General features: G+C 40.2%; 3 protein-coding genes across 3 annotated transcripts in view; 2 read left to right on the forward strand and 1 right to left on the reverse strand.

Annotated features, from left to right (window-relative positions):
- The window catches only part of fbxo10 (F-box protein 10), a 40,714-nt gene extending 25,268 nt beyond the window's left edge, over positions 1-15,446 (forward strand). Inside the window, exons 6-11 of the mRNA XM_061977011.1 lie at positions 1,986-2,056; positions 4,743-4,895; positions 4,953-5,264; positions 9,129-9,439; positions 14,905-15,092; positions 15,162-15,446. Of these exons, the coding sequence (XP_061832995.1) occupies positions 1,986-2,056; positions 4,743-4,895; positions 4,953-5,264; positions 9,129-9,439; positions 14,905-15,092; positions 15,162-15,342 (1,216 nt within the window). The 3' untranslated portion in view covers positions 15,343-15,446. The remainder of the gene's footprint in view (positions 1-1,985; positions 2,057-4,742; positions 4,896-4,952; positions 5,265-9,128; positions 9,440-14,904; positions 15,093-15,161) is intronic.
- Positions 15,447-23,070: 7,624 nt separating this feature from the next.
- On the reverse strand, positions 23,071-47,297 carry polr1e (RNA polymerase I subunit E). Its single transcript, XM_061977013.1, has 12 exons — positions 47,177-47,297; positions 43,123-43,226; positions 42,988-43,064; positions 42,828-42,913; positions 42,039-42,091; positions 39,867-40,011; positions 35,500-35,610; positions 27,471-27,567; positions 27,209-27,339; positions 27,057-27,138; positions 26,844-26,975; positions 23,071-23,300 (listed from the first exon to the last, which is right to left on the reverse strand). Exons 1-12 carry the CDS (start codon positions 47,235-47,237, stop codon positions 23,135-23,137), a joined length of 1,245 nt encoding a protein of 414 aa, XP_061832997.1. The 5' UTR covers positions 47,238-47,297; the 3' UTR covers positions 23,071-23,134.
- Positions 47,298-49,349: 2,052 nt separating this feature from the next.
- On the forward strand, positions 49,350-63,862 carry zbtb5 (zinc finger and BTB domain containing 5). Its single transcript, XM_061977367.1, has 4 exons — positions 49,350-49,586; positions 53,830-54,043; positions 59,667-60,449; positions 62,666-63,862. Exons 2-4 carry the CDS (start codon positions 53,834-53,836, stop codon positions 63,785-63,787), a joined length of 2,115 nt encoding a protein of 704 aa, XP_061833351.1. The 5' UTR covers positions 49,350-49,586; positions 53,830-53,833; the 3' UTR covers positions 63,788-63,862.
- Positions 63,863-72,089: the final 8,227 nt, after the last annotated feature.

Raw genomic sequence — 72,089 nt, forward strand, 5'->3', positions numbered from 1 at the left:
ATACAGATAAGGCAACAAGAGAAGTATCCGACACTTCCCTTTTCTAAAGTAAATCTGTACAGCAGATTTAGATCATCTACATCAGTGTTTTTCAACCACTGTGCCGCGGCCGTGAGATACAGTCTGGTGTGCCGTGGGAGATTATCTAATTTCACCTATTTGGGTTAAAAATATTTTTTGCAAACCAGTAATTATAGTCTGCAAATGATGTGTTGTTGTTGAGTGTCGGTGCTGTCTAGAGCTCGGCAAAGTAACCGTGTAATACTCTTCCATATCAGTAGGTGGCAGCCGCTAGCTAATTGCTTTGTAGATGTCGGAAACAGCGGGAGGCAGTGTGCAGGTAAAAAGGTATCTAATGCTTAAACCTAAAATAAACAAAAGGTGAGTGCCCCTAAGAAAAGGCATTGAAGCTTAGGGAAGGCTATGCAGAACGAAATTAAAACTGAACTGGCTACAAAGTAAACAAAAACAGAATGCTGGACGACAGCAAAGACTTACTGTGGAGCAAAGACAATGTACATCCGAACATGACATGACAATCAACAATGTCCCCACAAAGAAGGATAAAAACAACTGAAATATTCTTGATTGCTAAAACAAAGTAGATGTGGGGAATATTCAAATCAAATCAAATCAACTTTATTTATAAAGCACATTTGCTCAAAAAAGACATGAAACTGCTACAGGAAAATACCAAAAAAAGAGAAAAAGCCACCAAAATAGGAGCGCAAGACAAGAAGTAAAACACTACACACAGGAAAACAGCAAAAAACTCCAAATAAGTCAGGGCGTGATGTGACAGGTGGTGACAGTACACCTACTTTGAGACAAGAGCTATAGTGATGTATGCTTGGTTATGCTTTAAAGTCATATCCAACAATTGCGACAATGACTTTTTACTGTCAACTGAGTTTCTTTTTTTAATGATTTCTGCTGGTGGTGTGCCTCCGCATTTTTTCAACGCAAAAAATGTGCCTTGGCTCAAAAAAGGTTGAAAAACACTGATCCACATCGACAGATTTAAACAAGAAAATGTAAAAAAAAAAAAATTATTTTATTTTATTTTTTTCGATTTTTCATTTTTTTTTAATCGATTAGTAATTGTTACAAATAAGAATCGCAATTCATTCAAAAATATATATACCGTATTTTTCGGACTATAAGTCGCAGTTTTTTTCATAGTTTGGCCGGGGGTGCGACTTATACTCAGTGTGAAATTATTAACACATTAGCGTAAAATATCAAACAATATTATTTATCTCATTCACGTAAGAGACTAGACGTATAAGATTTCATGGGATTTAGCGATTAGGAGTGACAGATTGTTTGGTAATCGTATAGCATGTTCTATATGTTATAGTTATTTGAATGACTCTTACCATAATATGTTACGTTAACATACCAGTTGGTTATTTATGCCTCATATAACGTACACTTATTCAGCCTGTTGTTCACTATTCTTGATTTATTTTAAATTGCCTTTCAAATGTCTATTCTTGCTGTTGGCTTTTATCAAATACATTTCCCCAAGAAATGTGACTTATACTCCAGTGCGACTTATATATGTTTTTTTTTCCTTCTTTATTATGCATTTTCGGCCGGTGCGACTTATACTCCGAAAAATGCGGTATATATTTTTTGACATATTAAGTATTGTAGTCTGTAATTTACGGTAAGTCCCAATTCACTAACAAGAAGTATTTCAAATAACTCAAGTATCAAAAGTATTGATATTTTGATTTAAGAATCGATTTTAGAGCAGAACGATCTGGTGTCGGCGGTATCGATATTTCAGTATCGATCACTAGCAGTGCTCAAGAAGTGAATTGGCGCCCCGTTCTGGCAACGAGTGCCCCGCTTTTCATAGAAGCTAAAAACATGCCATTCATTTAGGTGATGTCTAAAAATGGCCACACAAATGTATCAAATAAAAGCTGGCATGAGTGAGATTTGACTCACTCCTTGATCTTCCACTTCTCTCCTAGCGGGAATCATATCTTCCAAGGGCAGGCAGCTGGCATCGCTATAAACGAGAACGGCAGAGGGCTGATAGCAGGTGACTGGCAAATATTCATGTTGTTGTTGCATGAAAGACGTGAAGGATTTGCTTGAGGGATATTAATGAAAAATATCATATTAGTCCAGATATAAAATGGATTAAATTTAGGTGTCTGGAGCTTGTCTTCCTGTCACTCACACACCAGTGACCAGAAGAGATGCAGCCGTGACACAGAGACCCGCTAAATATATCAGTAAATATAAGAAGAATCATATATTTTCATTTATAACACTTTTGTTTATCAAAGTTTTTGAAAAATAACAGGTGACTGAAAAATTCTGATGTTTTTTTTTCAACTTGAATTTTAAATTAAAAATTAATTTTATTTTGTTGACTGGGTCTCATTTGGACGAAATGACAAGAAAACATCACGTTCCTTAAAGAACATTATAAAAAAGACTATATTAGTCCCAATATAAGACAATGTTTTATATTTGGAGGGGTCTGGAGCTTTTCTTCCGGTCACTCACACACCGCTGACCCGAAGAGATGCAGCCATGACACAGAGACCCGCTAAATAAAAGTACTGTATTACTCCAAATATAAGACATATTTTCTTATATTTTTGGGGGATCTAGAGCTTTTCTTCCTGTCACTCACACACCAGTGAGCTAAAGAGATGCAGCCATGACACAGAGACCCGCTAAATAAACGTACTGTATTAGTCCAAATATAAGACAGATTTTCTTGTATTTGGGGGATCTAGAGCTTTTCTGCTTGTCACTCACACACCAGTGACCTGAAGAAATGCAGCCATGAAAGAAAGACCCACTAACTATATCAGTAAATATAAGAAATATTATATATTTTCATTTATAATACTTTAGTTTATCAAAGTTTTTGAAAAATAACAGGTGACTGAAAAATTCTGATGTTTTTTTTTTTCAACTTGAATTTTAAATAAAAATGAATTTTATTTTGTTGACTGGGTCTCATTTGGATGAAATGACAAGAAAACATCATGTTCCTTGAGCGATATTATAAAAAGACTATATTAGTCCCAATATAAGACACAATGTTTTATATTTGGAGGGGTCTGGAGCTTTTCTTCCTGTCACTTACACACCGGAGACCCGAAGAGATGCAGCCGTGACACAGCTAAATATATCAGTAAATAGGCTTAAGAAATAATCATATATTTTCAAATACATTTGTTTATTATAGTTTTTGAAAAATAACGGGTGACTGAACTTTTTTTTTTTTTTACAACTAAAATTATTCATACTTTGTTTAAATTTTGAGTTAAAGTGAATTTTATTTTGTTGACTGGGTCTCATTTGGATGAAATGACACAAGATGTCACAATCTGAATTGAGCCAAATTAATAAAAATACTGTATTAGTCCAAATAGACAGATTTTCTTATATTTGGGTGGAGTCTGTAGCTTTTCTCCTTGTCACTCACACCAGTGACCCAAAGAGATGCAGCCATGATACAGAGACCCGCTAAATATATCAGTAAATATAAGAAATATCATATATTGTCATTTATAATAGCTTTGTTTAATATAGTTAAAAAAAATAACAGAAAAAAAAAATTTTCAACTAAAATTATTTTTACTTTGTTTAAATTTTGAGTTAAAGTGAATTTTATTTTGTTGACTGGGTCTCATCTGGATGAAATGACACAAACCTCCTTGAGCAATATTAATAAACATACTGCATTAGTCCAAATATAAGACATATTTTCTTATATTTTGGGGGGGATCTAGAGCTTTTCTTCCTGTCACTCACACACCAGTGACCCAAAGAGATGCAGCCGTGACACAGAGACCCGCTAAATATATCAGTAAATATGAGAAATATCATATATTTTCTTTTATAATAGTTTTGTTTAATATAGTTCAAACAAATAAATGGCAAATATTTGTATTTATTTTTTCAACTAAAATGATTCATACTTTGTTTAAATTTTGAGTTAAAGTGAATTTTATTTTGTTGACTGGGTCTCATTTGGAGGAAATGACACAAACTTCCTTGAGCAATATTAATAAAAAATACTGTATTAGTCCAAATATAAGACATATTTTTTTATATTTTTAGGGATCTAGAGCTTTTCTTCCTGTCACTCACACACCAGTGACCCAAAGAGACCCACTAAATACATCAGTAAATATAAGAAATATATATTTTCATTTATAATAGTTTTTTTTTATATAGTTTAAAAAAAAAATAACAAATGGCTAAAAAAATGTTTTTTTTTTCAACAAAAATTATTCATACTTTGTTTAAATTTTGAGTTAGTGAATCTTATTTTGTTGACTGGGTCTCATTTGGATGAAATGACACAAGATGGCACAAAATTAATTGAGCAATATTAATAAAAAATACTGTATTAGTTCAAATAGACACATTTTCTTATTTGGGGGGAAGTGGGGGGTCTGGAGCTTTTCTTCCTGTCACTCACACAATTTTTAATTTTTTTTTGTAAATTTTTTTTTTAGCAATCAACATGAATTTTACGCCATAAAGAAGCCATATAACTACCACAAAAAAATTTAAAATTGAAAATCTCTTTTTACAGCATATTTTTTTTAAATAGGTTCATTCTTATATAAACGGCTTACATTTTGAAATTGTAAGCAATACCATTTTGTGAAAAAAAACAAAAAAAAACACTTGCCTTGCTTAAGCTGCTGCCCCCGCGACACACCCTCAGAACTCACGGAAAGTTGCCATTACAGAGAACGTGATCAAGGAGAACCAGTGGGGCGGCGTGGACATCCGCAGGGAGGGAGACCCCATACTGAGGAACAACTACATCTGTCAGGGCTACTCTGACGGCATCGTGGTGGGCGAGCGCGGCCGTGGACTCATCGAGGGAAACCACGTGTACGGTAGGTCTACCGCGCTGGTGTTTGAGCGCAGTGTTGTATTGTTCTGTGTCCCACCAGGCAACAAAGGGTGCGGCGTGTGGGTGATGTCATCCAGCCTCCCCCAGCTGGTGGGCAACTACATCACCCACAACTGCATGTACGGCCTGGCCGTCTTCTGCAGGAAGGACCCCGACAACACGGAGAGAAACTGGGCGGGGCCCGAGGGCGACAGGAGGGGCATGGTGGAGGAAGACGAGCAGGAGAACCTCCACGAGGAAGGGGAGCTCTTCGCCTGGGACAGCGACCTAGACAGCGAGGACGAGCGCCATTCGGCACGCCGCTCCGTCAGCGTGGCGCTGGTGGAGAGCAACTGTATGAGCTTCAATGGAGGTGATGCACATAGACCGGGGGGATCCAAACTTTTTCACTGAATAATCCAAGCATGCGGCGGCCATTTGGATTTTTTTCATTTTCAAAACAATATAGATTTTTTTTTAGCTTAAGGACTCTTCAAGTTTGGTCCCAAGGGTCACGATCATAAAAATCTATTAGTTTTTTAATTAAAAAATAATAATAATTCAACGCTTAAATCTCTAGATCAGAGGTGTCAAAGGGCCACATGGCAGTTATGGTTGGCCTCACAGGGCCGCTTCTAACAGTGAATACTATTATTACACCATTTTTTAAATGCATTTTATTAGTATTTTATTATTTGTGGGACGGCGTGGCGCAGTGGAAGAATGGCCGTGCGCGACCCGAGGGTCCCTGGTTCAATCCCCACCTAGTACTAACCTCGTCATGTCCGTTGTGTCCTGAGCAAGACATTTCACCCTTGCTCCTGATGGGTGCTGGTTAGCGCCTTGCATGGCAGCTCTCTCCATCAGTGTGTGAATGGGCAAATGTGGAAGTAGTGTCAAAGCGCTTTGAGTACCTTGAAGGTAGAAAAGTGCTATACAAGTACAACCCATTTATCATTTATTATTTATTTAGTAGATTTTTTTAAAGTAAAATGTACAAAAAATATGGTAAGTTGCAATAATTTCACCTCAAGTGTATATTACTGTAAATGGAAAAACATTATTATTTTTAACACTTATTAGAATTTTTGTGGGATTTTGTTTTTGTTTTATTAAATTGTCATTGCTCCAAAAATAATAATGAATCAAAATCAATCTTATGAATTTTTTACTTAATTAAGGCTCACAATAATTCACATCAAATATTACACTTGGAAATATTTTTTGGGGGGTGGAAAATATTGCATATTTTATTTGTTTGTCGTATAAAAAGCAACATTTTCTTTGGGTAAAAAATGAATAAAACAAACAAAAATTTATATTTGTTTTTTTTACTGTAAATAAAAAAAACTGCAATTTTACAGTAAAATTTTGGCACCTGAGCTGCCACTTTTTTTGGTTTTTTTTTTTACCGTAAATCAACAACTGTAGATTTTTCGGTGTATTACTGTAAATACCTAAACAGTAAAAAAAATATAAAAAGTTATTTTTTTCATTTAGAGAAACATGCTGTAAAAACCACAGTAAATGTCACAATTTTACCATGAAATCTATTGCTACTTTCACATTGCACACTTTGATTGATAATAATAATAATAATTATTATTACCGTATTTTTCGGAGTATAAGTCGCACCTGTCGAAAATGCAACATAAAGAAGGAAAAAAACATATATAAATCGCACTGGAGCCCGGCCAAGCTATGAAAAAAACTGCGACATATAGTCCGAAAAATACGGTATTAGTATTTATTTGTATTTAAAAAATGGTTTGAATGTTTGATCATATATTTTTGCATAATTAGACAATATTTGAGTTAACATCATTTGCGATTACATGGAGTACATATATTTGGTTTCTCCCAAAATAAAAAGACTATATTGATGTGTGTAAGAAAAGTTACAGTACTTTGATAAATATTATTTCCAAAGCCAAATAAAATGAAGTGGCGGGCCCCATCTGGCCCCCAGGCCTTCAGTTTGACACCTGTGCTCTGGATCAACTTCAGATCTCTGTCGCTATCTGGATGTACTTTGTTTTATGTCCTTTTTTTCAAAACCCTGTTATAGAAACAACACAAAATATTATATATTTTTTCCAAAGAATATTTCAAAATGTAATATTTGATGTGAAATAATTTGAGACTTAAATAGGTCAATAATTCGTAGACAAAATTAATATTAATTCATTATTATTTTTTGACCAATGACAATGTTTTTTTATTATTAAAAAAATCCCACTAAAATTCTTGGGGATCCAAAAGAGCTTTACTCATAAAAGTGTTAAAGGTAAGTCATATGCGTCATATATATATATATATATATATATATATATAAAAAAAAAAGTATTTTCAATACATCTCTCAAGATCAACTTCAGATCTATCCGTCAATCGTGTGTTTATTATTTCTTTTTTTGTTTGTTTTTTTCCCTTTTCTCCCCAAAGAAAATGTAGCTTTTTATACGACAAACACCTAAAATATGCAATATTTTATGTAAAGTAATTTAAGCCTTAAATAGGTCAATAATTCATAACATCGATTTTGATTCATTATTATTTTTTGAGCAATGGCAATTTTAATTAATATAAATCCCACTAAAATTATTGGAGATCCAAAAGGGCCCCACTCATGAAAGTGTTAAAAATGATGCATACCGGTACATTTTAATTTTATTTCTTTTTACTTTCAACACTTAAGGAGCAATGACAATTTAATAAAACAAAAAAAAATCCCACAAAAATTGTTAAAAATAATGTATACATTTTACTTTATTTTTTGAGCAAAGTTAAAAAAAAAAAAAATCTCACTAAAGTGTTAAAAAATAATTCATGCATTATTTTTATTTTATTTATTCATTTTTACTTCCAACACTTACTTCTCTAGATCAACTTTGGATCTATCCTTCAATCATACATTTTAATTCTTTATTTATTTTATTTTTGTTTGTTTTATTCCTTTGTTACCAAAGAAAACTTTGCTTTCTATACGACAAACACACAAAATATGCAATATTTTTACCCCAAAATTTTTTTCCAAGTGTAACATTTGATGTGAAGTAATTGTAGCCTTAAATAAGTCAATAATTCATAACATTGATTTTGATTCATTATTATTTTTTGAGAAAAGACGGTTAAAAAAAACTAAACAAAAAATCTCACAAATTCTTGGGGATGAAAGTGTTAAAAATAATTAATGCATTATTTTAATTGTATTTATTCATTTTTACTTCCAACACTTACGTCTCTAGATCCACTTCAGATCTATCTATCCTTCAATCATACAATTTAATTATTTATTTATTTTATTTTATTCCTTTTTTACCCAAAGAAAATGTTGCTCTTTATGCGACAAACACATAAAATGTGCAATATTTTTCCCCAAAAAAATATTTCCAAGTGTAATATTTGATGTGAATTAATTTGAGTAATTAAGTCAAAAATACATAAAATTGATTTTGATTCATTATTATTTCTTGAGTAATGACAATTTAATAAAACAAAAAAAAATCCCACTAAAATTCTAAGTGTTAAAAATAATGTATATATTTTACTTGTATTTATTTTTACTTTCAACACTTAAGTCAGCTTCAGATCTATCCACCAATCATACGTTTTCATTATTTATTTAGTTTGTTTGTTTTATTACTTTTTCCCCCCAAAGAAATATTTCCTTTTTACATGGCAAACACATAAAATATGCAATATTTCCCCCCCCCAAAAAGTGTAATATTTGATGTGAAGTAAATTGAGCCTTAAATAAGTCAATAATTCATAACATTGATTTTGATTCATTATTATTTTTTGAGAAAAGACAGTTTAAAAAAACAAAACAAAAAATCTCACAAAAATTATTGGGGATGAAAATGTTAAAAAAATAATCCATGCATTATTTTAATTGTATTTATTTATTTTTACTTTCAGATTAGCTTCAGATCTGTCAATCATACGTTTTCATATTTTTTTTAATTTAATTTGTTTTACTCCTTTTTACCCAAAGAAAACTTGCAATATTTTTCCCCAAAAAATATTTCCAAGTGTAATATTTGATGTGAAGTAATTTGAGCCTTAAATAAGTAAAACATTCATAACATTGATTTTGATTCATTATTATTTTGATTGCTTTAAAGAAGAAAAAACAGCCTGCACGGCAGCTTTAAAGTAAACTTTTTCTTGTTCCCTTCCACTTGTTGATGTGTGTTTGGACACCCCTGATTACGTGTTTGTCTCCCCGGGTGTAGCCGTCGGGCTGTACGTGAAAACCAGCGAGCCGCTCAACGTTTTCGCCAACCTGGTGAACCGTAACCGGGGCGTGGGCGTGGCCGTGCTGCAGAGCAGTCAGCTGACCCGCCTGGTGACCAACTGCGTTCTGGAAAACAGCCGAGGGGGCGTGACGGTGGAGAAGGACTGCCGTGCCGAGCTGCGGGGTAACGGCATCTACCAGAACGACGGCCACGGCGTCAACTTCAGCGGGATGGGACAGATGCTGGAGAACGACGTGGTCGGCAACAGCGGCTACGGCATCCAGGTGTCGGGGAACGGCGACGTCAAGGTGTGACACCCCTGATCAAATCTTCTCCAGGGACAATACGAGTAGTCAGTGTGCAGATTTATAGCAGTATAGATTAGGTTCTATCATATCGCTGTCCAGACTTTTCTCCACTAAAAGCATAACAATATCAAGTCACATCCGAATCGCGATTCTTATTCATACCCATTCTATATTTTATAGGAACCAAAATGAGTTTTTCTAGACTGTCACCTGTTTTGAAAAAGTTTCATTATGATTATTAGACTAAACAATACATTGCAAAAATTGGTTTGATTTGAGAATCGGGCTAAATTGAATGGTCACCTCAGGAATCGTAGTCACTTTGAATCGAGGATCTTGTTGAATCGAATCGTCACCTCAGGAAATGCAGTCGAATTGAATCGGTTTGAATCGAGGATCTTGTTGAATCGAATCCTCACCTCAGAATTCGCAATCACATTGAATTGATGATTGTGTTGAATCGAATCCTCTGGAAACGCAGTCGAATCGAATCGGTTTGAATCGAGGATAGTGTTGAATCGAATTCTCACCTCAGGAAACACAGTCAAATCAAATCGGTTTGAATCGAGGATAGTGTTGAATTAAGGATCTTCTTAAATTGAATGGTCACCTCAGGAATCGCAATCACGTCGAATCGAGGATCTTGTTGAATCGAATCGTCACCTCAGGAAATGCAGTCGAATTGAATCGGTTTGAATCGAGGATCTTGCTAAATCGAATCGTTGCCTCAGGAAACTGAATCACGTCGAATCGAGGATCTTGTTGAATCGAATCGTCGCCTCAGAAAACTGAATCACGTTGAATCAAGGATTTTGTTGAATCGAATCCTCACCTCAGGATTCGCAATCACGTTGAATTGAGGATCGTGTTGAATCGAATCGGTATGAATTGAGGAGTCACCTCAGGAATCGGATCGAATTGGTTAGAAACGTGAATTGTAGAATCGAATCCTCACCTCAGGAAACACAGCTGAATCGAATCGGTTTGAATCGAGGATAGTGTTGAATTGAGGATCTTCTTGAATCGAATTGTCACCTCAGGAATCGTAATCACTTTGAATCAAGGATCTTGTTGAATCGAATCGTCACCTCAGGAAATGCAGTCGAATTGAATCGGTTTGTATCGGGGATCTTGTTAAATCGAATCATCGCCTCAGGAAACTGAATCACGTTGAATCGAGGATCTTGTTGAATCGAATCCTCACCACAGGATTTGCAATCACGTTGAATTGAGGATCGTGTTGAATCGAATCCTCTGGAAACGCAATCGAATCGGTTTGAATCGAGGAGTCACCTCAGGAATCAGATTGAATTGGTTAGAATGGAGAATTGTGTTTTATCAAGAATCTTGTAGCATCGAATCCTCACCTCAGGAAACACAGCTGAATCGAATCGGTTTGAATCGAGTATAGTGTTGCATTAAGGATCTTCTTAAATCGAATTGTCACCTCAGGAATCGTAATCACTTTGAATCGAGGATCTTGTTGAATCGAATCGTCACCTCAGGAAACTGAATCACGTTGAATCAAGGATCTTGTTGAATCGAATCCTCATTACAGGATTCGCAATCACGTTGAATTGAGAATCGTGTTGAATCGAATCGTCGCCTCAGGAATCATAATCGGTTTGAATCGAGAGCCATGTTGAATTGAGGATCTTGTTGTATCGAATCGTCACATCAGCAATGGCAATTGGATCAATCGTGTTGAATCGAATCGTCACCTCAGGAATCATAATCGGTTTGAATCGAATCGTCACCTCAAGAATCGCAATCTGATCAATCGGTTTGAATTGAATCTCCTTGAATAGATCGACGCCTCAGCAATCATAATCACTTTGAATAGAGGATCTTGTTGAATCGAATCCTCACCTCAGTAATCGCAATCAGACCAAATCGGTTTGAATAGAAGTTAATGTTGAATCGGGAATCGTATTGAACCGAATCGTCACCTCAGGAACTGTAATCACTTTGAATCGAGGATCTTGTCGAATCAAATCCTCACCTCAGGAATGACAATTGGATCAATCGGTTTGAATCTGGAATAGTGTATCGAGTATCTTTCTGAATCGAATAGTCACCTCAGGAATCGCAATCGGTTTGAATCGAGAATCATGTTGAATTGAGGATCTTGTTGTATCGAATCGTCACGTCAGCAATGGCAATTGGATCAATCGGTTAGAATCGAGAATCTTGTTTAATTGAATCGTCACCTCAAGAATCGCAATCTGATCAATCGGTTTGAATTGAATCTCCTTGAATAAATCTACACCTCAGGAATCGTAATCACTTTGAATCGAGGATCATGTTGAATCAAATCCTCACCTCTGGAAATGCAGTCGAATCGAATCGAATCGTCACTTCAGTAATCGCAATCGGATCAAATCGGTTTGAATAGAAGTTGAGAATCTTGTTGTATCGAATCATCACCTCCGGAATGGCAATCGAATCAATCGGTTTGAACCGAATTGTCACCTCAGGAATCGTAATCCCTTTGAATCGAGGATCTTGTTGAATCGAATCCTCACCTCAGGAAACACAGCTGAATCGAATCGGTTTGAATCAAGGATAGTGTTGAATTAAGGATCTTCTTAAATTGAATTGTCACCTCAGGAATCGTAATCACTTTTTGTCGAGGATCTTGTTGAATCAAAACGTAATCACGTTGAATCGAGTATCTTGTTGAATCGAATCCTCTCCTCATGAAACTCAGTCGAATCGGTTCGAATCAAAGATCTTGTTAAATCGAATCGTCCCCTCAGGAATTGCAATTGGATCAATTGGTTTGAATAGAAGTTGATGTTGAATCGAGAATCTTGTTGTATCGAATCAATCGATTTGAATCTGGAATCGTGTTGAACCGAATTTTCACCTCAAGAATCGTAATCACTTTGAATCGAGGATCTTGTTGAATCGAATCCTCACCTCAGGAAACGCAGTCAAATCGAATCGGTTTGTATTGAGCATCGTGTTGAATCGAATAGTCACCTCAGGAATCGCAATCACTTTAAATTGAGAATCTTGTTGAATCGAATCGTCATCACTTTGAATCAAGGATCTTGTTGAATCGAATCGTCACCTCAGGAATTGTAATCACTTTGAATCGAGGATGTTGCTGAATCGAATCGTCACCTCAGGAAACACAGCTGAATCGAATTGGTTTTTGAATCAAGGATAGTGTTGAATTAAGGATCTTCTTGAATTGAATTGTCACCTCAGGTATCGTAATCACTTTTTGTCGAGGATCTTGTTGAATCAAAACGTAATCTTGTTGAATCGAGCAATCTTGTTGAATCGAATCCTCTCCTCATGAAACTCAGTCGAATCGGTTCGAATCAAAGATGGTGTTGAATCAAGGATCTTGTTAAATCGAATCGTCACCTCAGGAATTGCAATTGGATCAATTGGTTTGAATAGAAGTTGATGTTGAATCGAGAATCTTGTTGTATCGAATCGTCACGTCAGCAATGGCAATCAAATCAATCGGTTTGAATCGGGAATTGTGTTGAACCGAATTGTCACCTCAAGAATCGTAATCACTTTGAATCGAGGATCTTGTTGAATCGAATCCTCACCTCAGGAAACGCAGTCGAATCGAATCGGTTTGTATTGAGAATCGTGTTGAATCGAATAGTCACCTCAGGAATCGCAATCACTTTAAATTGAGAATCTTGTTGAATCGAATCGTCATCACTTTGAATCGAAGATCTTGTTGAATCGAATCGTCACCTCAGGAATCGTAAACACTTTGAATCGAGGATGTTGCTGAATCGAATCGTCACCTCAGGAATCGTAATCACTTTGAATCGAGGATCTTGTTGAATCAAATCGTCACCTCAGGAATCGTAGTCACTTTTAATCGAGGATCTTGTTGAATCGAATCCTCACCTCAGGAAACGCAGTCGAATTGGTTTGAATTGAGAATCGTGTTGAATCGAATAGTCACCTCAGGAATCGCAATCACTTTAAATTGAGAATCTTGTTGAATCGAATAGTCACCTCAGGAATCGTAATCACTTTGAATCGAGGATCTTGTTGAATCGAATCATCACCTCAGGAAAAGTAATCACTTTAAATTGAGAATCTTGTTGAATCGAATCGTCACCTCAGGAATCACAACCGGTTGAATCGAGAATCGTGTTAAATCAAATCGTCACCTCAGCAATCACTTTGAATCGAGAATCTTGTTTAATCGAATCATCGCCTCAGGAATCGTAATCGGTTTGAATCGAGGATCTTGTTGAATCGAATCATCACCTCAGGAAACGTAATCACTTTAAATTGAGAATCTTGTTGAATCGAATCGTCACCTCAGGAATCACAACCGGTTGAATCGAGAATCATGTTGAATCGAGAATCGTGTTAAATCAAATCGTCACCTCAGCAATCACTTTGAATCGAGAATCTTGTTTAATCGAATCATCGCCTCAGGAATCGTAATCAGTTTGAATCGAGGATCTTGTTGAATCGAATCATCACCTCAGGAAACGTAATCACTTTAAATTGAGAATCGTGTTGAATCGAATCGTCACCTCAGGAATCACAACCGGTTGAATCGAGAATCATGTTGAATCAAGAATCGTGTTAAATCAAATCGTCACCTCAGCAATCACTTTGAATCGAGAATCTTGTTTAATCGAATCATCGCCTCAGGAATCGTAATCAGTTTGAATCGAGGATCTTGTTGAATCGAATCATCACCTCAGGAAACGTAATCACTTTAAATTGAGAATCTTGTTGAATCGAATCGTCACCTCAGGAATCACAATCGGTTTGAATCGAGAACCATGTTGAATCGAGAATCGTGTTAAATCAAATCGTCACCTCAGCAATCACTTTGAATCGAGAATCTTCTTTAATCAAATCATCGCCTCAGGAATCGTAATCGGTTTGAATCGAGGATCTTGTTGAATCGAATCATCACCTCAGGAAACGTAATCACTTTAAATTGAGAATCTTGTTGAATCGAATCGTCACCTCAGCAATCACTTTGAATCGAGAATCTTGTTTAATCGAATCATCGCCTCAGGAATTGTAATCTGTTTGAATCATGTTGAATCGAATTGTCACCTCAAGAATCGCAATCTGATCAATTGGTTTCAATTGAATCTCCTTGAATAGATCGACATCTCAGCAATCATAATCACTTTGAATTGAGGATCTTGTTTTGAATTGTCACCTCGCATCAATTAGTTTGAATGGAGTATTAATAATTTGATATTGATTATTGATATCTTATGCAGGTGTAAAAGTGACTCAGTGCTGCTTTAAGCAGTGATGTCATCATGTACACGGCAACCTCAATTTGTGCACCTTTTATATGTCTCTGTGACACATTGATTTTGATTCATTATTATTTTGCTCTTTTTACGGTTTCCCTAATAGTTGTCATTTTCAACTTTGTGCAGCCATGTTGTCCCCTGGCAAGATGTAGTTGAGGGTTGTGTCTAAGTCAAACCTTCCCGCAGGTCCTCCACAACCGAGTGCAGCCAGCGCTGGGCTGTGGCATCGCCCTGCTGGGCTCGGTGAAAGCTCTGGTGTCAGACAACCAGCTGTTCCAGGGCCACCCTGAGAGCCAGAAGAGTCTCCTACACCTGAACCCCGGCAACAAGAGCTGCGTGTTACGCAACAACAGTATTTCACGACACGACAGCAGGTAACTAGGCAACCCCTCAGTCGAGTCCACCCCGCTCTGACCCAGGTTTAATGTTCTTTGGTTCTACAGCTGCACCTCCGTCCCACCCTGGGTTCTGGAAAACCCTTCTCCTCGTCCCCCGGCCAGCTCACCTTCGGGACTGTCCTCCTCCCAGTACTCCTCCCGACTGGGCATCTCCATGACGACCAGGATCAGCGCCACCGTGGAGAACGGTTGCCACAGCGGCAGCATGTTCTGCTCCGTCCTGTGATGACACTCTGCAGACAACATGGTCTCAAAGAAGGACTGGACTGTGGAACCTCCAAAGTCAAACACAAAGATGTGAAAAAATAAAACTAATCACCATTTGAAGACCAGGTGTGTCCAAACTACATTTGTCCCAGGTTTATTAATAAGGAACCAACTCATCTATATACAGTTGACCCTATAATTGCACTAACTTTACATCTTGAGGGCGGTATAGCTCGGTTGGTAAAGGGTTCCAGGTTCGATCCCCGCTTCCGCCATCCTAGTCACTGCCATTGTGTCCTTGGGCAAGACACTTTACCCACCTTCTCCCAGTGCCACCCACACTGCTTTAAAGGGGAACATTATCAGCAGACCTATGTAAGCGTCAATATATACCTTGATGTTGCAGAAAAAAGACCATATATTTTTTTAACCGATTTCCGAACTCTAAATGGGTGAATATTGGCGAATTAAACGCCTTTCTAATATTCGCTCTCGGAGCGATGACGTCACAACGTGACGTCACATCGGGAAGCAATCCGCCATTTTCTCAAACACCGAGTCAAATCAGCTCTGTTATTTTCCGTTTTTTCGACTGTTTTCCGTACCTTGGAGACATCATGCCTCGTCGGTGTGTTGTCGGAGGGTGTAACAACACGAATAGGGACGGATTCAAGTTGCACCAGTGGCCCAAAGATGCGAAAGTGGCAAGAAATTGGACGTTTGTTCCGCACACTTTACCGACGAAAGCTATGCTACGACAGAGATGGCAAGAATGTGTGGATATCCTGCGACACTCAAAGCAGATGCATTTCCAACGATAAAGTCAAAGAAATCTGCCGCCAGACCCCCATTGAATCTGCCGGAGTGTGTGAGCAATTCAGGGACAAAGGACCTTGGTAGCACGGCAAGCAATGGCGGAAGTTTGTCCCCGCAGACGAGCGAGCTAAACCCCCTGGATGTCTTGGCTCACACCGTCCCTTATGCCACCGAAGATGATCAAGAGAAGAATATCGACACTAGCTTCCCTGGCCTGCTGACATGAGGGTATGTCTACAGAATATATTAATTGATGAAAATTGGGCTGTCTGCACTCTCAAAGTGCATGTTGTTGCCAAATGTATTTCATATGCTGTAAACCTAGTTCATAGTTGTTTGTTTCCTTTAATGCCAAACAAACACATACCAATCGTTGGTTAGAAGGCGATCGCCGAATTCGTCCTCGCTTTCTCCCGTGTCGCTGGCTGTCGTGTCGGTTTCGCTTGCATACGGTTCAAACCGATATGGCTCAATAGCTTCAGTTTCTTCTTCAATTTCGTTTTCGCTACCTGCCTCCACACTACAACCATCCGTTTCAATACATGCGTAATCTGTTAAATCGCTTAAGCCGCTGAAATCCGAGTCTGAATCCGAGCTAATGTCGCTATATCTTGCTGTTCTATCCGCCATGTTTGTTTGTGTTGGCATCACTATGTGACGTCACAGGAAAATGGACGGGTGTATATAACGATGGTTAAAATCAGGCACTTTGAAGCTTTTTTTAGGGATATTGCGTGATGGGTAAAATTTTGAAAATAACTTCGAAAAATATAATAAGCCACTGGGAACTGATTTTTAATGGTTTTAACCCTTCTGAAATTGTGATAATGTTCCCCTTTAAATGTAACTTAGATATTGTGTTTCACTATGTAAAAGCACATCTCTAAAATAGTCGCCCCCTTTTTATGCGTTCGTCCATCTCGTCTTCCTCGGTTAGGTGGGGCTCGAAACTGAAAGTTAACATTCTCCACTCGCTCTCCCGCACCTGGTACTTGGTGACACCAATAAACCCAAGAGAATAATATATGGTGTGTGTGTGAAGAGACAACCAAACCAAAAAAAGGTGAGCTCATGTATATTTTCTAGCAGAACCAAAGCCAGAGCTAGCCATTTCTAAGGCATTCTATTGTTCTCTAACAGTAAAGTTAAAGTACTAATGATAGTCACACACACACTACGTGTGGCCAAACTATTCCCTGCATTTGACCCATCACCCTTGATCACCCCCTGGGAGGTGAGGGGAGCAGTGGGCAGCAGCGGTGGCCGTGCCCGGGAATCATTTTTGGTGATTTAACCCCCAATTCCAACCCTTGATGGTGAGTGCCAAGCAGGGAAGTTTGGCTCCCATTTTTATAGACTTTGGTTTGACTCGGCCGGGGTTTGAACTCACAACCTACCGATCTCAGGGCAGACACTCTAGTCCAGTGGTTCTTAACCTGGGTTCGATCGAACCCTAGGGCAGTGTTTTTAAAACACTGTGCCGCGGTGTGCCGTGAGATACAGTCTGTGTGCCGTGGGAGATTATCTAATTTCACATATTTGGGTTAAAAACATTTTTTGCAAACCAGTAATTGTGTTGTTGTTGAGTGTCGGTGCTGTCTAGAGCTCGGCAGAGTAACCGTGTAATACTCTTCAATATCAGTAGGTGGCAGCCGGTAGCTAATTGCTTTGTAAATGCAGGTAAAAAGGTGTCTTATGCTTAAACCAAAAATAAACAAAATGTGAGTACCCCTAAGAAAAGGCATTGAAGCTTAGGGAAGGCTATGCAGAACGAAACTAAAACTAAACTACCGTAGCTACAAAGTAAACAAAAACAGAATGCTGGACAACAGCAAAAACTTACTGTGGAGCAAAGACGGTGTCCACAATGTACATCCGAACATGACATGACAATCAACAATGTCCCCACAAAGAAGGATAAAAACAACTGAAATATTCTCGATTGCTAAAACAAAGTAGATGTGGGAAATATAAGACATGAAACTGCTACAGGAAAATACCAAAAAAAGAGAAAAAGCCACCAAAATAGGAGCGCAAGACAAGAACTACACACGGGAAAACAGCAAAAAAAACTCCAAATAAGTCATGGCATGATGTGACAGGTGGTGACAGTACACCTACTTTGAGACAAGAGCTATAGTGATGCATGCTTGGTTATGCTTTAAAGTCAGTCATATCCAACAATTGCGACAATGACTTTTAACTGTCAACTGAGTTTATGATTTCTGCTGGTGGTGTGCCTCAGGATTTTTTTAACGCAAAAAATGTGCCTTGGCTCAAAAAAGGTTGAAAAACACTGCCCTAGGGGTTCGGTGAGTCGGCCCCAGGGGTTCGGCGGAGGTCAAAACACACCCGACTCATCGTGTAAATACAAACTTCTCCCTATCGGCGTATTACGGACACAGAAACAGCAGAAGTCAGACTGATTTGCAGGTGTGTAATTTGTTGTGAGTTTATGCACTGTTGGTTTTGTTGTTTGAACAAGGTGATGTTCATGCACACTTCAATTTATGCACCAGTAAAAAAAACATGGTAACACTTTAGTATGGGGAACATATTCACCATTAATTAGTTGCTTATTAACATGCAAATTAGTAACATATTGGCTCTTAACTAGTCATTATTAACTACTTATTAATGCCTTATTCGGCATGGCCTTAATATAACCCTAACCCTCTCACCCTAACCCTAACCAAATAACTCTAAATTACGGTAAGTGTTTGTTACTTAGAATATGTTCCCCTTGTGTCCAAATAACTCTAAATTAAGTCTTTATTTCTTAGAATATGTTCCCCTTGTGTCCAAATAACTCTAAATTAAGTCTTTGTTACTTAGAATATGTTCCCCTAGTGTCCAAATAACTCTAAATTAAGTCTTTGTTACTTAGAATATGTTCCCTTAGTGTCCAAATAACTCTAAATAAAGTCTTTATTTCTTAGAATATGTTCCCCTTGTGTCCAAATAACTCTAAATTAAGTCTTTATTACTTAGAATATGTTCCCCTTGTGTCCAAATAACTCTAAATTAAGTCTTTGTTACTTAGAATATGTTCCCTTAGTGTCCAAATAACTCTAAATTAAGTCTTTATTACTTAGAATATGTTCCCCTAGTGTACAAAAAACTCTAAATTAAATCTTTGTTACTTAGAATATGTTCCCCTAGTGTCCAAATAACTCTAAATTAAGTCTTTATTACTTAGAATATGTCCCCATTGTGTCCAAATAACTCTTAATTAAGTCTTTGTTACTTAGAATATGTTCCCCTCGTGTCCAAATAACTCTAAATTAAGTCTTTATTACTTAGAATATGTTCCCCTCGTGTCCAAATAACTCTAAATTAAGTCTTTGTTACTTGGAATATGTTCCCCTAGTGTCCAAATAACTCTAAATTAAGTCTGTTACTTAGAATATGTTCCCCTAGTGTCCAAATAACTCTAAATTAAGTCTTTACTTAGAATATGTTCCCCTAGTGTCCAAATAACTCTAAATTAAGTCTGTATTACTTAGAATATGTTCCCCATACTAAAGTGTTACCAAAAACATATAACTTTGTCTTGAATTTGAAAAAAACATTTTATTTTTCACTAAAGAAGGGTTCGGTGAATGCGCATATGAAACTGGTGGGGTTCGGTACCTCCAACAAGGTTAAGAACCACTGATCTAGTAGCTCAGATTTATTCTGGGAACTATGCTCACATCGACTCCTGAAATCCGAATCTTTGTACTTTAGACCTCCTGATGAGGTCCTCTACCTTGGCCTCTTTTGAAATGAACCACACAGCTGTTGTTTTTACACCCGCACACTTCCAACTAGAGATGTCTGATAATGTATTTTTTGCCGATATCTGATATTGCCCAACTCTTAATTACTGATTCCGGTATCAACCGATACTGATATATACAGTTGTGGAATTAACACATTATGATGCCTAATTTTGTTGTGATGCCCCGCTGGATGCATTAAACAATGTAACGAGGTTTTCCAAAATAAATCAACTCAAGTTATGGAAAAAAATGCCAACATGGCACTGCCATATTTATTATTGAAGTCACAAAGTGCATTATTTTTGTTAACATGCCTCAAAACAGCAGCTTGGAATTTGGGACATGCTCTCCCTGAGAGAGCTTAAGGTGGGCGGGGTTGGGGGTAACAGGGGGTGTATATTGTTGCGTCCCGGAAGAGTTAGTGCTGCAAGGGGTTCTGGGTATTTGTTCTGTTGTGTTTATGTTGTGTTACGGTGCGGATGTTCTCCCGAAATGTGTTTGTCATTCTTGTTTGGTGTGGGTTCACAGTGTGGCGCATATTTGTAACAGTGTTAAAGTTGTTTATACGGCCACCCTCAGTGTGACCTGTATGGCTGTTGACCAAGTATGCATGGCATTCACTTGTGTGTGTGAAAAGCCGTAGATATTATGTGATTGGGCCGGCACGCAAAGGCAGTGCCTTTAAGGTTTATTGGCACTCTGTACTTCTCCCTACGTCCGTGTACACAGCCGCGTTTTAAAAAGTCATAAATTTTACTTTTTGAAACCGATACCGATCATTTTGAAACCGATACCGATAATTTCCGATATTACATTTTAAAGCATTTATCGGCCGATACTATCGGCAGTCCGATATTATCGGACATCCCTACTTTTAAGTGATATAGACACGTATCTATTTTATGGAGGAATGTCGTTAATCACAGAACTGGCACTCAAAGTTATTAAAAAAAGCATCGTTTTGAATCGAAAATCGATTCCGAATCGAACCTAAAGATTCATAGCCATATGTAATGTAATGTAACTGACTTATCACAATATTGCCATTTGTTTTGTTGTCTTGGAAAATAGTGACATTTTTGGAGTAAAATTATGACTTTTGATATCCGATATTCCGATATTGTCCAACTCTTAATTACCGATTCCGATATCAACCGATACTGATATATACAGTCGTGGAATTAACACATTATGATGCCTAATTTTGTTGTGATGCCCCGCTGGATGCATTAAACAATGTAACAAGGTTTTCCAAAATAAATCAACTCAAATTATGGAAAAAAATGCCAACATGGCACTGCCATATTTATTATTGAAGTCACAAAGTGCTTTATTTTTGTTAACATGCCTCAAAACAGCAGCTTGGAATTTGGGACATGCTCTCCCTGAGAGAGCTTAAGGTGGGTGGGGTTGGGGGCGGGGTTGGGGGTAACAGGGGGTGTATATTGTTGCGTCCCGGAAGAGTTAGTGCTGCAAGGGGTTCTGGGTATTTGTTCTGCTGTGTTTATGTTGTGTTACGGTGCGGATGTTCTCCCGAAATGTGTTTGTCATTCTTGTTTGGTGTGGGTTCACAGTGTGGCGCATATTTGTAACGGTGTTAAAGTTGTTTATACGGCCACCCTCAGTGAGACCTGTATGGCTGTTGACCAAGTATGCCTTGCATTCACTTGTGTGTGTGAAAAGCCGGAGATATGTGATTGGGCCGGCACGTAAAGGCAGTGCCTTTAAGGTTTATTGGCGCTCTGTACTTCTCCCTACATCCGTGTACACAGCCGCGTTTTAAAAAGTCATACATTTTACTTTTTGAAACCAATACCGATAATTTTGAAACCGATACCGATAATTTCCGATATTACATTTTAAAGCATTTATCGGCCGATACTATCGGCAGTCCGATATTATCGGACATCCCTACTTTTAAGTGATATAGACACGTATCTATTTTATGGAGGAATGTCGTTAATCACAGAACTGGCACTCAAAGTTATTAAAAAAAGAATCGTTTTGAATCAAAAATCGATTCCGAATCGAACCTAAAGATTCACAGCCATATGTAATGTTATGTAACTGACTTATCACAATATTGCCATTTGTTTTGTTGTCTTGGAAAATAGTGACATTTTTGGAGTAAAATTATGACTTTTGATATCCGATATTCCGATATTGTCCAACTCTTAATTACCGATTCTGATACCGATATATACAGTCGTGGGATTAACACATTATTATGCCTAATTTTGTTGTGATGCCCCGCTGGATGCATTAAACAATGTAACAAGGTTTTCCAAAATAAATCAACTTAACTCACTGCCATATTTATTATTGAAGTCACAAAGTGCATTATTTTTTTTAACATGCCTCAAAACAGCAGCTTGGAATTTGGGACATGCTCTCCCTGAGAGAGCATGAGGAGGTTGAGGCGGTCGGGGTTGAGGTGGGGGGGTTTAGGGAGGTAGAAGGTAGCGGGGAGTGTATAGTGTAGTGTCTCAGAAGAGTTAGTGCTGCAAGGGGTTCTGGGTATTTGTTCTGCTGTGTTTATGTTGTGTTACGGTGCGGATGTTCTCCCGAAATGTGTTTGTCATTCTTGTTTGGTGTGGGTTCACAGTGTGGCGCATATTTGTAACAGTGTTAAAGTTGTTTTTACGGCCACCCACAGTGTGACCTGTATGGCTGTTGACCAAGTATGGATTGCATTCACTTGTGTGTGTGAAAAGACGTAGATATTATGTGATTGGGCCGGCATGCAAATGCAGTGTCATTTAAGGCACGCTCCCAATATTGTTGTCTGGGTGGAAATCGGGAGAAATTCGGGAGAATGGTTTCCCTGGGAAATTTTCGGGAGGGGCACTGAAATTCGGGAGTCTCACAGGAAAATGGGGAGGGTTGGCAAGTATGACTGGGAGATGCAACTGCTCTGTACTTCTCCCTACGTCCGTGTGCCACTCCGTACAGCGGCGTTTTAAAAAGCCATACATTTTACTTTTTGAAACCGATACCGATAATTTCCGATATTACATTTAAAAGCATTTATCGGCCGATATTATCGGACATCTCTACTTCCAACCTCAGTAAATCTGTGCCTCTTTTCAACCCCTGATAGTAGCTGCAGCTTTATAGGCAAAACCAAAGAGCCAAACTCGAGTTTCTTCACTCTTGGACTAGTCAACTTCATTTCAATCCTTTTATTTCTTCACCACATCGCGGTCCTTTTTACTCATCTGTACCAGGTCTTCAGGACATCTTCTTGCGTTTGCGGTTTTGCAGCAACTGCTTGTGTCGGACCAGGGGGAGGACCAGGGAGGCGTGTTTGTGTTCGTCCTGCAGGCTTGCCGCGCTCTTCCTCCCACGGGGCATCTTCTCCAGGGTCAGCCCCATGGACCTGGCCACTTCCACCACACTGCCACAGAGCAGAGAAGCCCAGAGGTTACAGACGGAAGGACCGTATTTAAAAAAGGTTTCTTAAGGAGTGCTCTGCTGTTTTATGGAACTCCCGCACACACACAGACACATTATTGTATTTGTATGTAAAGTCACTAATGCTATTTTTTTTTCCATATATCGAAAATAAGGAGCAGGAGAAAAGTATATTGAATGTAAAAAATGTGTATATAAAATGTAACCTTCCTCCCACATCTATCAAGGCAGAAAGGAAAGGAAATGTCAGCACAAGCATGAAAAACACTCAATGTAAACAAAAAAATCACATTGAACACTTAACGTCTTAAAACGTGCCAAAATAGGGAATATGTAAGAAATGCTTAAAATACCTGCCAACCTTGAGACCTCCGATTTCGGGAGGTGGGGGCGTGTGTATATATATATATATATATATATATATATATATATATATGTATGTATGTATATATATATATGTATGTATATGTATGTATATATATATATGTATGTATATGTATATATATATATATATATATACACACCGGTATATATATATATATATACACAGTCACACATATATATACATATATGTGTATATATATATATACCGTATATACATACACACACATATACAGTATGTGTATATATATATATATATATATATGTATATACAAACCCCGTTTCCATATGAGTTGGGAAATTGTGTTAGATGTAAATATAACTGGAATACATTGATTTGCAAATCATTTTCAACCCATATTCAGTTGAATATGCTCCAAAGACAACATATTTGATGTTCAAACTGATAAACATTTTTTTTGTGCAAATAATCATTAACTTTAGAATTTGATGCCAGCAACACGTGACAAAGAAGTTGGGAAAGGTGGCAATAAATACTGATAAAGTTGAGGAATGCTCATCAAACACTTATTTGGAACATCCCACAGGTGTGCAGGCTAATTGGGAACAGGTGGGTGCCATGATTGGGTATAAAAACAGCTTCCCAAAAAATGCTCAGTCTTTCACAAGAAAGGATGGGGCGAGGTACACCACTTTGTCCACAACTGCGTGAGCAAATAGTCAAACAGTTTAAGAACAATGTTTCTCAAAGTGAAATTGCAAGAAATTTAGGGATTTCAACATCTACGGTCCATAATATCATCAAAAGGTTCAGAGAATCTGGAAAAATCACTCCACGTAAGCGGCACGGCCGGAAACCAACATTGAATGACCGTGACCTTCGATCCCTCAGACGGCACTGTATCAAAAACCGACATCAATCTCTAAAGGATATCACCACATGGGCTCAGGAACACTTCAGAAAACCACTGTCACTAAATACAGTTGGTCGCTACATCTGTAAGTGCAAGTTAAAGCTCTACTATGCAAAGCGAAAGCCATTTATCAACAACATCCAGAAACGCCGCCGGCTTCTCTGGGCCCGAGATCATCTAAGATGGACTCATGCAAAGTGGAAAAGTGTTCTGTGGTCTGACGAGTCCACATTTCAATTTGTTTTTGGAAATAATCGACATTGTGTCATCCGGACCAAAGGGGAAGCGAACCATCCAGACTGTTATCGACACAAAGTTCAAAAGCCAGCATCTGTGATGGTATGGGGGTGTATTAGTGCCCAAGGCATGGGTAACTTACACATCTGTGAAGGAACCATTAATGCTGAAAGGTACATACAGGTTTTGGAACAACATATGCTGCCATCTAAGCTCCGTCTTTTTCATGGACGCCCCTGCTTATTTCAGCAAGACAATGCCAAGCCACATTCAGCACGTGTTACAACAGTGTGGCTTCGTAAAAAAAAGAATGCGGGTACTTTCCTGGTCCGCCTGCAGTCCAGACCTGTCTCCCATCGAAAATGTGTGGCGCATTATGAAGCGTAAAATACGACAGCGGAGACCCCGGACTGTTGAACGACTGAAGCTCTACATAAAACAAGAATGGGAAAGAATTCCACTTTCAAAGCTTCAACAATTAGTTTCCTCAGTTCCCAATCGTTTATTGAGTGTTGTTAAAAGAAAAGGTGATGTAACACAGTGGTGAAGATGCCCTTTCCCAACTACTTTGGTATGTGTTGCAGCCATGAAATTCTAAGTTAATTATTATTTGCAAAAAAAAAATTAAATTTATGAGTTTGAACATCAAATATCTTGTCTTTGTAGTGCATTCAATTGAATATGGATTGAAAAGAATTTGCAAATCATTGTATTCCGTTTATATTTACATCTAACACAATTCCCCAACTCATATGGAAACGGGGTTTGTACATATATGTGTGGATATATATGTGTATATATACACACGTATGTATATTTATATACACACACCTGGTCTCTACACACCAGAGCTCTTGTAAATAAGAGCTCAGCAGCGCATGAACTTTTTGCGTGGGATGAAAAGAGCACAACTCCCTCCCCCCATTCTCAGCACATTCTACAGAGGCACTATAGAGAGCCTGCTGACCAACAGCATCTCTGTCTGGACTGGAGCCTGCAGTGTCTCAGACTGGAAGTCTCTCCAGAGAGTGGTGAGGACGGCGGAAAAGATCATCAGGACTCCTCTTCCTCCTATCCAGGAGATCGCAAAAAGCCGCTGCCTGACCAGGGCTCAAAAAATCTGCAGAGACTCCTCCCACCCCCACCAAGGACTGTTTTCACTGCTGGACTCTAGAAAGAGGTTCCGCAGCCTCTGTAGCAGAACCTCCAGGTTCTGTAACAGCTTCTTCTCTCAGGCCGTAAGACTCTTGAACGCATCATAATAATCCCCTCAATTCCCCCCAAAATGGATTAACTGGCTGGAATATAAAGACAATATAACATACATCCATAAACGTGGATGCGTATGCAAAAGTGCAATATATTTATCTGTACAGTAATCTATTTATTTATATCTTCACCTTATTGCTCTTTTATCCTGCACTACCATGAGCTAATGCAACAAAATGTTGTTCTTATCTGTACTGCAAAGTACAAATTTGAATGACAATAAAAAGGAAGTCTAAGCCTAAATCTCTAAGTCTCATATGTATATATACATACACACACAAATATGTATATATATATATACACACACACACACACACACACACTCACACACACACACACACACACACACGCACGCACGCACGCACGCACGCACGCACACAGTTGTTTTTTATTTTTAACCCTTAAATCTCCAGTTCTATTCGTCGATCATAAGTTTTTCTTTTTTTTTTATAAATTTTTTTATGCCCTTTCATTTTTTTATGGAAAACCCAAAACATGCAATATTTTCCCCAAAAAATATTTTAAGTGGAATAATTGATGCGAAGTAGTCGGAGCCTTAATCAGGTCAATAATTCATAACATTGATTTTGATTCATTATTATTTTTTGAGCAATGGCAGTAAAAAACAGCCTGCATGGCAGCTTGGTGTTATTAGTCAACATTGCAACTTTTTCTCCTAACATTTTACCTGTTTGCTCTTTTATTCCACTTTTTTTTTTGTGATATTATTTTTAGAACGTGCTGCACTATATCACATCTCCTACCTGGCCTCGCTGATCGGCAGGTCGCGATACAGTAATGTGAGGTCGGCCGTCATGTGACCCATATGGAGCAGGAGAGCGAGGCAGTATGCTGTTAACTTGGCGCGCATAGATGTAGAAACCATGTTCTGGACCCTGAAAGGTGGCGTGAAAATGTTCCTTTAAAACATATTCAACTTTTTTGATGTTAAGTGACATTAAAAAAAATAATCATGCCTTCCATTGTTGAAGGTCTCCACTGTGAAAGTCCGAAGTATTTTGGTCTGCACGATGCGAGGGCAGCCTTCCTCCACGCCGACTGCACACACAAACATTGCAATCAGAAGGCTTCAGAAGGTGGCGCAGGTGACAGGTGTGACGGCACTGACACTTGCGGGTGATGTTCTTCTGCTGTGACAGTTTGATGAGCATGGAAAGGTAAAAGGCACAGCAGGCCATCTTGTCACGGGCTTCACCGCCACTGGGCATCGTCTCCAGGTGCTTCACCACAGACCCTAGCCTGGAGGCCAACGTTGGAAATGCAACATGAAGTGAGCCTGTCACTCAAAAGATACTGGATATGCTATATCATCACTTTTTAAACTGTAGCACTTGGTAAAAAAAAATAAAACAGGACTTTAGTCAGCCTACCCTCCGCTGTCTTTCATAGTCTGCACCTCTTCAGGGCTCAACGCTGCCATCTTAGAACCGGCCTGCTCCAGAGCCTGGAAGTCCACTGGACTTAGGACTGTGGATGCTCATAAGGACAAACCCAAACTCAACAGTCACTGTGTGCCAACGCTTCATTCATTTTGTGCTTGCTCGTATTGAGGAGACTGAGGAAGCCGGTTTCGTACCACAGCAAGTTTTTAATTGTGATGAGAACTTAATTTTCTGGGGGGAAAAATTCCAAAGCGGACTTATTTCACAGCGGAGGAGACGACGACCTCTTGTTCAGCGGCGCCTCTTTCTAGCGCACACACACACGGCCCCTCCCCCCAGTCCCCCTTGGATCCCTTCTCTCCATCTGTCTGCTCCTTACCGCGCTTACGATTTAATCATAATCAGCTAAATGTACTGTAAGTGGGTTTTACTGTTTTGATTAGTTTAAGAGTTTTGTGATTTCTGACTGTTTGTGAGGGCACGTGTTGGGAGATCAGCGCATACAGGACAATGTAGCTTGTTGTTAATAAATGGAAAGTTATGTGTGATAGACAATACTGTATAGCAGTGTCCCTTGACCAAGAATTGATTAACGTGGACCCCGACTTAAACAAGTTGAAAAACTTATTCGGGTGTTACCGTTTAGTGGTCAATTGTACGGAATATGTACTGTACTGTGTAATCTACTAATAAAAGTCTCAATCAATCAATCAACCTCCAACCTCGGGACCCAACTTTTCCATTACAGAATCAATTAAATAATTAATTAATTAAGACATAATTAGTAATCTTACCCTTGATTTTGATCATAATAATTATATCTAACCTACTTACAGTTTACTACCTTGTCAAATGATATAAAAGCATGTGTTAATCACAAAGATTATATTAATTAAACAAATAAACCTTAGGCCAGGCTGATTAGAAGAAGTACTAACCAAATAAACAATATGTATTATGTTGTACTTAAACAAACTAAATTAATAATAAATATGTTGCTTAACTAAACTGTCAATAAAATTAAAGTGCAAATGAAAATACAGCTTTGCCACTTTAGTCATAATTTTTGCGCTTATGAAATTTCTCTTTGACATTAGCGCAAGACTTCTTCTGTTTGATATTGTCATTACTGCCACAAGTGGTGGAAAAGTGTATTACATCTGAGTACCACTGCTGTCTATACGGACCACAGCTGAAAAACACATACATTACATTCTAGAGGTCCCTGGCCCTATGGTTAAGAAACACTGGTCTATAGTATATGCCATCAACCTGCCGGGGTCCATGTCTTCGCAAAGAAACACGCCCAGGGCTCCTACAACTTCAGCGTTATAGGGAGTTGATTTTTCCTGCTCATTTTTTCGCTGTTTTTATCCGCTACACGTGGAAAGCTGGTCCGTGAAAATAATGCATACATTAAACCGGTCCCTGGTGGAAAAAAGGTTGGGGACCCTAGCTGTTAAGCACTTTATATTGTGTTCAACGTGTACAAACCTTCACTAAAATATGGACTTTTGTCAAGGCTGGAATCAATTACCGTATTTTTCTGATTATAAGTCGCAGTTTTTGTCATAGTTTGGGGTGTGACTTATACTCCGGAGCGACTTATGTGTGAAATTATTAACACATTACCGTAAAATATCAAATAATAATATTATTTATCTCATTCCCATAAGAGACGAGGCGAATGTCAGCAATCGTCACACACGTCAACCAATAAAAATTCGGCGGGGGAGAGTCATGGCAGAAGTGCATTGTGGGTCATGGGATGCTACCTGCTACTACGTCCGTAGCTATAAAAATGGATCATTTCAACATTGGCGGTAACTTATAAAAACTGAGAAGGGCTGCACAAAAATGGCACTGAAAAGGAAATCATATACTGCAGCTTACAAGCTGGACGTAGTGAAATATGCAGCAGAAAATGGCAAGAGGAAGCGGCGCATACCTTTGGAGTTGGCAGAGTTGTTTAGAAGCGACACCGAGGAAGAAGATTTCATGGGATTTAGCGATTAGGAGTGACAGATTGTTTGGTAAACGTATAGCATGTTCTATATGTTATAGTTATTTGAATGACTCTTACCATAATATGTTACGTTAACATACCAGTTGGTTATTTATGCCTCATATAACGTACACTTATTCAGCCTGTTGTTCACTATTCTTGATTTATTTTAAATTGCCTTTCAAATGCCTATTCTTGGTGTTGGCTTTTATCAAATAAATTTCCCCCAAAAATGCGACTTATACTCGAGTGCGACGTCTATGTTTTTTTCCTTCTTCATTATGCATTTTCGGCCGGTGCGATTTATACTCCGGAATGATTTATAATCCGAAAAATACGGTATTCATATTAACATTGTTTCTTATAGAGAAAATTGCTTTACTATAGGAACTTTTTGATTTATGAACCAATTAAGTTCATAAATCGAGGTTCCACTGTACTAGTGGTGTTCCTCAAAGTTCCATTTTAGGTCCTCTATTTTTCATAATTTGGGCTATTCCACTGGTGGCCCCTAAATTCTGTTAAAAATAACTTGGACCCCATTTTTGCAGCATATTCTTAAAAACAGCAGATCTGACAAAATCAAATGTCTACTATCGAGAACACTGGTTTTACAGAATATAAAAAATAAGACTACCGTATTTTTCTGACTATAAGGCGCACTTAAAATCCTTTAATTTCCTCAAAAATGGACAGTGAGCCTAATGTCGGGAATAATTCTGCCTGCGCTTACCAACCTCGAAGAATGTTTGTTTGGTACATGGTGTAATGATAAGTGTGACCAGTAGACGTCGGTCACACATAAAAGATACGTGTGCACTGCAGGATGGCTGACGCCTGTTCAATAAATGACACGAGCAAGCACTCGTAAGCAAGCAACACCAAAACTCTGATGTTTCTTTGAGAATATAGAACATTACACACAGCGCTCAAACATCTGTCAAAATGTTTTAGTAGGACTTTGGTAAGCTACGAAGTCGCGACAAATTTTGGGAGCATTATGGCTACCGTAGTCAGACGTACTGTGCTTCAACATACGAGTATTATTATGGTGGACCCCAAAATGGCACCTATTAGGAGACTTAATCTGCCGTTTTGTTTTCAAAATAGTATGCAAAAGCACCTTTTCTTACCTTCTGGTATCTGCTGATGTGTATTTGGGATCTGCATAAATCCCAAAAATTTGTAGTCCGCGCCGTAGTCAATAATCTCCTTCTATTTCCTCTATCGTCCACTGTCGCCCTTTCTAATATAAAGTAGCGTACACTTCTAACTGATATTTGTCAGTAGACTCGCTATGGATGCGCTAAAAACTACCGGTACAACAAACATGACGGGGTAGAGGCGCTGTCGAAGTGGAGGCACGTAAATAACGCCGCATCCTAAAGAGACGGTCATAAAGCGGCATAAAGATGGTGTATAAAACATAACCTTTGCAAAATTTTGAGCAAAGAACCACCATTACATGTTATGTAGACCAGTGTTTTTCAACCACTGTGCCGTGAAATACAGTCTGGTGTGCCGTGGGCATACTTGCCAACCCTCCCGAATTTTCCGGGAGACTCCCGAAATTCAGCGCCTCTCCCGAAAACCTCCCGGGACAAATATTCTCCCGAAACTCTCCCGATTTTCAGCCGGAGCTGGAGGCCACGCCCCCTCCAGCTCCATGCGGACCTGAGTGAGGACAGCCTTTTTTCATGAAGGGAGGACAACAGGTTGACAAGAACTCAATCATCCAGACTAGAGATAAATTGTATTATTATGTTTATCTTATCTAAAAAATTTTATTTTTTTTATTTTTTTTTTAAACGAAATTTTTACTATATTTTGCTAAAAACATCAAAATTAATTGTATTTTTATTTGTATTTTTTCTGACCTCATTATATCCAGCCATATAATTATACATTAAAATAAACATATTTGAAATAATTCATTTTAAATGATCATAATAATTCATTTAAAATGACCATATTTAATTATTAGAATAATTGCTTGTTTATCAACAACTTTAGCATTTTAATCATTACATTTTGAAGCTCTCAGAAGCCAAGTTATGTTATATTCCTTAAGATTTATTTATGCAAGTTTGAAGTATCAATTATCTAAACACAGTTTTGTTTGCATATTTTCAGAATATATATTTTCAGAATATATATATATATATATATATATATATATATATATATATATATATATATATATATATATTTATGCAATACTTGACTTGGTGAACTCTAGCTGTCAATATACTCTCCTCCTCTTAACCACGCCCCCGCCCCACCCCCGACCACGCCCCCCACCTCCCGAAATCGGAGGTCTCAAGGTTGGCAAGTATGGCCGTGGGAGATTAAGTAATTTCACCTAATTGGGTTAAAAATATCCCGTTCTACTGGGGGACTTCAACGCTCATATTGGCAACGACAGTGAAACCTGGAGAGGCGTGATTGGGAAGAATGGCCGCCCGGATCTGAACCCAAGTGGTGTTTTGTTATTGGACTTTTGTGCCCGTCACGGATTGTCCATAACGAACACCATGTTCAAGCATAAGGGTGTCCATATGTGCACTTGGCACCAGGACACCCTAGGCCGCAGTTCTATGATCGACTTTGTAGTTGTGTCATCGGATTTGCGGCCTCATGTTTTGGACACTCGGGTGAAGAGAGGGGCGGAGCTTTCTACCGATCACCACCTGGTGGTGAGTTGGCTGCGATGGTGGGGGAAGATGCCGGACAGACCTGGCAGGCCCAAACGCATTGTGAGGGTTTGCTGGGAACGTCTGGCAGAGTCTCCTGTCAGAGAGAGTTTCAATTCCCACCTCCGGAAGAACTTTGAACATGTCACGAGGGAGGTGCTGGACATTGAGTCCGAGTGGACCATGTTCCGCACCTCTATTGTCGAGGCGGCTGATTGGAGCTGTGGCCGCAAGGTAGTTGGTGCCTGTCGTGGCGGTAATCCTAGAACCCGTTGGTGGACACCGGCGGTGAGGGATGCCGTCAAGCTGAAGAAGGAGTCCTATCGGGTTCTTTTGGCTCATGGGACTCCTGAGGCAGCGGACAGGTACCGACAGGCCAAGCGGTGTGCGGCTTCAGCGGTCGCGGAGGCAAAAACTCGGACATGGGAGGAGTTCGGGGAAGCCATGGAAAACGACTTCCGGACGGCTTCGAAGCGATTCTGGACCACCATCCACCGCCTCAGGAAGGGGAAGCAGTGCACTACCAACACCGTGTATGGTGCGGATGGTGTTCTGCTGACCTCGACTGCGGAAGTTGTGGATCGGTGGGGGGAATACTTCGAAGACCTCCTCAATCCCACCAACACGTCTTCCTATGAGGAAGCAGTGCCTGAGGAATCTGTGGTGGGCTCTCCTATTTCTGGGGCTGAGGTTGCTGAGGTAGTTAAAAAGCTCCTCGGTGGCAAGGCCCCGGGGGTGGATGAGATCCGCCCGGAGTTCCTTAAGGCTCTGGATGCTGTAGGGCTGTCTTGGTTGACAAGACTCTGCAGCATCGCGTGGACATCGGGGGCAGTGCCTCTGGATTGGCAGACCGGGGTGGTGGTTCCTCTCTTTAAAAAGGGGAACCGGAGGGTGTGTTCTAACTATCGTGGGATCACACTCCTCAGCCTTCCCGGTAAGGTCTATTCAGGTGTACTGGAGAAGAGGCTACGCCGGATAGTCGAACCTCGGATTCAGGAGGAACAGTGTGGTTTTCGTCCTGGTCGTGGAACTGTGGACCAGCTCTATACTCTCGGCAGGGTCCTTGAGGGTGCATGGGAGTTTGCCCAACCAGTCTACATGTGCTTTGTGGACTTGGAGAAGGCATTCGACCGTGTCCCTCGGGAAGTCCTGTGGGGAGTGCTCAGAGAGTATGGGGTTTCGGACTGTCTGATTGTGGCGGTCCGCTCCCTGTATGATCAGTGTCAGAGCTTGGTTCGCATTGCCGGCAGTAAGTCGGACACGTTTCCGGTGAGGGTTGGACTCCGCCAAGGCTGCCCTTTGTCACCGATTCTGTTCATAACTTTTATGGACAGAATTTCTAGGCGCAGTCAAGGCGTTGAGGGGATCCGGTTTGGTGGCTGCAGGATTAGGTCTCTGCTTTTTGCAGATGATTTGGTCCTGATGGCTTCATCTGGCCAGGATCTTCAGCTCTCACTGGATCGGTTCGCAGCTGAGTGTGAAGCGACTGGGATGAGAATCAGCACCTCCAAGTCCGAGTCCATGGTTCTCGCCCGGAAAAGGGTGGAGTGCCATCTCCGGGTTGGGGAGGAGATCTTGCCCCAAGTGGAGGAGTTCAAGTACCTCGGAGTCTTGTTCACGAGTGAGGGAAGAGTGGATCGTGAGATCGACAGGCGGATCGGTGCGGCGTCTTCAGTAATGCGGACGCTGTATCGATCCGTTGTGGTGAAGAAGGAGCTGAGCCGGAAGGCAAAGCTCTCAATTTACCGGTCGATCTACGTTCCCATCCTCACCTATGGTCATGAGCTTTGGGTTATGACCGAAAGGACAAGATCACGGGTACAAGCGGCCGAAATGAGTTTCCTCCGCCGGGTGGCGGGGCTCTCCCTTAGAGATAGGGTGAGAAGCTCTGTCATCCGGGGGGAGCTCAAAGTAAAGCCGCTGCTCCTCCGCATCGAGAGGAGCCAGATGAGGTGGTTCGGGCATCTGGTCAGGATGCCACCCGAGCGCCTCCCTAAGGAGGTGTTTAGGGCATGTCCGACCGGTAGGAGGCCACGAGGAAGACCCAGGACACGTTGGGAAGACTATGTCTCCCGGCTGGCCTGGGAACGCCTCGGGATCCCCCGGGAGGAGCTGGACGAAGTGGCTGGGGAGAGGGAAGTCTGGGCTTCCCTGCTTAGGCTGCTGCCCCCGCGACCCGACCTCGGATAAGCGGAAGAAGATGGATGGATGGATGGATGGATGGGTTAAAAATATTTTTTGCACACAAGTAATTATAATCCGTAAATAATGTGCCGTTGTTGAGTGTCTGTACTGCCTAAAGCTCGGCAGAGTAACCATGTAATACTCTTCCATATCAGTAGGTGGCAGCCGGTAGCTAATTGCTTTGTAGATAGGGAAGACGTCGCGTCATGATCAGAATATGCAGACGACAGCGGGAAGCAGCGTGCGGGTAATAAGGTATCGTATGCTTAAACCAAAAAGCAAAGGCATTGAAGCTTAGGCATGGCTATGCAAAACAAAACTAAAACTGAACTGGCTGTAAAGTAAACAAAACACAAAATGCTGGACGACAGCAAAGACTTACAGTGTGTGGAGCAGAGACGGCGTCCACAAAGTACATCCGTACATGACATGACAATCAACTATGTCCTCACAAAGAAGGAAAGCGTCCGCACAACTTAAATAGTCTGGATTGATAAAACAAAGCATGTGTGGAGAATAGCGCTCAAGGAAGACATGAACCTGCAACAGGAAAATACCCCAAAAACGGGAAAAAACACCAAAATAGGAACGCAAGAGAAGGACTAAAACACTACCCACAGAAAAACACAAAAAAACTCAAAATAAGTCAGGGCGTGATGTGACAGGTGGTGACAGTACACCTACTTTGAGACAAGAGCTATAGTGATGCATGCTTGGTTATGCTTTAAAGTCATACACAACAATTGCGAGAGCGACTTAAAATTGTCAATATCGGCTACTGAGTTTCGTTTTTTAATGATTTCTGCTGGTGGTGTGCCTCAGGATTTTTTCAATGAAAAAATGTGCCTTGGCTCAAAAAAGGTTGAAAAACACTGATGCAGACCACCAGTAGAAAAAAATCATAATATGACCTTTTGTATGAAAATAGACCTGAACAGACCCGACCATCGGCAGTGCGCTTTATAATCCGGTGCGCCCTATGGTCCAAAAAATATTTTAATAGTGAACAAAGGGAGAAGTCTGGCCCCCGTCCTTAGCTTTCTGAAAATGTTGCCCCCTAGAGGTTGCATCTCACCATGACCCTGATCAGCATAAGGGGTTTAAATGAATAAATAAATAAATGTATGAAGGATACGTTCATCCAACGGGTAGACGTTCTCAGGCGTGTCTGCGTCCGCGTTACAGGGAGGAAGGTAGAGCGCAAAATCTGCCAGGGACTCGGTCTGGGCCACTTCCTGCTGCAAAGCTGTGGCCAGGGAGAAAAAAAAGTGTTGAAGAAAACCCATGAAGTATCATGAGAGCTGGGGTGTGTTTGGTGTTGCAATTATGTACAGTTTAAAAGGGGAACTGCACTTTTTTCGGAATTTTGCCCATCGTTAACAATCATTATGAGAGACAAGAAGACAAAAGGGTTTTGTTTTTTTGCATTCTAATGTAAAAATTGGCTCGTTCTTGGTAGCTAGCAATGCAGCTAATGGGAGCAATCAATTCTACCCCTAAATCACTGTAAAATGCATTCAAAAACCCTCAACAATACTTTATTTACGCTCATAACCTGTATAATTAACCAAGTTGTAGCGACATTGTTATTGTAGGAGGGAACACTGAGGAACTATTTTTCTAGCGTACTAACACATCGGCGTGCTACGGTATTAGCCGTAAAAGCTAACTAAGGCAAGAGTTAGCTACGTCAGCACGGAACGCGTTTGAGTTTGTAATGCACAACACAATGAGATAAAACACCAATCTGTACTGAGTGAAAAACATGAACAATCACATGACAGTATCTGTAGGAGTATTATTTCATGTTTTGTTTGTACACAGCTAGCTGTACATGTTACATATTGTTATGAAGTTGTGTTACTACACATATATATATATATATATATATATATATATATATATACTTGCAGTGTGTATATTGTGCATATTACATATTGTTATGAAGGTGTCTGTTACTACATTATATATATACTTGCAGTGTGTATATTGTACATATTACATATTGTTATGAAGGTGTCTGTTACTACATTATATATATATATATATACTTGCAGTGTGTATATTGTACATATTACATATTGTTATGAAGTTGTATGTTACTACATTATATATATACTTGCAGTGTGTATATTGTACATATTACATATTGTTATGAAGGTGTCTGTTACTGCATTATATATACATACTTGCAGTGTGTATATTGTACATATTACATATTGTTATGAAAGTGTCTGTTACTGCATTATATATATACTTGCAGTGTGTATATTGTACATATTACATATTGTTATGAAGTTGTATGTTACTACATTATATATATACTTGCAGTGTGTATATTGTACATATTACATATTGTTATGAAGTTGTATGTTACTACATTGTATATATACTTGCAGTGTGTATATTGTACATATTACATATTGTTATGAAGGTGTCTGTTACTACATTATATATATACTTGCAGTGTGTATATTGAACATATTACATATTGTTATGAAGTTGTATGTTACTACATTATATATATATACTTGCAGTGTGTATATTGTACATATTACATATGGTTATGAAGTTGTATGTTACTACATTATATATACACTTGCAGTGTGTATATTGTACATATTACATATTGTTATGAAGTTGTATGTTACTATATTATATATATATATATATATATATCTGGCACTGTTCCCCTAGCATTCAAGAAAGCGGTTATTCATCCTCTGCTCAAAAGACCTAACCTTGACCCTGACCTCATGGTAAACTACCGACCGGTGTCCCACCTTCCCTTTATTTCGAAAATCCTCGAAAAAATTGTCGCACAGCAGCTAAATGAACACTTAGTGTCTAACAATCTCTGTGAACCTTTTCAATCCGGTTTCAGGGCAAATCACTCTACGGAGACAGCCCTCGCAAAAATGACTAATGATCTACTGCTAACGATGGATTCTGATGCGTCATCTATGTTGCTGCTTCTTGATCTTAGCGCTGCTTTCGATACCGTCGATCATAATATTTTATTAGAGCGTATCAAAACACGTATTGGTATGTCAGACTTAGCTTTGTCGTGGTTTAACTCTTATCTTACTGACAGGATGCAATGCGTCTCCCATAATAATGTGACCTCGGACTATGTTAAGGTAACGTGCGGAGTCCCTCAGGGTTCGGTTCTTGGCCCTGCACTCTTTAGTATTTACATGCTGCCGCTAGGCGACATCATACGCAAATATGGTGTTAGCTTTCATTGTTATGCTGATGACACCCAACTCTACATGCCCCTAAAGCTGACCAACACGCCGGATTGTAGTCAGCTGGAGGCGTGTCTTAATGAAATTAAACAATGGATGTCCGCTAACTTCTTGCAACTCAACGCCAAGAAAACGGAAATGCTGATTATCGGTCCTGCTAAACACCGACATTTATTTAATAATACCACCTTAACATTTGACAACCAAACAATTACACAAGGCGAATCAGTAAAGAATCTGGGTATTATCTTCGACCCAACTCTCTCGTTTGAATCACACATTAAGAGTGTTACTAAAACGGCCTTCTTTCATCTCCGTAATATCGCTAAAATTCGTTCTATTTTATCCACTAGCGACGCTGAGATCATTATTCATGCGTTCGTTACGTCTCGTCTCGACTACTGTAACGTATTATTTTCGGGTCTCCCTATGTCTAGCATTAAAAAATTACAGTTGGTACAAAATGCGGCTGCTAGACTTTTGACAAGAACAAGAAAGTTTGATCATATTACGCCTATACTGGCTCACCTGCACTGGCTTCCTGTGCACTTAAGATGTGACTTTAAGGTTTTACTACTTACGTATAAAATACTACACGGTCTAGCTCCGTCCTATCTTGTCGATTGCATTGTACCATATGTCTCGGCAAGAAATCTGCGTTCAAAGAACTCCGGCTTATTAGTGATTCCCAGAGCCCCAAAAAAGTCTGCGGGCTATAGAGCGTTTTCTATTCGGGCTCCAGTACTATGGAATGCCCTCCCGGTAACAATTAGAGATGCTACCTCAGTAGAAGCATTTAAGTCCCATCTTAAAACTCATTTGTATACTCTAGCCTTTAAATAGCCCCCCTGTTAGACCAGTTGATCTGCCGTTTCTTTTCTTCTCTGCACCCCTTTTCCTTGAGGGGGGGGGGGCACAGGTCCGGTGGCCATGGATGAAGTGCTGGCTGTCCAGAGTCGGGACCTGGGGTGGACCGCTCGCCTGTGCATCGGCTGGGAACATCTCTGCGCTGCTGACCCGTCTCCGCTCGGGATGGTGTCCTGCTGGCCCCACTATGGACTGGACTCTTACTATTATGTTGGATCCACTATGGACTGGACTCTCACAATATTATGTCAGACCCACTCGACATCCATTGCTTTCGGTCTCCCCTAGAGGGGGGGGGTTACCCACATATGCGGTCCTCTCCAAGGTTTCTCATAGTCATTCACATCGACGTCCCACTGGGGTGAGTTTTTCCTTGCCCGTATGTGGGCTTTGTACCGAGGATGTCGTTGTGGCTTGTGCAGCCCTTTGAGACACTTGTGATTTAGGGCTATATAAATAAAGATTGATTGATTGATTGATATATACTTACAGTGTGTATATTGTACATATTACATATTGTTATGAAGGTGTCTGTTACTACATGAAAAATATATACTGGCAGTGTGTATATTGTACATATTACATATTGTTATGAAGGTGTCTGTTACTACATTATATATATACTTGCAGTGTGTATATTGAACATATTACATATTGTTATGAAGTTGTATGTTACTACATTATATATATATATATACTTGCAGTGTGTATGTTGTACATATTACATATTGTTGTGAAGTTGTATGTTACTACATTATACATACACTTGCAGTGTGTATATTGTACATATTACATATTGTTATGAAGTTGTATGTTACTATATTATATACTGTATATTATATATATATATATATATATATATATATATATATATATATATATATATATACTTACAGTGTGTATATTGTACATATTACATATTGTTATGAAGGTGTCTGTTACTACATTATATATATACTTGCCGTGTGTATATTGTGCATATTACATATTGTTATGAAGGTGTCTGTTACTACATTATATATACTGTATATATATATATATATATATATATATATATATATATATATATATATATACTTGCAGTGTGTATATTGTACATATTACATATTGTTATGAAGGTGTCTGTTACTACATTATGTATATATATACTTGCAGTGTGTATATAAAACGTTGATGGAGGGTTTGAAATTGTTTTAGGGGCTTTGAAGACTACAACGGTGACTCCTAGCGTTTTTTTATCATCTTTAAAATCCTAATAAAAAAAAAAGATGTGTGTTCTTGTCTGTCTGTCATAATGATTGTGAACGATAGGCAAAGTTCCAAAAAAAAGGGTAGTTCCCCATTAAAAAGGCAATGTAAAGGTAAATAAAGAATAAATGTCGCTGACCTTCCAGACCCTTCTCATCGATGACGCTGTTGGCAGCCTTAGCGACCGCTTGGTTCAGAATCTCGCTGCCCACCTGGTTCAGCCTGCGAGAGCTCAGAGCTCTCTTTTGTTTGTTGGTGCCAAACGCCTCAATCAGAGAGTCCACCTGAACAGAGGCATCACAACCAAAGAGTGTTGGCCAATCAAAACCAGCTATGGATAGTAGTCATGTGTGGATCAATACTGGAACATCCACACCGCCGAGACCAGATCTTCACGCTCTGATATGGATTCTCAGAACAAAATATCGATATTTTTCGTACTTTAGTTCAGAGGTGTCACAACATGACAACAGTAAAACTTTGGGCACCACACAATTCGATTCGATTCTTGGGGGTAAAGATTCGATTCTTGGGGGTAACCACTCGATTCTCGATTCAAAACAATTCCACTCAAAATCAATACTTTTTAAAACAACATTGGGTGTCAGTTCTATAATTAACTACATTCCTCCATAAAATAGATAAACAGCTTGATCAATTTCTGTATTTCTTTAAAGAAAACTGGTTTTGTTGAATAAAAATTCTACCCAAATATTTAATAAAGTCAAATACAAATAAGGCAATACGAGAAGTATCTAACACGTAAATCTGTACAGAAGATATAGATCATCTACATCAATAATTTGCTTTGTCTGATTGGCTGGACAGGACAGATTAGGGAAAACAATAGTGGGGGTATTCTTTTTCTTATTTTATTTAAAAAAAAAAATTTTGGACGAAGTGGCTGGGGAGAGGGAAGTCTGGGCTTCCCTGCTTAGGCTGCTGCCCCCGCGACCCGACCTCGGATAAGCAGAAGAAGATGGATGGATGGATGGACTTTATTTTTATTTTTTTTAAATTCCGGAGGGAGGGAAAAAAGTGCTGGTTTTCTCATGACTTGTATTATGATTTCCCTATCAAATGAATACTTTTTTTTTTTTTTACAAAAAAAAAGTGCAAAAAGACGTGATGTATCGAGTAAAAAGCTGAAAATTTAATTCAATAAAATTAATACAAATAAATACAAAAAGTATGCGGGGGACATTAGATATGTTTTTTATTATATAAACGAAAAATTATGCTACAAACTGACATTATATACAGTATCAAAACTTAAGTGTCAGCTTTGTGTTACAAGTGACAACATTTCAGCTTTTCCTCATTTCCCTCTTTTTTTTTTTTTACATTTCCACAGTTTTTTCCCCGACAATGTTATAAAATTCGAGCTAAGGGCTACAAATAGCTGCACTGTCGACACCCCTGTGATAACTATCGTCACCTATAACACGAAGCTGACATTAAGTTCTGTCTTTAAACATATGCAATCTGTCCATATTTAATGTGTGTTTTCAGCAATTTTTTTTACAAAATAAAAAAATATTCAAAATTACATTATAGGCCAAAAGTTTGGACACACCTTCTCCTCATTCAATGTGTTTTCTCTATTTTCATGACTATTTACACTGTAGATTGTCACTGAAGGCATCACAACTATGAATGAACACATGTGGAGTTATGTACTTAACAAAAAAAGGTGAAATAACTGAAAACATGTTTTATATTCTAGTTTCTTCAAAATAGCCACCCTTTGCTCTGATTACTGCTTTGCACACTCTTGGCATTCTCTCCATGAGCTTCAAGAGTTAGTGATCTGAAAGGGTTTTCACTTCACAGGTGTCATAGTTTTGATGCCTTCAGTGCCAATCTACAATGTAAATAGTCATGAAAATAAAGAAAACGCATTGAATGAGGAGAAGGTGTGTCCAAACTTTTGGCCTCTACTATATATTCTGCATTCAGTGCAAAATAACGCCATCTTTTGTTTCTCCCTGGGATTTCATATTGTTTGAATATGAATACAAGACTTTATATATTTGACCAAACACTTTAGGTATATTTGTACCAAGCATCGATATCAGATCAGTATCGCCAAATTTTACTTGGTCCGTGATGTCCCACACCACTGATGGCTAGATGATAAACATGAGTTTCGATTATATGGCATCTTAATAAAATGAATGCACACGATTTAAAAAAGTACAGTTCATGTTTTGTCGGCTTTAAATGTGCCTTTTTTTTTTTTTTTTTTTTTTTTTTTTTTTTTTTAGTAAGAGTGGGACATGTGCTGGAAGAACAGGACAAAGTGCGGTACCTTTTCTTTGTGGGTCGAAACTGTGTCGTTTGGCTTCGCCGTCGCTGTTTCTCCTGGTGGAAAGATACATTTTTCTCAGTAAAATGATACTAAATTAGGGTTTCTGCAGTTAACAAATCTAATGTATCCTCTTAAGGCCCAAGCTGTTTGTTTACATGTTTTTTTTATTTCTCTTTGCTATTTGGGCTTATTGAACCTTAATTAGAATAAAAACTAAGAATCATCTTTTTGAAGTCCATAAGTACACAAACGTGTACTTCATGTTTAGTGACATGCTAATTCTTATTTTTACACTTTTTTTCCCCAAATTCTATTGTATGTTATACTCTTCTGACATCACCAGATGGCAGTATAAGTGTCCACATAAGTGGCCATAAGACCCCAATTCAGTAGTGCAGTGTTTTTCAACCACTGTGCCGCGTGAGATACAGTCTGGTGTGCCGTGGGAGATTATCTAATTTCACCTATTTGGGTTAAAAAAAATAATTATTATTTTACTAACTCTTTCGGGACGCTACAATATACACCCCCGCTACCACCAAACCCCGCCGCCCCCCCCCCCCCCACCCACCTTGTAGCTCCCGGAAGAGCTAGTGCTGCAAAGGGTTCTGGGTATTTGTTCTGTTGTGTTTATGTTGTGTTACGGTGCGGATGTTCTCCCGAAATGTGTTTGTCATTCTTGTTTGGTGTGGGTTCACAGTGTGGCGTATATTTCTAACAAAACTTAAAGTTGTTTATAAAAAAGGTAGTATTAGGCAAATAACTAACAGTGGTTGTTTTCCCTCCTACCTGGCACAACAGGCTGCATGTTGAACATCTGTGCACTGTGCACTTCCATCTGCATGGTCTGCTTGTTCAACACTCCGACATAATATCTGCACAAACCACGACACGCCAATGAGACGCTGTAGCTGCACAAAGACTTCCCGCACGCAGCAATGTCACCTACTTGCAGAGATGGTTGCATTTTAAGGAACTCACTCCAAAGTTCTGCCCGACATAGGACATCCTGGCCGATTCAGCCACCTGGTGGAACGACACACGTTTAAATGATCGCCAACCAGCAAAGGAAGACGTTTCTCACCATCATGCGTCTGGGTTTCTTCCTGGGGTTGACCTCATCTGCGCTCCTGTACATGAAAAAGTCCAGTTTGTCTGCCTTTTGGACGTTGCCATTGGAAAAGCGAACTGAAGGAGAGAAACGTATTTGAACATTCCTGGTAAACAATCGTTTATAGACATACTTGGAACGTCGAAATGTGGATGTTTTGTCAGAAAGTGCCCTCCTTTGAGACCGAGTTCACTTCATTGCACGGCACTGTCTATAAATCCATTATTCTGCCCTCGCTACTCGTTTCCAGCGTGTGCAGCTAGACAGATAGTTAACAGCGTGAAGAATCGGGAAGCTACAGAAGTTTGGAGGAGTGATGTTCCTTCTTTTGAATAGTTTTCCTTCCCCAGTTTTACACTTCATTTAGGGTTTGTAAGACTGAAAATATAATCAGAAAATAAACATTACGAAAGCTATCATAAGATGTTAACATATATTATATAAAAGACATTAGCATACTTCCAAAATGGCGCCGAGCATCAAAATCCATGGTTTTCAGGTATAAACATACAAATCTAGCTAGCTAAAAGGCCAGCATCCTCAGGTTAGCTGAACAGCTCGCATAAAACATTAGCATGCTAATATAAGTGTCATAACTTTCTGTTCCCATGAGTTCCTGGCAAGGAGACAAAAGCTGTCTTTGATCTTACCAAGCAAAAGGCTTGTAAAACTCCACTGTGTACGATGGGAAGCGACATGAAGGTGTCGGTTTCTTTGATCTATTGTGATCCACAGGAAGATCTTGTCTGGACCCGAGATCTACAAAGCGGAGAGGAAGCAGGACCTGACGCAAGCTCCAGGCATCTTTTCTTTGAACTGTTTTACGACCGAGTGCAACAGCTTTTTACGACCCCCTCTCTCCTTATAAACAGCTGTTGCTATATAATCAGGGAAAGTCCAAATAAAAGAGGAGGCGTGCAACTCTTTAGGCAGAGCGTGGTGGAAGACTGTACAAGAGTACAGCCCAGACGTTTCTCCACATGAGCCAAATTGAATCCCGTCTCTGTTTAATTCCTTGCTTCTTGTCTGTTTAATAGATGTCATTGGGGTTTGAACCTGACAATAAGAGACATTAGCATATTTCTAAGATGGCGCGAAGTATCAAAAACCATGATTTAGCTACAATAAAACATTAGCATCCGCAGGTTAGCATGATGACATAGGACAAGTTAGTGTACTTCCATGATAGCGCCAAGTATTGAAATGCATTAGTTCTAGGGGTAAACATACAAACCCCGTTTCCATATGAGTTGGGAAATTGTGTTAGATGTAAATATAAACGGAATACAATGATTTGCAAATCCTTTTCAACCCATATTTAATTGAATGCACTACAAAGACATCATATTTGATGTTCAAACTCATAAACTTTATTTTTTTTTTGCAAATAATAATTCACTTAGAATTTCATGGCTGCAACACGTGCCAAAGTAGTTGGGAAAGGGCATGTTCACCACTGTGTTACATGGCCTTTCCTTTTAACAACACTCAGTAAACGTTTGGGAGCTGAGGAGACACATTTTTTAAGCTTCTCAGGTGGAATTCTTTCCCATTCTTGCTTGATGTACAGCTTAAGTTGTTCAACAGTCCGGGGGTCTCCGTTGTGCTATTTTAGGCTTCATAATGCGCCACACATTTTCAATGGGAGACAGGTCTGGACTACAGGCAGTCCAGTCTAGTACCTGCACTCTTTTACTATGAAGCCACGTTGATGTAACACATGGCTTGGCATTGTCTTGCTGAAATAAGCAGGGGCGTCCATGGTAACGTTGCTTGGATGGCAACATATGTTGCTCCAAAACCTGTATGTACCTTTCAGCATTAATGGCGCCTTCACAGATGTGTAAGTTACCCATGTCTTGGGCACTAATACACCCCATACCATCACAGATGCTGGCTTTTCAACTTTGCGCCTATAACAATCGGGATGGTTCTTTTCCTCTTTGGTCCGGAGGACACAACGTCCACAGTTTCCAAAAACAATTTGAAATGTGGACTCGTCAGACCACAGAACACTTTTCCACTTTGTATCAGTCCATCTTAGATGAGCTCAGGCCCAGCGAAGACGACGGCGTTTCTGGGTGTTGTTGATAAACGGTTTTCGCCTTGCATAGGAGAGTTTTAACTTGCACTTACAGATGTAGCGACCAACTGTAGTAACTGACAGTGGGTTTCTGAAGTGTTCCTGAGCCCATGTGGTGATATCCTTTACACACTGATGTCGCTTGTTGATGCAGTACAGCCTGAGGGATCGAAGGTCACGGGCTTAGCTGCTTATGTGCAGTGATTTCTCCAGATTCTCTGAACCCTTTGATGATATTACGGACCGTAGATGGCGAAATCCCTAAATTCCTTGCAATAGCTGGTTGAGAAAGGTTTTTCTTCCCTCGCCCCATCCTTGTTTGTGAAAGACTGAGCATTTCATGGAATCTACTTTTGTACCCAATCATGGCACCCACCTGTTCCCAATTTGCCTGTTCACCTGTGGGATGTTCCAAATAAGTGTTTGATGAGCATTCCTCAATGTTATCAGTATTTATTGCCACCTTTCCCAACTTCTTTGTCGCGTGTTGCTGGCATCAAATTCTAAAGTTAATGATTATTTGCAAAAAAAAAAAAAGTTTATCAGTTTGAACATCAAATATGTTGTCTTTGTAGCATATTCAACTGAATATGGGTTGAAAATGATTTGCAAATCATTGTATTCCGTTTATATTTACATCTAACACAATTTCCCAACTCATATGGAAACGGGGTTTGTACAAAGTTTGCTGAACAACTAGCATAAAACGTTAGCATGCTAATATGCGAGATGTTAGCATACTTCCAAGACGGCGGCAAGTATCAAAAGCCATGATTTTTAGGGTTAAAACATACAAAAATAGCTAAAAAGCTAACATAAAACGTTAGCATCTTGAGGTTCGCGCGCTCACGTTAGCATGATGACATATGACAAGTTAATAAACACACACATTTAGCTGAACATCTACCATAAAACATTAGCATGCTAATATAAGAGACGTTAGCATACTTCCAAGATCGCGCCAGGCATCCAAGTCCACGGTTTTTAGGTTTAAACATACAAATTTAGCTGAAAAGCTAGCATAAATTGTTTGCATGCTAACATTAGCATGCTAATATAAAATATGTTGGCGCCATCTTGGAAGTATGCTAAGCATAAAAATTCATGATTTTTTTAGGTTTAAACATACAAATTTTGCTAAAAAAGCGAGCATAAAATGCGTGCATGCTAACATTAGCATGCTGATACAAGACACATTAGCATACTTCTAAGGCGGCGCTAAGCAGAAGTCAATTAACCCTGGTATTAAACAAGCTTTGATCGCCTGAGAGTTACCACCACGAATACAAAAGACATCACAAAGTCAGCAGTTTCGATACAAAACCAACTAAACATCTTTATGCGCGATATTTTCAATAATAGCAATTTATTTAGATTTTTTTTTAGGGTCGATAGTGCCATTTTTGGTGTGAATTTGTCGGCTTCATTGTGGCACATGCGCTTCGCTATCGCCCCCTGCCGGGTGGCGGGAGTACTGCGTACATCACTTCCATGAATTGAATCAATAAAAAAAAAAGGAAACCCCTTTTTATGTTTCTTTGTTTAGCAAGCGTTCCAATGATACCAACCTTTTTTTTTTTTTAATTAGGTAAAAATTAAGAAAGTTACGACGTTTTAAAATTTAAAAAAATTGAGCCCTATTGACTTTGTATTAAAAAAGTTGACCATAAATTAGAGCATTTTCACCGGTTTTAAAAATTCATAACTTCCTTCATATTTATCACAGGAAAATTACACTGTTGACTATTGACCTGTTTGAGCATTCGTGTAAATAAATTAATTTTAAAGCAGGTTTGAATCAGTAAGAGGGAGAAATGCGGCTTGTAACACGAGAGCAGTTGTGACAGCCACCCTTTTACTAAAAACGTTAAAATAATTAACTCACCATTTTCTTTGAGTTTCGCAAAAAGCAAGACATGTAATTTAAATACACAACATACACACCTATGACTGCTTTATCCGAGTCACTTTGCTCCTCGCAGCACACCAGCGAGCAGGTCGCCATATTTGTTGTCTTGCGTTGTGTCACTTTCGTTAACGTACTTCCGCTTCCGATAGGATTACTTCCGGTTTGAACTACTGCTTGCCCGACCCATAGACATTTTATAAGTAGACGCAGCATGGAGCGCTACTGCCTATTGGCGCTGACGAGACGCGGGGACGCCATCTTGGAGTGGTGATCCGCTCCACTCAGTGCAATTCATTTGCCAGGAGCAATGAACTTTCAGCGCATCTAATTCATTTTACCTCACTGAATACCACTGATTTTCACGCGGTTTTTTTGTCATACGTGTAGCTATGATAAAGGACACATGTTTTATTATTCATAGTTTGCTTAACAGTAATAGAATATTCTTATATGCTATAAGTGACCAGGCATACGAGATCAAAACTGGGAATATAATCCCAGAGAAGGGGGAAAAAAACGGTCAGCTATTTTTAAATTCAAGAAAAAATATGATTAGGTTATATATACATGCGTATATCTTACATAAACAATGTATGAATATATTAGATATATATATATATCTTAGGGACATATAGCTTGTAGCAGTGACGTGCGGTGAGGTTGATGGCTGGTGAGGCACTGACTTCATCACAGTCAGATTTACAAACATATGAACCCTAATGAGTATCTTATTCATCATTCGATTGGCAGCAGTTAACGGGTTATGTTTAAAAGCTCATACCAGCATTCTTCCCTGCTTGGCACTCAGCATCAAGGGTTGGAATTGGGGGTTATTAAATCACCAAAAATTATTCCCGGGCGCGGCGCCGCTGCTGCCCACTGCTCCCCTCACCTCCCAGGGGGTGATCAAGGGGATGGGTCAAATGCAGAGGACAAATTTCATTACACCTAGTGTGTGTGTGACAATCATTGGTACTTTAACTTAACTTTAACTTTACACATACAAACTGTAGCACACAAAAAAGCACATTTAATAAAAAAAAACGTTATTATGGTCTTACCTTTACTTATAAAATAAGTCCATGAGCCGCTGTTGTGCTGGATTAATGAACCCCCTGACGGGAGTGTTATATCAACTAAAGCCCTCACTTAAACTTTCCATGTGCAAGATTGAATCTATTTAAAAAAGTGTAACCGAGGGTTTATAAATGTCGCCTATACTGTATGAAACTACAAAATAACAAACACGGAGGCTCCAGTTTACACGAAGGCCACTTTATTTACCTTCTTTCAAAAACCTACGCTCCACTCCAACGTGTCATCACTTCCGCTCTTAGCGCCTTCAAAATAAGAGCTCAAGGCATATACTGTATAACAGCGCATAACAGGAACTTAACATCACAAAGAGGAAAGCCCATAAAAATAGGTTACAAAAGTTATTTAATAAGAAGCCAAAAAGTGCAAAAACAATAATGTTCGTGTTGGAGGAGTTGTGAATTAGGTACACCTGCAGTCTGCAGGTGTACCTAATGTTGTGGCCATGCAGTCATTCACAACTCCTCCAACACGAACATTATTGTTTTTGCACTTTTTGGCTTCTTATGAAATAACTTTTTTAAATAGATTCAATCTTGCACGTGGAAAGTTTAAGTGTGGGCTTTAGTTGATATAACACTCCCGTCAAGGGGTGCAAATTCTACGGCGGGGGTGCAGGAGGCGGGATTACTGCGAGCCTCAGCCAGTGCGTCTTTTGCAGCCGTTTTATGATCGCTCAGCACAAGAAATACTTACACACATACAGTTGTTGACAAAATACACTGTACATTATATACCTCAGCTAACTAAACTATGGAAATGTATAATATAGTTCATATAGCAATACGTCTCACTGCACAGCAGGCCAGCAGTTAGCCGAGTCCGCAATCCATGGTGAGGCACAAATGAGTGACGTGCCTCAACTGGCTGCTGATCACCGTACCGTCTCTTCTCAGTATTTGAACGGCAAATGTGAAAATTCAGCGATTTTGAATAAAAATAATCTAAAACTGGTGAAGTTAAATGGAAAATAACTTTATAGTATAATCACTGGATACATTTAACAATTTAATCATTATTTTTTCCTTTTTACATTTTTTTTCTTTCCATGATGGCAGGTGACACTTAGCGGCGGGAGGACGGAAGTGCATGCAGTCACCCCAGCGAGGTCATGAGCACAGCGCCGCCCTGCGAGTCTGCTCGGAAGATCTGTCTGAGGAGGACAATTTAGTAGAATGACGGCACATTTCCTTCAGATACTCCATTTTCATCTGTAGTTACTATTCCTAGTGCATATTTCTGGCAGGACGAAACTATAACCAGCCAGTGAAGACAAGCGTGAACATCTTTGGCTCTCCCCTGCAGCCCAGAAGGCAACACAAGTACACCCGGGGGACGTGGATCCTGGAGGTAAAATGCTTTTTATTTACCAACATGGCCGACATTTCATTGCGTAAAAAACACTTAAATAGACGATCTTTGGTGCCGTGTGATCCAGACTTGACACGTTTCTTCTCCATCATCTTGCTAGCCGCTCACTAGCCAGCTAACTTTAGCTTCCTCAGTTTGTCGCCATGGCCAGTTTTTTTTGTACTTTCTTACAAGCGTCCGACTATTCTCAGTCATTTAGGTTTTTAACTCACGATATGTCATGTTCGTGATAACGCCAGGTTTCGCCTGAGCTCGGGACTAACTAGCTAGCTATCAAACCCCCTTTTTTGGCGACTATTGTGTCTTTGGTGCTTGTTTACAATTGAATGGCCAACTAGGTTCCGGTGGTTGTTTTATTGAGTATGACACTAGTGCACCGTGAGATATCGTTTGGTGTGCCGTGGGAAATGATGCAATTCTACCTAATTGGCCAACAAAATATTGTTGGCAAACCAATAAAACGTTTGAAACATACCTTGGCAAAATGTTTTCTCTTTAGGCGTACATTAGGCTGCTAAGCATGCTCTACCCTTTTATCACAAGTGTAACCATTGCTAGTGTTGGTTTTAGTCCTTGTTTTGTGATAGTACTGACAAAAACCGTATGATAACATTTGTTGTGATATTGTACGCAGGCATGACGTACTTCTACTTGAAAATAGCCTATTTTATGTGTAAATTGCGTTGGTTTTATTTAGAGATGTCCGATAATATCGGACTGCCGATACTATCGGCCGATAAATGCTTTAAAATGTAATATCGGAAAGTATCGGTTTCAAAAAGTAAAATTTAAGACTTTTTAAAATGCGGCTGTGTACACGGACGTAGGGAGAAGTACAGACCGCCAATAAACCTTCAAGGCACTGCCTTTACGTGCCGGCCTTATCACATAATATCTACGGCTTTTCACACACACAAGTGAATGCAAGGCATACTTGGTCAACAGCCATACAGGTCACACTGAGGGTGGCCGTATAAACAACTTTAACACTGTTACAAATATGCGCCACACTGTGAACCCACACCAAACAAGAATGACAAACACATTTCGGGAGAACATCCGCACCGTAACACAACATAAACACAACAGAACAAATACCCAGAACCCCTTGCAGCACTAACTCTTCCGGGACACTACAATATACACCCCCCGCTACCCCTTACCATAATAAATATGGCAGTGCCATGTTGGCATTTTTTCCATAACTTGAGTTGATTTATTTTGGAAAACCTTGTTACATTGTTTAATGCATCCAGCGGGGCATCACAACAAAATTAGGCATAATAATGTGTTAATTCCACGACTGTATATATCTGTATAGCTTGATATCGGAATCTGTAATTAAGAGTTGGACAATATCGGATATCGGCAAAAAAGCCATTATCGGACATCTCTAGTTTTATGTCATAGTCAGCTGCATGTTACCATGAATTGATTAACGTCGACCCCATCTTAAACAAGTTAAAAAACGTATTGGGGTGTTACCATTTAGTGGTCAATTGTACAAAATATGTACTGTACTGTGCAATCTACTAATAAAAGTTTCAATCAATCAAAAAAAAACCTTGGTAAAATGTCTTCTCTTTAGTTTTGGGCGTACATTAGGCTGCTAAGCATGCTCTACCCTTTTATCACCAGTATAACCATTGCTAGTGTTGGTTCTAGTTGGTTTTAGTCCTTGTTTTCTGATAGTACTGACAAAAACCGTATGATAACATTTGTTGTGATATTGTACGCAGGCATGACGTACTTCTACTTGAAAATAGCCTATTTTATGTGTAAAATGCGTTGGTTTTATTTAGAGATGTCCGATAATATCGGACTGCCGATATTATCGGCCGACAAATGCTTTAAAATGTAATATCGAAAAGTATCGGTTTCAAAAAGTAAAATTTAAGACTTTTTAAAACGCGGACGTAGGGAGAAGTACAGAGCGCCAATAAACCTGAAAGGCACTGCCTTTACGTGCCGGCCCTATCACATAATATCTACGGCCTTTCACACACACAAGTGAATGCAAGGCATTCTTAGTCAACAGCCATACAGGTCACACTGAGGGTGGCCGTATAAACAACTTTAACACTGTTACAAATATGCGCCACACTGTGAACCCACACCAAACAAGAATGACAAACACATTTCGGGAGAACATCCGCACCGTAACACAACATAAACACAACAGAACAAATACCCAGAACCCCTTGCAGCACTAACTCTTCCGGGACACTACAATATACACCCCCCGCTACCCCTTACCATAATAAATATGGCAGTGCCATGTTGGCATTTTTTTCCATAACTTGAGTTGATTTATTTTGGAAAACCTTGTTACATTTTTTAATGCATCCAGCGGGGTATTACAACAAAATTAGGCATAATAATGTAATTCCACGACTGTATATATCGGTATCGCTTAATATCGGAATCGGTAATTAAGAGTTGGACAATATCGGGATATCGGCAAAAAAGCCATTATCAGACATCTCTAGTTTATGTAATAGTCAGCTGCATGTTACCATGAATTGATTAACATGGACCCCGACTTAAACAAGTTCAAAAACTTATTGGGGTGTTACCATTTAGTGGTCAATTGTACGAAATATGTACTGTACTGTGCAGTCTACTAATAAAAGTTTCAATCAATCAATCCACATCATACATGTAGTTAGGGCTGGGCGATATGGCCTTTTTTTAATATCTCGATATTTTTGGGCCATGTCACGATACACGATATATATCTGGACATTTTGCCTTAGACTTGAAAGAACAATTGATGCATTAAAACATTCTTGTTCATATTGCATTAATATATGCTACTTTTAAACTTTCATGCAGAGAGGGAAATCACAACTAAGTCAATTGACCAAAACTGTATTTACTAAACAGTTATTAAGCATTGGCACAAACATTCATGTCATTTCCAAAACAGAAAGTGCAAGATTGTCAGAGACATTGTAAAACAAGCTATTAGTGCACTTTTGTGCATGATGTCACTAAGATGACATATCAAAACAACACTAAATTAAAGTGCACTTTTTGTACAGAACGCCACTACAATAGTTTAAAACAAATAAAGTGCACTTTTGCTCATGATGTCACACAAGATATTTCAATAAGTGTCAAATAAAAATGAGCTGCATAATAGGAAATCAAATAGTGTATGTCCTTCACTATGTGGTAGGTTCCTGCCGATGTTATCTCCTTCTGTTGTGGACTATTTTTTTCATACTGTGTTGATGTGGAAATGGTTGCTTTGGCATTTTGTGGGTGTGGCACCGAACGGAGATGTTGACATGCGGAGTAAGCACTCTTCATTCTCTAGCGGGTGACTTTTCAAATGATGCTACATATTAGCAGTAATACTACTTTTTGTAGCAACGCTTTTGCCCCACACTTGACAAATTACGGTTGTGTGTTCGACATATTCCCACTTAAAGCCAAACCACCGCCAGACCATGGACCCCCTGCTGTTTTTCTTGAGAATTAATTCTTCCTTCATTTGTTACCAGATTCGTACCTTCTTTCTCTCGTATTACCACTCGCACCACAGCTAACGTTACCCATGCTGCTACCTCTTTGCTCCGTGAGGGCGTATACATATTTGACGTTTGTACGAAGGTGCGCTTGTTTTATGTCTCTGTGAGAAGCAGAGACAGGAAAGAGTGAGAAGAGCATGAGTGTAATGCCCGCAGCTAAAAGCAACTGCGTGAGAACGTATACTCGAATATCACGATATAGTCATTTTCTATATCGCACAGAGACAAACCCGCAATATATCGAGTATATTCCATATATCGCCCAACCCTAATTCAACGATAGTCTGTTTTTGTCAAACCATGTTTTTAATTTGTTCATTTCTTCTGTTATTATTTGTATTATCTTCTGTGTGTTCTCTCCTGAACAAAACGCTGTTGTTTCATCCGCAAATAATACTAACTTTAAATCTTTTGTAACTTTACAAATGTAATTTATATAGAGATTGAATAATTTAGGTCCTAGTATTGATCCCTGAGGTACACCACAGGATATATTTAGCGTTGTAGATGTGTGTTCGCCTAGCTTCTTGTATTGTTTCCTGTTCGTTAGATAACTTCTTATCCAGTTTAAGACTAACCCTCTGATGCCATATCGTTCTAGTTTTTTGATTAAAATATTGTGATGGAATTGAAAGGACTGACTTCTCTACTGTTTACCCATTCACTTGTTTCAATCTTGTCCTCAGGAGAATGGACTTCCCAGGCCACTTTGAGCAAATCTTCCAGCAGCTCAACTATCAGCGTCTGCACGGTCAGTTGTGTGATTGCGTCATCGTGGTGGGCAATCGACACTTCAAGGCCCACCGCTCCGTGCTGGCGGCTTGCAGCACCCACTTCAGAGCCTTGTTCACGGTCACAGAGGGAGACGCCAGTATGAATATGATCCAGCTTGACAGTGAGGTAAGGACCTTTAGGACCCTTTTTGATTGTCGGCGAGGCAGCATAGTCGCCTTCAACTGCAGTGTTTGAACGGAAGGGTCATTTGGGCCCAATTAGAACAATTCTTGGTTTGTGGGAGCCTAGGAGGCGCAACAACCAAGATTATAACTATTATTTGACTTTGATTGCAACTATTTATGTATTTGTAACTGTGCACATTAAAATATATAGATCATAAGAAAAAAAATATTTATATATACTGTAGTCGGTAACATTAGAATGCTAACAGTTACCATGTGTCACATACCAAGTTATATGACTCTAAGGTGTATTGCTGCGGAATTAGAGTAAAAAGTGTAAAGTTGGCTCTAAAAGTAACATTAGAGTGCTAACAGCATGTGTCACATACCAAGTTTTATGACTTTGGGGGGGAAAAAAGGTAGCATGCACGTGTCACATACCAAGTTGTATGACTCTAAGATGTTTTGCTGCGGAGTTAGAGGAAAAGGTGTAACATTAGATCCAAAAGTAACATTAGCACGCTAACGGTTAGCATGTGTCACATACCAACTTGTATGACTCTAAGGTGTATGGCTGCAGAATTAGAAAAAAAAGTGTAAAGTTAGCTTAAAAAAGTTGACATGCTACTGTTAGCATGCTAACAGTTAGCATGTGTCACATACCAAGTTTTATGACTCTAAGGTGTATGGCTGCAAAATTAGAAAAAAAAGTGTAAAATTAGCTATAAAAAAAAAAGTTGACATGCTAATGTTAGCATGCTACCATGTTAACGTTAGCATGCTAACAGTTAGCATGTGTCACATACCAAGTTATATGACTCTAAGGTGTATTGCTGCGGAACTAGAGAAAAAAAGTGTAAAATTAGCTCAAAAAGTAACATTAGAATGCTAACAGCGTGTGTCACATACCAAGTTATATGACTTTGGGGTAAAAAAAAGGTAACATGCACGTGTCACATACCAAGTTATATGACTCTAAGATGTGTTGCTGCGGAGTTAGAGAAGAAGGTGTAACATTAGATCCAAAAGTAACATTAGCATGCTAGCGGTTAGCATGTGTCACATACCTAGTTGTATGACTCTAAGGTGTATGGCTGCAGAATTAGAAAAAAAAGTGTAAAATTAGCTAAAAAAAATATGACATGCTAATGTTAGCATGCTACCATGTTAACATTAGCATGCTAACAGTTATCATGTGTCACATACCAAGTTATATGACTAAGGTGTATTGCTGCGAAATTAAAGAAAAAAGTGTAAAATTAGCTCAAAAAGTAACATTAGAATGCTAACAGTTAACATATGGCACATACCAAGTTATATGACTTTGGGGTAAACAGCTACAAAATTAGCCTAAAAAAGTTAGCATGCTAATATCATCATGCTAACAGTTAGCAAGTGTCACATACCAAGTTATATGACACTAAGGTGTATGGCTGCAGAATTAGCAATAAAAGTGTAAAATTAGCTTTAAAAAAAATGTGCATGCTAATGTTATCATGCTATCATGTTAACATTAGCATGCTAACAGTTAGCATGTGTCACATACCAAGTTATATGACTTTGGGGTAAAAAAAAGGTAGCATGCACGTGTCACATACCAAGTTATATGACTCTAAGATGTATTGCTGCGGAGTTAGAGAAAAAGGTGTAACATTAGATTCAAAAGTAACATTAGCATGCTAGCGGTTAGCATGTGTCACATACCAAGTTGTGTGACTAAGGTGTATGGCTGCGGAATTGGAGAAAAAGTGTAAATTTAGCTCAAAAAGTATCATTAGCATTAGAGATGTCCGATAATATCGGCCAATAAATGCTTTAGAATGTAATATCGGAAATTATCGGTATCGTTTTTTTTTTTTTTTTTGGTATCGTTTTTTTATTATTATTTTTTTTTATTAAATCAACATAAAAAACACAAGATACACTTATAATTAGTGCACCAACCTAAAAAACCACCCTCCCCCATTTACACTCATTCACACAAAAGGGTTGTTTCTTTCTGTTATTAATATTGTGGTTCCTACATTATATATCAATATATATCAATACAGTCTGCAGGGATACAGTCCGTAAGCACACATGATTGTGCGTGCTGCTGGTCCACTAATAGTACTAACCTTTAACAGTTAATTTTACTCATTTTCATGAATTATTAGTTTCTATGTAACTGTTTTTATATTGTTTTACTTTCTTTTTTATTCAAGAAAATGTTTTTAATTTATTTATCTTATTTTATTTTGTCAATGAAATTAGATTGTTTAAAGGGTTCTTAAAAACCAGGTCCAGTCCAGACTATGTCCAAGGCTCAGCAACACACACCTTCATTTATGTACACTCAAAATTTGGGAACTTCAACAACAGATTGCATATAATCTATAAACAAAATTATATTTTAAAAATAAGCATTTATGTAGAGTCCAGATTATGTCAGCAACGCACACCTTAATTTATGTACACTCAAATTAGGAAACACAACAACAGATTGCATATCATCTGTAGACAAAATTACATTTTCAAAATAAGGATTTGAGGACTTCCCATCTTTTTTTATGTTTTTTGGCATCATTATCGGTTTCATCCATATAACTTTCTAAAGTTAAAAAATACTGAATAAATGTTTTAAAGAAAGTCATACCAAGTGAATATCTGTTTTTGGCCTTAAAAATAAACCTTTTACCGAGTACTATAATTAAATTGACTAAATCATGACTGTCAATGAACTCTCCTAAAATAACAGAAACCACATCAAGCTTCATAAACAAACCAATCCTTAAACACATTTTTTCAACTTCCACCTAAAACAAAGACACAATATGACAATACCAAAACAAATGTAGGGTGGATTCAGACTCCTTACAACAAAATCGGCAATCATCTGACTCTGTCATATTCCATAGTTTTAACATTTTTCCCGTGGGTAAGAAGTTATAAATAATGCGAACAGTTAGCATGTGTCACATACCAAGTTATGACTCTAAGGCAGACTTGGGCAAATTAAGGCCCGGGGGCCACATGCGGCCCTTAAGATTTTCAGTCTGGCTCGCCGGACATTCCCAAATAATATTTTTAGATCTTCAAGATGGAAAGTGTAGCCGCCATTATGATGTGCAGTGATGTTTTCTAATGACCGTAAGTCTTCAACTATACTAAGTAGGGATGTCCCGATCCAGGTTTTTGCACTTCCGATCCGATACCGATATTGTTTTTGCATTTCCGATCCGATACCGATACTGACCGATACCGACCGATACTGGCCTATCCGAGCATGTATTAAAGTTTAAAGTTATTTAGCCTACTTAGTTGTCAGAATCATGTTGAAAAGGGTTTTAGTACTCTTGATAACAACTAGCCAGCTGAATTAGGGGAGTTTGAATAATACACAATGGTTGGTAACAAGAAACTGACCTGTTTATCCAAGGATAAACACAAAATAGACAAAATTATACATGACAAACAGAAATGGCATCATTGAACTAGGGCTGGGCGATATGGCCTTTTTTTAATATTGCGATATTTCAAGGCCATATTGCGATACACAATATATATCTCGATATTTTGCCTTAGCCTTGAATGAACACTTGATGCATATAATCACAGCAGTATGATGATTCTATGTGTTTTGATTGATTGATTGAGACTTTTATTAGTAGGTTGCACAGTGAAGTACATATTCCGTACAATTGACCACTAAATGGTAACACCCCAATAAGTTTTTCAACTTGTTTAAGTCGGGGTCCACATAAATTGATTCATGATACAGATATATACTATCAGATATATACTATCATCATAATACAGTCATCACACAAGATAATCACATTGAATTATTTACATTATTTATAATCCAGGGTGTGGAGGGGGGCGTCGGATGTAAGTGTCAAAAAGACAGCCAAAAGAGTTTGATATGAGAATAAATCTAAAGTTAAAATATAGGGTAGAAATGCACCCATTTGCAGGAAATGTAGTCTTGATTTTCAAAATGTTCTTTCAAGGCTTGCATGTGTACATTAAAACATTCTTCTTCATACTGCATTAATATATGCTACTTTTAAACTTTCATGCAGAGAAGGAAATCACAACTAAAAAAATCACTAATTTTTTCATACGGTGTTGATGTGGAAATTTTTGCCTCGGCATTTTGATGGTGTGGACGTGTGGCACCGAATGGAGATAAGCGTCTCGACAGACGTCACAATATTTGAACAATGATGACGAAAACTGTTTTCTCTGTCGTGTCCGTGTGTCGAAAATTGTTATGCGCTTATTTTTTTATTTGACTTTGTGCGTGGCATAGATTTGCTATGCGCAGAGGACGCTTAAACAGTGCACAATTGCACAGGCAAGAGGGAGCGTTGCTCGCACGGCTGCGCTAGCATTACAGCTAACGTTAGCCATGCTGCGACCTCTCTGCTCGGGGAGGACGTATACCTATGTGACGTATGACGTGACAGTATGTGACGTATGACGTGACAGTATGTGACGTATGTCGTGACAGTATGTGACGTATGACGTGACAGTATGTGACGTATGTCGTGACAGTATGTGACGTGTGTAAGAAGGTGCACTTGCTGTCTGTGAGAGGGAGACACAGGAAAGAGTGAGAAGAGCCTGTCGTGTAATGCCAGCAGCTAAAAGCAACTGCGTGAGAATTCACAGACCTGTGGATGTGTTGAAGGTGTGCTAGAAAATGCGGAACGGAAATTAGGGAGCAGCAGAAAAGTGGAATGTATTATTTAAATCGGTGCGTTGGAAAACACGGACCAGAGTTTTTTTTTCAACTGGATCTGGATCGGCATTTTCCCATGCCTTGCCGATACGCAATTTTTGGCAAATATTGGCAGCCGATCCGATCCAAATATCGGATCGGGACATCCCTAATACTAAGTCTTTCAATGCTTGGAATCTGCGCTTATGGATGATACCAGTTACTATGGTCATCTAATTAGTTACTATGGTAATCTTAGTCACAGCAGCTCAGACGAGGCACCAAGCAGTGTGGGCGGGGAGCGTTTCCACAGACACAGAATGAGCTTTTCACAACAAAGTTCTAAAGCTTTGTGATACATCAGATTGTAGGTGGGTTTATTTTGTACCCTTCGCGTTCATATTTCACTGTTTGTTGCATTTTTGTTGCGTTTCACTTGATTGTAAAATATGTCGATCGAAAGGGGGTGTGACATTCATATTTTGTCAATATTCAATGTTTTATCCTTCTTAGAAAAAAATTAAATTCCATTACGTTTTTTAAGGTGGTCTGTCATAACGTTTTTAGCATTCAATCAGATATTATTGTGAAGTTTTTTATTAGTGTCCCTAAAAATAGATATACCAGCCCCCAGACACATTTTTTTCTCTAAATGTGGCCCCTGGGTCAAAATAATTGCCCAGGCCTGCTCTAAGGTGTCAGGCTGCGGAATTAGAGAAAAAAGTGGAAAATCAGCTGAAAAAGTTAGCATGCTAATGTTATAATGCTAGCACATGACTTGGTAAGAAGAAATACCCCAAAAAGCATGCGACACTGTAAAAAATGGCACACTAAAAAAAAATGGGTGTAAGAGCGAGGGAAGACTCTACACCCTCATGGCCTCAAGGGGCACACATGGAATGAAAGATGTTGTGTGCAGGTGGTGACAGCGGAGGCGTTTGCGGCGCTGGTGGACATGATGTACACCTCCACCCTCATGCTGGGAGAGAGCAACGTGATGGACGTCCTGCTCGCCGCCTCCCACCTGCACCTCAACAACGTGGTGAAAGCCTGCAAACACTACCTGACCACGCGCACCCTGCCTGTGTCCCCGCCCCGCGACAGACCGCCCCCTCCCCGCCAGCAGCAGGAGCAGCAGAGGCACCGGCAGCAGGCGGGCGAGAGCGCCGCCAACCCCGCGTCGGCCGCCAACGCTAACCTGGCCGCCAACGCCGCCACCTCCAAGCTGCAGCGCTCCTTCCTGCTGCAGCAGCTGGGCCTCAGTTTGGTGAGCTCCGCTTTAGGCGTGATGGAGGAGGACCGGGCGGTGGAGCAGAGAGCCCCCTTCCCCATCCGCCGCTTCCACAAGCGCAAGCCCTCCCTGGGCGCGGGCGAGGAGCCCCCCAGGCAGAGGCAGCGGCCCGCCGCGCCCGCCTTAGGGCTGCTGTCGCAAGGCCGAGAAGAAGGAGGGCTTCTGTCGCCCGACTCCCACAAAATGGGGGAGCACTCCAAATTGGAGGCGGGCGGACTGTGCGCCCCGCAGGACGACCCCCAGATGCCGAGTCAGTCGGATGGCGGGCGCTGCGAGGGGGAGGACTCAGGGAGGCCTCAGGCAGGAGTGGGCAAGGAGGAGGACATGGAGGACGGAGACCCACAGGGCGACAGAGCGGGGATGAAGATCAAGTCAGGAGGCGAGGAGGAAGAGGAGGCAGACGAACAGAAGGTAAAGACCCCAACTTACATGCATTGCTGCATTCACCTTTCCCTCTATCCTGACAAGTCTACCAGTTCCTGCTGCTGATAACCAACCCCACAGCATGATGCTGCCACCACCATGCTTCACTGTCGGGATGGTGTGGGTCTGGTTTCCTCCATACATTATAATATGTGTACAGTTTTTCCACATTCCACACTAGAGATGTCCGATAATGGCTTTTTTGCCGATATACGATATTCCGATATTGTCCAACTCTTAATTACCGATTCCGATATCAAGCGATACCGATACATACAGTCGTGGAATTAACACATTATTATGGCTTATTTTGTTGTGATGCCCCGCTGGATGCATTAAACAATGTAACAAGGTTTTACAAAATAAATCAACTCAAGTTATGGAAAAAAAAAAATGCCAGCATGGCACTGCCATATTTATTATTGAAGTCACAAAGTGCATTATTTTTTTTAACATGCCTCAAAACAGCAGCTTGGAATTTGGGACATGCTCTCCCTGAGAGAGCATGAGGAGTTTAAGGTGGGCGGGGTTGGGGGGGGAGCAGGGTAGGGGGTAGCAAGGGGTGTATATTGTAGCCAGGGTACTGTGGCCAAACAGCTCCATTTTTGTTTCATCTGACCACAGAACTTTCCTCCAGAAGGTCTTATCTTTGTCCATGTGATGTCAGATGAAACAAAAATGGAGCTGTTTGGCCACAATACCCAGAAATATGCTTGGAGGACAAAAAGTGAGGCCTTTAATCCCAGGAACACCATGTCTACTGTCAAGCATGGTGGTGGGAGTATTATGCTCTGGGCCTGTTTTGCTGCCAATGGAACTGGTGCTTTACAGAGAGTAAATGGGACAATGAAAAAGGAGGATTACCTCAAAATTCTTCAGGACAACCTAAAATCATCAGCCTGGTTTTGGGTCTTGGGTGCAGTTGGGTGTTCTATAGGACAATGACCCCAAACACACGGAAAAAGTGGTAAAGTAATAGCTAAATCAGGCTAGAATGAAGGTTTTAGAATGGCCTTCCCAAAGTCCTGACTTAAACGTGTGGACAATGCTGAAGAAACAAGTCCATGTCAGAAAACCAACACATTTCAAATCAACTTTATTTATAAAGCACATTTAAAATTTACCACAGGGGTAGCCAAAGTGCTGTACAATGGGCAGGTTAAAAGATAAAACGAGTACCGAGCAAACACAACACAACACAAACAGAACACGATAAAAAATAAATAAATAAAAATAGAATAAATAAAAACATAAAAACAGGTTCACAGCAGGTGTACTATGGGGCGCCATTGCAGGATGGATATCACTCAGTGTTAAAAGCCATGGAATAAAAGTATGTTTTTAAGAGAGATTTAAAAACAGGAAGAGAGGAGGCTTGTCTAACACTCAGAGGTAGGTCGTTCCAGAGCTTGGGAGCAGCAACGGCGAAAGCTCTGTCACCTCTAAGCTTCAGCCTTGTGTCAGGGACCGTCAACAGCAGCTGATCGGCTGATCTTAAGGATCGGGTGGGGCAGTAAGGCTGAAGGAGGTCGGAGAGATAGGTTGGCGCGAGGTTGTTTAGACATTTAAAAACAAATAAAATTTTAGCTGAACTGCACCAATTTTGTCAAGAGGAGTGGTCAAAAATTCAAGCAAAAGCTTGTGGATGGCTACCAAAAGTGCCTTATTGCAGGTAAACTTGCCAAGGGACATGTAAGCAAATATTAACATTGCTGTATGTATACTTTTGACCCAGCACATTTGCTCACATTTTCAGTAGACTCATAATAAATTCATAAAAGAAGCAAACTTCATGAATGTTTTTTGTGACCAACAAGTATGTTGTTTTGAGGCATGTTAAATAAAAATAATGCACTTCAATAATAAATATGGCAGTGCCATGTTGGCATTTTTTTCCATAACTTGAGTTGATTTATTTTGGAAAACCTTGTTACATTGTTTAATGCATCCAGCGGGGCATCACAACAAAATTAGGCATAATAATGTGTTAATTCCTTGACTGTATATATCGGTATCGCTTGATATCGGAATCGGTAATTAAGAGTTGGACGATATCGGCAAAAAAGCCATTATCCGACATCTCTAATTGCTAGTCTTTCGAAAATCTTTTATTTTAATTTTTTTGACATCCCTGCTAACTAACAATTTTGGGCTACTCCACGCACCATGACATTCTCTAAAACCACATTTGTGCTGTCCTTCAGGTGCTGGTCAAACAAGAGCCGCTAAGTTCACCGGAGCCTGCGGACGAAGTGAGCGACGTGACGTCGCAGGCGGAAGGCAGTGACCCGGCCGAGCCTGCGGGCGGCGAGGAGGCGGAGAAAGTGGAGCTGAGCCCGGAGAGCAGCGACGACCGCGGCTTCAATCCGGAACCGCAGCCCAGCTCTGACTCGCTGCTGCAGCCCGGCTCACAACTCCTTCTCAAGGCCAGCATGGGAGGGGGCGGGGCAGGCTTCAGGTGCAGCAACGCCGTGAACAGCAAACCAGACTTCAGTATTTCCAGCTTCCTTAGCCCGAAGGATTTCGGGAGTGGCAGCGGAGGCTTGATTGGTGGCGAGGATGACCTTCCCAACACCACCACCGGGGACGCTGTGGCCCATAACTTCCTGTTGAGGCAAGAGGCTCCTGGACTGCCCGGTTCTGCGCCATCCTCCCTGCTCCAGTCTGACAGCGAAGGCCGTACTCAGTTCAGAGAGAACATACAAGCCGACTCCCTTTTCCTTCACCCGCTGCATGACGGTTTTGGGCACCCTAGAGGAAGTGGTGGCAATCAATTCAATTTGGACTTCCAGCGCTCCAGTCTGGGGTTACATTCCTTAGGACGGCCCACGCGTAGCGCCGGTGGGCCAACCCCCAGCGTGCTCGGATACCCGGGCTACAGACGCGTCACCCCGAAGATGACCAACGGCACGGGGCGGGAGGAGGGCGGCGTCCTCCAGGACCCCGCCTCCTCCTCGTCCAGCCTGGCGAGCCCCATGCTCCTGGGCGAGGGCTCCGGGTACAACGTGTCGGGCGGCCGGCCCACGTCCCTCCCGCCGCAGCTCACCCGGGCCTCGGCGGACGTGCTGTCCAAGTGCAAGAAGGCTCTGTCGGAGCACAACGTCCTGGTGGTGGAGGGCGCTCGCAAGTACGCCTGCAAGATCTGCTGCAAGACCTTCCTGACGCTGACCGACTGCAAGAAACACATCCGCGTCCACACGGGGGAGAAACCCTACGCTTGCCTCAAGTGCGGGAAGCGCTTCAGCCAGTCCTCACACCTGTACAAGCACTCAAAGACCACCTGTCTACGCTGGCAGAACAGCAACATGTCCAACGCCCTCCTTTAGAGCGCCTTCTCTTGCACCCGGAATCAAACGGAGGATGCTTGAAGGGGAGATAATGGCCTAGTAATAACCTTCTGTGGGGGGGCGTGGCCTGCGGACCTGCAGCGAAGCGGGGTGTGTCAGGATCGGCTTCAAGATCAGACAAAAACTCACAGCTGTGTCATTTACGCACCTGTCATTAATCTCGAAGCCGATCCTGACACATCCCGCTTCGCTGCAGGTCCGCAGGCCACGCCCTCAAATAGACCCATAACTTAAGGCAACATACCTACCTATGGCAGGGGTGTCCAAACCACAGCTCGCGGGCTAATTGTTCAGTTTGACCCGCGAAACGTCCCAAGTTTAATAGGAAATCTGACCCTTGACGCCTCCAATTTACTTTAAAATATCTGATTGTTTAATTGCTGCAGGTTTGAGTAATTCAGGCTAATGACTATGAATTAGACTTTGAAGTGGCCACAGCATGACCCAATCCAAACAACCTTTCCCCACTCATGGCGCAAATTAAGCCACAGAAAAAGTCAACACAAAACACAACCTCCTCACTGAGCTTTGTGGATGTTATTAAAAAATGTCCAAGCACCACACATAATTCAATTCCCTTTTAAATCCCCTGCAATGCATGATGGTGTTAGAATAATTGTTTCTAAGTTATCACAAAAACTTTGTGTTACATTGAGTGCCTGGTGAGAAGCAAAAAGCTGTCTTTGAACCTACCAAGAAGAAGGTTCGTAAAACTCCACTGTGTTGGGGGGAAAGCAACGTGAAGGTGTTTCTGTTTTCTTTCATGTATTGTAATCAACAGAAAGATATTGTTTTAACCCAAGGACTACAAAGCGGAGAGAAGGCAAGATCTGCCCAAGTTCCAGACACCGCTTTTTTGAACTCTTTTACGAACCTCTTTTTTGAAGTATTTTTTACGAACCTTCCTTTGAACTGTTTTACAACCTTTTCTGTGAAGTGTTTACGACCGTTTCTTTTGAACTGTTCTGTAACCAATTGCAACGCTGTTTACGACCCACGTCCCTTTGGAAGCAGCTGTTGCCATGTGGTCAGGGAAAGTCCAAATAAAGGAGGAGGCATACAATCTTTCGCCAGAGCGTTCTGGAGACTGTATAAGGGTACAGTGTCCATGCGTGTCTCCTCAAATTGAGCTAATGTAATTCTGTCTGTTTAATTATTTGCTTCTTGTCCTGTTTAATAGATGTCATCAGTGTTTGAACCTGACAGATGGAAACAAAACACTCTCTTCACACTTATCCATGTTAGGCGCATTTTAGCTGCTGGATATTTCTGATTGATTACAAAACTGAAATGAGGTCGTCACGGAACACAAGGTAGAAGTCAAACTTTCACTTTTCACATATTCTTAATATTTAATTATGCTGATTAATATACATACATGTGAAGATTTCAGGTTCAAACCCCGATGACATCTATTAAACAGACAAGAAGCAAGGAATTCAACAGATGGGATTCAATTTGGCTCATGAGGAGAAACGTCTGGGCTGTAGTCTTGTACAGTCTTCCACCACGCTCTGCCGAAAGAGGTGCACGCCTCCTCTTTTATCTGGACTTTCCCTGATTACATAGCGACAGCTGTTTCTAAGGGGAGAGGGGGTCGTAAAAAGCGGTTGCACTCGGTCACAAAAAACAGTTCAAAGAAAACATGCCGGAGCTTGCGTTGGGTCCTGCTTCCTGTCCGCTTTGTAGATCTCGGGTCAAGACAAGATCTTCCTGTGGATCACAATAGATCAAAGAAACCGACACCTTCATGTTGGTTCCCATTGTACACTGGAGTTTTACAAGCCTTTTACTTGGTAAGATCAAAGACAGCTTTTGTCTCCTCGCCGGGAACTCATGGGAACAGAACGTTTTGTGATAACTTACATACAATTATTCTGACAATATACATAATATATATATGTGTGTATATGTATATATAAATATGTATACATATATGTGAATGTATGCATATATATATATGTATGTATATACGTATGTATGTACTAGAGATGCGCGGATAGGCAATTATTTCATCCGCAACCGCATCAGAAAGTCGTCAACCATCCGCAATCCACCCGATCTAACATTTGATCAGAACCGCATCCGCCCGCACCCGCCCGTTGTTATATATCTAATATAGACGATGCAAGGCATTAGTGAGGTTATAAAGCTTTTGCCTGTTAAAGAAAGGAGACTGATCCAATGCAGCACAGACATTCGCGTGCCACGCTGTCACGACCCAGACGCACACCAGTGCGCAATCATATGGGAGCCGCGCTGAGCGCACCTCCAAGCACGTCTCGCTGCCGGCGACGGCCGGGTATGAGCCCGACGCTCCAGCGCCATCCATTTTCAGGGCTAGTTGATTCGGCAGGTGGGTTGTTACACACTCCTTAGCGGGTTCCAACTTCCATGGCCACCGTCCTAGCTGCTGTCTATATCAACCAGGGTGAGCCCCACCCCTTTCGTGAGCGCACTGCGCGCGGAGTGACCCCTGTTACGCGCCCCCGGCAACAGGGGTGGCGGGCAGGTAAGCTGCGCGGGCGGAGCGCGCGGAGTGACCCCTGTTACGAGCCCCCGGCCACGGGGGTGGCGGTAGGGTGACCATTTCCATGACACCAAAAAGGAGGACATTATGCGGCATATCAATAAATTACTATGGTGTACATAGGACTCTGGTATACTCTTATTTATAGTACAATTTTGAGTGGTTTAAAGATGATGTTTGTGTGGCTGAATAGGAAAAAATATTAAAGTCAAGTGTTTGTTAACAGTATTTGTATTTATTCAATACATTGTGGTGTTCAAAAAGTGACCACTGAGATGAATCTTTTCAAGTGCAGAGTGCCACAAAGCATAACATGTGTGGACTTAAATGTAGTTAACATATATAATTTAAAAAAAATGCCACAAAAATGTTTCCACATCAACATCAAGGCTGCTTGCTGCATATCTGGTTGCGTTATGCAGAATATGGGCCAAACAGTTTGCAGGGAGCACATCTTTTTGGCTCAGTTTCAGCTTCTGATACACTGTTATGTTTGCCACAATTGACACTGGCATTGTCTGCTGCATATGCAGACATGTTTTTCACCTCTAAGCCAGACATCTCAAGTTTTGCCAGCAGCTGGTTTGTTATGGCTTCTGACGTTTCGTTGCTGTCACTATAAAAATCCAACAGGACATGTTGGATGCCTTCATCAAAGTGAAAATACCTTACCACAATGGGAAAACACTTGTTTGTTCCTTTATTTGAGGCGTCGGTTGCTACGGAAAAGGGTAGGTTGTTTTCTTTTATGTAGTCGGTATGTTCCTGTACCGAATAGTGAGCGATGACGTTCTCGCACAATGCCTTGGCTTTTGTTCGGCCACAGGCCATCCCTTTAGCTGTGGGATAGTCACTGAAAATCTCCCGGTCCACTTTCATGCCGCAGTCTAAACTTCTGTAGGACTGGTGATGCTTTACAGCAGTGGTTCTCAACTTTTTTTTAATTCAAGTGCCCCCTAATCAGAGCAAAGCATTTTTGGTTGAAAAAAAGAGATAAAGAAGTAAAATACAGCACTATGTCATCAGTTTCTGATTTATTAAATTGTATAACAGTGCAAAATATTGCTCATTTGTAGTGGTCTTTCTTAAACTATTTGGAAAAAAATATGTAAAATAACTAAAAACTTGTTGAAAAATAAACAAGTGATTCAATTATAAATAAAGATTTCTACACATAGAAGTAATCATCAACTTAAAGTGCCCTCTTTGGGGATTGTAATAGAGATCCATCTGGATTCAGGAACTTAATTCTAAACATTTCTTCACAAAAAAAGAAATCTTTAACATCAATATTTATGGAACATGTCTACAAAAAATCTAGCTGTCAACACGGAATATTGCATTGTTGCATTTCTTTTCACAGTTCTTTTTGACAAGACATTTTAGTGAGGGTCAAACCATCATGGCATGGGGGAAACTCTGGGTTTATGGTAATGAATGGAATAGCCTACTTAATTTGATGTTCAGTTTATGAACTTACATTACATTACATACCCCCAGGGTACCATTTGAGAACCACTGCTTTACAGCATGGTACACCTTGCACAGCTCCGCAGCAGTTATCTTGTCATCCAGGGGCGACGAAACTTCATGAAAAAATGTCCTCATTGAAGAGGTACCTGCCGCATGTTTATTACTTTTATGTTTATCCGTACCCGCATGCCGTTCAATTGCAGATTTCCCCTGACTACTTACGTCGACATCACATCGACAAAGTGTGCAGAAGCCATGGAATGAGTCTCGGCTGCTTTTCGTTATAAATTCGTGTTCTTTTATCCATTCAGAATTAAACGAGGTCTTGCGTTTTGGCATGATGCTAACTTTCTGTCAATGTTATGCCGCAGCAGCACATGGACCCTTGTTTACTTTTTTAACCAATGATAAGCAGATTTGTATCCGACACCGCTCTTAGCCAATCATTTGATACGTTACTGCGTTGGGGGCATTTTTTACGGTCTTTGATTGGCTATCGCGCTGCAGCCCAGCAAAGATGAAAAAACTCCGCTCTTCAAGCCGAGTGCCTCAAAAAGGAGGACAAATACGTGTCCGGTTTGAAGCTGCGCCGGACGCCGGACAGGGCATTAAAAATCCGGACTGTCCGGCCTAAATCCGGACACCTGGTCACCCTAGGTGGCGGGCAGGTAAGCTGCTTACCTGCTGCGCGTGACGCCGGCCGCGGCGAAGGCGGACGAGACGGGGTGTCGGTGCGGTGGGCGCGGTGGTGACCCTGGACGTGCGTCGGGCCCTTCTCGCGGATCGCCTCAGCTACGGCTCCCGGTGGGGCCCTCTCGGGGGAAGGGGCCTCGGTCCCGGACCCCGGCGAGGCGTCCCTTCTCCGCTCCGTAAAAGTGTCCATCTCTTTTCTTTTTTTTTTCTTCTGTTGTGGCATATGCTGCAGGTGCCTGCTCGTTTTTCGTATGTGGGTAACAATATTTAACTATGTATATATATTTCCGAATTGGTTTAACTGCCACCCGCCTGAATCTATTTAAAATCTAATTTTTTTTCATTTCAAGCACCCGACCCGCGGATAAAATCTAATTTTTTTTAATTTCATCCGCCCGATCCGCGGATAATCCGCGGACTCCGCGGTTGTGCCCGCAAACCGCGCATCTCTAGTATGTACGTATATACAGTACAGGCCAAAAGTTTGGACACACCTCATTTCACTGTGTTTTCTTTATTTTCATGGCTTTTACATTGTCACTGAAGGCATCAAAACTATGAATGAACACGTGGAGTTATCTACAAAACCCAAAAACCAGTGAAGTTGTCACGTGTAAATGGTAAATAAAAACAGAATACAATGATTTTCAAATCCTTTTCAACTTATATTCAATTGAATAGACTGCAAAGACAAGATATTTAATGTTCGAACTGAGAAACACAAATCATTAACTTAATTTAATGGCAGCAACATATTGCAAAAAAAGTTCCGGGTGTTGTTGATAAATGTCTTTCGCTCTGCATAGTAGAGTTTTAACTTGCACTTACAGATGTAGCGACCAACTGTAGTTACTGACAGTGGTTTTCTGAAGTGTTCCTTAACCCATGTGGTGATATCCTTTACACACTGATGTCGCTTTTTGATGCAGTACCGCCTGAGGGATCGAAAATCATGGGCTTTTTCTCCAGATTCTCTGAACCTTTTGATAATATCACAGACCGTAGATGGTGAAATCCCTAAATTCCTTTCAATAGCTGGTTGAGAAATGTTAAACTGTTGGACAATTTGCTCAGGCATTTGTTGACAAAGTGGTGACCCTCGCCCCATCCTTCTTTGTGAATGACTGAGCATTTCATGGAAGCTGCTTTTATACCCAATCATGGCACCCACCTGTTCCCAGTTAGCCTGTTCACCTGTGGGATGTTCCAAATAAGTGTTTGATGAGCATTCCTCAACTTTCTCACTCTTTTTTGCCACTTGTGCCAGCTTTTTTGAAACATGTTGCAGGCATCCAATTCCAAATGAGCTAATATTTGCAAAAAGTAACAACGTTTTCCAGTTCGAACGTTAAGTATCTTGTCTTTGCAGTCTATTCAATTGAATATAAATTGAAAAGGATTAGCAAATCATTGTATTCTCTTTTTATTTACCTTTAACGTGACAACTTGGCCTTTTGGCCCCCAGCCAAATAGTTTTATCCCACAAGTCACAAAGTTTGGACAGCCCTGCCCTATGGACGATGCCCTGACACTGTCACAATCAGGACGGTGGTTCTGATACCTTGCCTGACTACGTTTGCACCTTTTTGACTTTTGTGTTTACAGGTGGGACTTTTACCCTCCACCTCCCCCCACACCGGTGCACCTGGAGGGCGCAGGTAAAGGTGTGAGGTAAAACGCACAGCAAGTTGAGGCCTTTTCGTTTATTGTCACAAAACACTGGAACATGCGTCCAAATGCACCTTCTTGTGTGTTCGGGGGCATGACTGCAAACATTTTTATTTTTTATTTTAAATGTTAGACATTTGTGGTTTAACATTGTTTTTCTCAAAAGGGAAAGTACATGTGTATGTTGACTGCAGGGATGGGTACCGAGTCCCACCCAAATTCACCTAAAATCTCACAGTACCATGTTGCAGTACCTGGGCGGATAACTCTTCGCACTTTGGTCACACCAGCAGCACTGAGAGGTAACCCAGCCGAACTACCTCGAGTTAATGTTGCAATTTTCAATGCCAACAAAGAAATTGACTAAAAAAAAAATGTTCCGACGTGAGTGAAAAGTGCTGGCTTGATATTAATGTACATTGTTTTTTAAGTGCTACTGACTGCCATTAGCAAATTTACATGGCGATTTCGACACCTCCAAATTTGTCGGCGAAAACTACAACGAAGACGGACGTTAAAATCAAACAGCTGGTGCGTAAAAAAGTGCAATACTTACATCAGGGGTGTCAAACTCATTTTAGATGGGGGCCCACGTGGCGATAAATATACTCCCAACTGGGTAAAATCACGGCACGATAACTTCAAAATAAAGACAACGTCAGATTGTTTAAAAAATAGAAAAAGCACAAATGTACACATCATAATGTTTGTTTTTTTTAAACAACACTTATATGTTGCGTTTAATAATTTGTCATTATTTATATTGTCCGTATAAATGATGTGGTAATGTTCATCAGTCAACTCATTGGTGATCATTTTCAATCTATCTATAAAAATTATATCAAAATCAAATTAAAGTTAAAGTAGTCACACACACACTAGGTGTGGCGAAATTTTTCTCTGCATTTGACCCATCACCCTTGATCACACCCTGGGAGGTGAGGAGAGCAGTGAGCGGCAGTGGTGGCCATGCCCGGGAATCGTTTTTGGTGATTTAACCCCCAATTCCAACCCTTGATGCTGAGTGCCAAGCAGGGAGGTAATGGGTCCCATTTTTTTAGTCTGTGGTATGACTCGGCCGGGGTTTGAACTCACAACCTACCAATCTCAGGGCGGACACTCTAACCACTGAGTAGGTACAGGATGTTATTTATGTAGTTTGATCATTTTCCTTGACTGTCGTACTAACATCATGTGATTCATTTTTGTACATATGTAGCATCATCTACAAATATACAAAAAATTGCTATTGCGACATCCAGTGGACACATTTAGAACAGCAGTTTATTTCATTCAAACATTTTAGGTTCATTTTTATACTCATCCCGCGGGCCGGATAAAACCTGTTCACTGGGCCTGAGCCGTACATTTGACACCCTTGACTTACAGTATTAACACCTTGTAGGGCGCAACAGACAGCAAAGACTGGGAAAAAGTTGCAATAAAAATTGATTTTATTCTCAAAAAACACACACAAAAGAACTGAAAATTGGTACCGCTGAGTATCAGTAGCGATTCCCAGGTGCCGGTAATCGGTACCGTATCAGTTCAAATGTGAACGGTACCCATCCCTAGTGCTCTGTGCTTCTTATTGGAAACGTGTTTGATGCATCTCATGTCGCACGTACTCTAATGTCTCACACGGACACGTATGCTTGTTTTTTTGGGGGTCGGGAGACGCTCGCTCTGAATGTTTTGAACTTCTTTCCGTGCCAGTGTGGTACGTTGAATTGAGAGGGATAGTTTTGCCCCACAAGAGAGGCCACGGTGTGGATTTATAGCCCAACTTCCCACAGCTTCTGCTTAAAATCCTTATGTGAGACAAGAACACGCATGTTTTAGTTTTTTATTCATTCTAAGTCGTAAAGAAGTGCTAGCAGAAGTCAGCTAACAATGCGGTTGCTTTATTTTGCCTAA

This window comes from Nerophis lumbriciformis, linkage group LG16 (assembly GCF_033978685.3).
Source record: "Nerophis lumbriciformis linkage group LG16, RoL_Nlum_v2.1, whole genome shotgun sequence".
Classification (NCBI taxonomy): domain Eukaryota; kingdom Metazoa; phylum Chordata; class Actinopteri; order Syngnathiformes; family Syngnathidae; genus Nerophis; species Nerophis lumbriciformis.

Coding starts and splice junctions, on each gene's coding strand:
- zbtb5 (XM_061977367.1), top strand. CDS start 53,834: ATGGACTTCCCAGGCCACTTTGAGCAAATCTTCCAGCAGCTCAACTAT. Junction 54,044..59,666: donor TGATCCAGCTTGACAGTGAG/GTAAGGACCTTT, acceptor TGTTGTGTGCAG/GTGGTGACAGCGGAGGCGTT. Junction 60,450..62,665: donor AGGAGGCAGACGAACAGAAG/GTAAAGACCCCA, acceptor GCTGTCCTTCAG/GTGCTGGTCAAACAAGAGCC.
- polr1e (XM_061977013.1), bottom strand. CDS start 47,237: ATGGCGACCTGCTCGCTGGTGTGCTGCGAGGAGCAAAGTGACTCGGAT. Junction 27,139..27,208: donor GAAGAACATCACCCGCAAGT/GTCAGTGCCGTC, acceptor TTGTGTGTGCAG/TCGGCGTGGAGGAAGGCTGC. Junction 23,301..26,843: donor CTGCCGATCAGCGAGGCCAG/GTAGGAGATGTG, acceptor GCTCTGTGGCAG/TGTGGTGGAAGTGGCCAGGT.